At 41.3% G+C, this 72,089-nt stretch overlaps 1 protein-coding gene across 2 annotated transcripts; it reads right to left on the bottom strand.

The window, feature by feature from the left end:
* Positions 1 to 54,574: 54,574 nt before the first annotated feature.
* Positions 54,575 to 62,441, bottom strand: LOC106581839 (mannose-1-phosphate guanyltransferase alpha-A). Of its 2 annotated transcripts, XM_014164245.2 has the most exons (13): positions 62,310 to 62,441; positions 61,359 to 61,456; positions 61,169 to 61,272; positions 60,866 to 61,058; positions 60,675 to 60,734; positions 60,453 to 60,583; positions 60,277 to 60,291; positions 59,307 to 59,447; positions 57,107 to 57,204; positions 56,960 to 57,006; positions 56,277 to 56,369; positions 55,899 to 56,067; positions 54,575 to 55,698 (listed from the first exon to the last, which is right to left on the bottom strand). In XM_014164245.2, the coding sequence occupies exons 1-13, from the start codon at positions 62,347 to 62,349 to the stop codon at positions 55,598 to 55,600; spliced, it is 1,290 nt and encodes a 429-aa protein (XP_014019720.1). In that variant the 5' UTR covers positions 62,350 to 62,441; the 3' UTR covers positions 54,575 to 55,597. The 2 variants fall into 2 exon arrangements, with proteins under 2 accessions (XP_014019720.1, XP_014019721.1); XM_014164246.2 differs by lacking the exon at positions 60,277 to 60,291.
* Between the last annotated feature and the right edge of the window lie 9,648 nt (positions 62,442 to 72,089).

The raw sequence follows: 72,089 nt of genomic DNA, 5'->3' as shown, positions 1-72,089 counted from the left end.
TGAGTCAACTTCATTGTGAAGTTATTGACGGTCACAGAGAGACATCTTGATTCTATGTTTAGCGGAGATCTTCTGCGTATAAATTGACGCGGTAGGGGAAACGCATCCAACGATGCACTTAGCTGTTCTACGAGTGGTCTGAGGCAGTCGGTAAATAGTGAGCATTGATCAAGTGCAACTTCAGTAATGATGGTTTTGGGAAACTGCTCACAGATTTAACGATGCTCCTATGAAGGTTCTAACGATGAACTTAGCCTTAAGATGCTTTTGGGAAACTGGGCCCTGGTCAATTCGAACATTTCTGATTCATCAATAGACGGAGGCCTGTATGCATATTTCTTAGTTAATTGTCATCTTCCATACACCATGCAGGCCTCCACTGAAAGGATTAAGTTAAAAGGTAGAAGGAAAAATGACTCACTGACTCAGTCTTCGACCGTGCAGTGGGCTTTCTGAAAGCGACATGACTTCACCATGTCCCAGAGGCGGTGTGAGGCTCGGTCATACAGCTCTGTCTAGTCAAACCTACACAGGTACCGCTCATATGTCATGGAGAACAGGTCTTTGAGATTCTTTAGAGGTTTGCTTCATCCACAAGGTCAGGCAAGTTTGTTTCATGTTCAGCAGAAAAATACCACATCTTCCCAATATTCTCCACATTGGATTCAGTCAGCACAAACAGTCTGGCTGGATTTAAATTGCAGAAGGTTACGGCAGGGAACTATCCCTGTTGAGCTCTTTTATCAAGTTTGGTGATAAGGTTGAGCTGGAAGTAGTAGGTGATTGCACAGATGCAGAGGTAGAGGAAGAAACAGAGTGACCTGGAGAAGCTCCCAACCACCAGGCCACCAACCCTCCAACCCTATGCGTATGTTGTGCGTCACTACTTCACAGGAGCGCCATTAGAAGTTAAAACATGCAGGGTAGTAATGTTATGAGTTGGGATTATGGTTCATTGTCTAAACAAAAGGCTCCACTATGCAAATAACTAAAGTACCAGTCAAAGTTTTGGACACACCTACTCATTCCAGGGTTTTTATTTTTACTATTTTGTACATTGCATAATAATAGTGAAGACATCAAAACTATGAAATAACACATTTGGAATCATGTAGTAACCAAAAAAGTGTTCAACAAATCAAAATATATTTTATATTTGAGATTCTTCAAAGTAGCCACCCTTTGCCTATATAAACTCAGCAAAAAAAGAAACGTCCCTTTTTCAAGACCCTGTCTTTCAAAGATAATTTGTAAAAATCAAATTAACTTCACAGATCTTCATTGTAAAGGGTTTAAACACCGTTTCCCATGCTTGTTCAATGAACCAAAATGGGATTATGTCAAGGCACAGATCTGGGGAAGGGTACCAAAACATTTATGCAGCATTGAAGGTCCCCAAGAACACAGTGGCATCCATCATTCTTAAATGGATGAAGTTTGGAACCACCAAGACTCTTCCTAGAGCTGGCCGCCCAGCCTAACTAGGCAATCGGGGGAGAAGGGCCTTGGTCAGGGAGGTGACCAAGAACCCGATGGTCACTCTGACAGACCGCCATAGTTCCTCTGTGGAGCTGGGAGAACCTTCCAGAAGGACAACCAACTCTGCAGCACACAGCCAAGACAACGCAGGAGTGTCTTCAGGACAAGTCTCTGAATGTCCTTGAGTGGCCCTGCAAGAGCGCAGAGCCCAGAGTCTGGACTTGAACCTAATCGAACATCTCTGGAGAGACCTGAAAATAACTGTGCCGCGACGCTCCCCATCCAACCTGACAGAGCTTGATAGGATCTGCAGAGAATAGGAAAAACTCTGCACATGCAGGTTTGCCAAGCTTGTGGCGTCATACCTAAGAAGACTCGAGGCTGTAATCACTGCCGAAGTTGCTTCAAGAAAGCATTGAGTAAAGGGTCTGAATACTTACGTTAATGTGGTCGTTTTTTTATTTTCACTACATTTAAAAAAAAAAATCTAAAAACGTGTTTTTGCTTTGTCATTACGGGGTATTGTAAGTAGATTGATGGGGGGAAAAACTATTTAGTCAATTTTAGAATAAGGCTGTAACGTAACAAAATGTGGAAAAAGTCAAGGGGTCTGAATACTTTACGAATGCACTGTAGCTAAGTGAAGTATCATCAGCTAGTTATCTTGATGTAGGCCTATTTATCATTGTAAATTAAAAACTCATGCTCCAAATTAATTTGTAGATAACAGCAATGGAAGATGGTGAAAGAATTCTCCAGTTTTAGTCCCTAGAGAAAAACTATGAAGACAGAGAGATAATAGTCAGGGCTGTCTTTGTCATGTCTGTCCTCAGATATGGAGACCTGTAAAAGATTGTCTGCAGATGAAGAGGTTCCAGTGAATGGTCCAAGAGACTGCTGGCACATCCTTGTATGCCATGGGTTGTATGTACACTTATGTCAGCAAATGTTGTATACAACAATACAGCTAAAAGTCACACACAAAGTAGGCTACAAACTTATCACAACTTTAGCAGGCCAATCCTTCTCCTGGAGGTATGCTGGGTGTGGAGGCTTCTGTTCCCGCCCAGCACTAACACACCTGATTCAACTTATCAAGCCTAATGAAATGATAATGTGTATTATTGCTGGACTGGAATAGAAGTCTGCTCACCCAGTAGATCAGAGTGGCGCAAGGTTGGCCACCTCTGGTATGGACTTTTTTGTTCACCTGAAATGATGCTTTAGTAATAATAGCCTACTTACTAAGAGGTCTAACATTTACAAACAAGTTAGATTATTTGTACATTTTGAAATTATATTTTAATTAATTCAATGTTGATTCATTCGAAGTGAAGTGTTTAAACTTGTTTTAATTATTGACTTAACATTATTCAAGATTTACTAGTGGAAATGTTCATTTCATCACAATTCTGCAATAAAAAGGTGTGAAGGGGATCGGTCTCTAATTTGTCTGTGTTTCTGTGTTGCTTTACCAAATGAACATGACCTTTTTGTCCAGTTGTGAGCTTTTCCATTGGTTTTATTTGATTGTCACTCTGTCTCAGGATATCAGCCATGTGAACAAATTTTGCAGCTTATCATAATAGCATGCATCACCAATGCAGCCAAGAGGCCTACAGTATGATGGCATAACTGGCCTAATGGGCATGTGCAATCAATGTGCCCCTTGTCATTGTACACCCGAAGCAGAGAAAAGCTAAACTCACACAGCATTTGCATATTGATGGACTAACTATATGTTCTCAATTTAAAATGATACCAGTAGATAATGTATATGAGGCAAACCATGAACCAGGTTTTCTACATTATTTTTCTGACATGAAATTGTTTAGTGCAAATCCAACCCTTCTATTCTAGGTACAGTACATGAAAATAAAGAGCTGTAGGCTAATTAAAAATATAAAAAAGGAAAATAATGTGGTGTGGGGAGTGTTGTAGTTTTACCTTGTTTATTTGCTGAGAATGACTTTAGACAAAATCAGAAGGTCAATGGCATGGAGGAGGATTGCAGAGATGTTGGTGTTTGTTGCAGGGATGCAAACTGGCGAGGACCCAAAAATGGGACACTTTTTTTGCACTGAAACATGCAAAAAAAAAATCCCTGCTATGGGGAAATGCAGGTTTTAACAAATTAAACAACAAATAATATGATCTACATGATCAGTCTCTGTGTGTAAAATAAAAAGTGGTTAATGTGAACCTAACTCAAACTAAAGAAATTGTAAAGAAAGCAATCCAATGTTATTTGTTGCCTAGACTTTACTGCAAATTACACTCAAGTCTTGAGAAAAAACAATACACTAATATTGCAGTTAGCCATAACAGCCTTTATAATAGAACGCTTGTGACCACACACACACACACCTAAATATTGCTCTTGTGAAAAACATCTTAAAGTAGAATAAAACAACAGGCATTCTATTTTGCTCTATTATAGTGGCCACTTTAGTAGACGTCGATCAAGTGCACGAGGCTACATGTGTGCAAAAATAACATTCACTGAGTAAAAAACGTAATAATCCCCCCTCACGTGTACTGTTAAATTCAACACAACAAAAACAATATATTTGGGCTACACCGCACATTATTACATCGTACACTTTCTGCCTGTGAACATCTATTCTACAATGTGCCAGCAGAGCATGATACCCTTTGTTGGCATAATTTATCTTTTTCAGGCTGAGAGTACACCCTTTTTATCCACTGTATTGAAAAAGTGAGAAAGAGCGAAAGTGTGTGGCGTTCCTTTCACCTCTAGAGTGGCATCCAGCTTAAGCCAGGCCCAGCTCCAGCTACACTTGATCCCTGAATCCACTTGTCTAACAAGCAATGCCTCATATTCACCTAATTCTCTCATTCTGAAAATTAACCACATACTGTAGAGGGAAAACATTAGTTCACAGATAGTACTCTAATTAGTTCTTTAACTTGTTAACATTTCACACAGATTGCCAGGGTCCAGTAAGCAACTTGAGGAACAGCAAGTAAACTTGAGGAAGGCAATTAAACGTTAGTCGTATACCAGTTAATACTGCTGCTCATCTGATGTTGTAACCTGTCTGACCTTACTAGTCAGCCAATTTTCACACCATATCAATTATTTGATCAGTTAAGTTGGCTAATGTTGCTCAACATTTCTCTGGCTAGCTAACGGAGAATTCGATCCAGCTACTGTAGCAAGATACTTAACAATGCTAACAATACTTGTTCCACCACACTTTCTCCCTCACCTCAAACTTTCCAACTGCCAGTTGTTTTTCGGTTACAGCTCATGAAGTACGCTTGTCTCCGTGGTTAGGCTTCTCACCTACCTCTTCGTTATCGTTCAGGGGACGCGTTGCTGTAGCTGGTAAACTGCCATTCCATGCTGTAACTGGCCCATTGGTGGTCTCTTCTCTCTTCAGTCGAGTGCTGCATTCTGTTATGTGAACGATTGGAGCTGGCTCAGGCCTTGGAGCCAATACTGGCTCAGGCCTTGGATACAGCCAGTATTGCTCCAACCCGCTTCACTCGTTCGAATACAGCCAGTAGTGATCCAAAGCCCCCCTGCCCAAACTTTTCTCATCGGATCTACACAAATCACGTAGGTCACCTATTTTGGATTCAAAATGGTGAATTTCGCCGAAAGGTGACTAGTTCGCATCCCTGTTGTTGATGGGGGGTAAAGAAAGATTTGCACAACAATGTTTGCAAGTCAAAGCCACAATTTCCTTTACCCAAAGTACCCATTCATGTAGGCCTATGTATTTTACAGGAAGTGAGCTATAATCATCAATGTCATGACACAAGCATAATGAAAGAGCCATAAGCTATAATATATGATAATCATAATGTCTCAAAACAAAATACAAAGACAGGTCTACAAAATTATCCTGCAAAGGGCTACTATTGACAAGAATGATCTGTCAAAGTCAATGGGCTGGGAAGGTTTACAGACAGTAATTTGAGATGGGGAAGGGGGTTTTGGTTGTGCTTATACAGTAAATGTATTGTTGTGTATGAGAGCAATTGAGGTGCTATTTCTCCTCAATCTCCCTTAAACAACAGTTCATACTATGTAAGAACTGCCTTCCTAAGACTTTTCACACCTTCTGTAGCTCCCCCAGCCCATTCACGTTGTTGACCAATGTTTCCCTCTCAAAAGCAGCTCCAAATGTCCTCTCATTGTCCTTAAACAATACGCTAGCCGATCCCATTCAGTTGATACCTTTACCAACAATGTCACGTCCTGACCATAGAAAGCTGTTATTTTCTATGGTAGAGTAGGTCAGGGCGTGACAGGGGGGTTTTCTAGTTTAGATTTTCAATGTTGTTATGTTCTAGTTTTGTATTTCTATGTTGGGCTTTGTTTGGGATGATCTCCAATTAGAGACAGCTGGTCATCGTTGTCTCTAATTGGAGATCATACTTAAGTAGGTGTTTTTCCCTCCTGGGTTTGTGCGAGATTGTTTCTGAGTTAGTGTATGTTTCACCGCTGCGTCACGGTTTGTTGTTCTTATTCTCAAATGTATGTGTATGTATTGCATAGTTTCACAGTGAAAATAAAATGTGGAATGACACACATGCTGCACTTTGGTCCGCTCCTTCCTACGACAACCGTGACAAACAAAGGCATGTTGCCCTACGTCCCTTCCACAAAAAGTTTTGTTGACGTTGAGTGAGAGGTTGTTTTCCTGACACCACACTCCAAGTGCCCCCACCTCCTCCCTGTAGGCTGTCTTGTCGTTGTTGGTAATCAAGCCCACTACTGTTGTGTCGTCTGCAAACTTGATGATTGAGTTGGAGGCGTGCATGGCCACACAGTCATGGGTGAACAGGGAGTACAGGAGGGGGCTGAGCACGCACCCTTCTGGGGCCCCAGTGTTGAGGGTCAGCAAAGTAGAGATGTTGTTTCCTACCTTCGCCAACCATGTTTAATGTATAATATACCATTCCATTAATTCAATTCCAGCCATTACCACGAGCCCATTCTCCCCAATTAAGGTGCCACCAACCCCTGTGGTATAACAAGGGTCTCCAAACCTGTTCCTGAAGAGCTACCCTCCAGTATGTTTTCGCACCAAACCCCAGTTAACTAACCTGGTTCAGTTTATCAATCAGCTAATTATTAGAATCACGTGTGCTAGATTAGGGTTGGTGTCACGCCCTGACCATAGAGAGCCCTTGTTTCTCTATGGTGTAGTAGGTCAGGGCGTGACTAGGGGGTAGTCTAGTTTATATTTCTATGTTGTGTTCTAGTTTATATTTTCTATGTTGGTGTTTTGTATGATTCCCAATTAGAGGCAGCTGGTATTCGTTGTCTCTAATTGGGGATCATATTTAAGTAGCTATTTTTCCCACCTGTGTTTGTGGGATATTGTTTTGTGTTTGTGCACCACGTAGTCACGTTTAGTTGTTTGTTTATTTTATTTATTTGTTTTTGCTTGAAGTTTCACTTTGGAATAAAGATGTGGAACTCTACACACGCTGCGCCTTGGTCCCGTTCTTACGACATCCATGACAGAATATCCCACCAAACCAGGACCAAGCAGCGTGTTCACCAGGTGAAGGAGTTTTGGACATGGGAAGAAGTGATGGGTGGATGCGAGAGCCTTCCTTGGCGGCAGACGGAAGGTAATAATGAAGGAGGGCGACGACGCCGGGGTTCACGGCCACAGAAAGCCCAAGGACAACCCCAATAAAAAAACAATTTGGGGGGGGCACAAGGGGTGGCCGGTCGAGCCGATGAGAGTGCCAGAGCCCGAATGACAAACTCTGGAGGTGCATGTCGTCAGACCACGGCCACAGAAACCCCAATAATTTTTTATTTTGGGGGGGGGGCACATGGAGCTGGCGGCTGAGCAGAGGGAAGAGCCAGAGACCACATGGGGAGAGATGAGAGAGATGTTGTGTTTTGCTCAACACTCGCCCTGAAGAGCGTGTCACCAGTCCGGTGCAACCTGTGCCGGTCCCAAGCATCAGGCCTCCAGTGTGCCTCCCCAGTCCGGTAGATCCTGTGCCTGCTCCTCGCACTCGCCCTGAAGAGCGTGTCACCAGTCTGGTGCAACCTGTGCCGGCCCAACGCATCAGGCCTCCAGTGCGCCTCCCCAGTCCGGTACGTCCTGTGCCTGCTCCTCGCACTCACCCTGAAGAGCGTGTCACCAGTCCGGTACCACCTGTGCCGGCTCCACGCACTAGACCTCCAGTGCGCCTTCCCAGTCCGGTACGTCCTGTGCCTGCTCCTCGCACTGAGGTGCGCCATCCCCAGTCCGGTGCGTCCTGTGCCTGCTCCTCGCACTCGCCCTGAAGTGTGTGTCACCAGTCCGATACCACCTGTGCCGGCTCCACGCACTAGACCTCCAGTGCACCTTCCCAGTCCGGTACGTCCTGTGCCTGCTCCTCGCACTTGCCCTGAAGTGTGTGTCACCAGTCCGGTACCACCTGTCCCGGCTCCACGTATCAGGCATCCAGTGCGCCTCCCCAGTCCGGTACGTCCTGTGCCTGCTCCTCGCACTCGCCCTGAAGTGCGTGTCACCAGTCCGGTGCCACCTGTACCGGCTCCACTTACTCGGCCTCCAGTGCGCATTCACAGTCCAGAGCTTCCAGCGACGGTCCACGGCGCAGGGCCTTCAGCGATGGTCCACGGCGCGGGGCCTCCAGCGATGGTCCACGGCCCGGAACCTCCAGCGACGGTCCACGGCCCGGAACCTCCAGCGACGGTCCACGGCCCGGAACCTCCAGCGACGGTCCAAGGCCCGGAACCTCCAGCGACGGTCCGGAACCTCCAGCAACGGTCAACGGTGCGGAACCTCCAGCTCCATGGCCAGAGCCTTCCCCTGCGCCGATGCCCAGTCCAAGCATGGCGTCCAGTCAGCTCCAAGGCCAGAGTCTTCTTCTGCGCTGATGCCCAGTTCAGGCATGGCGTCTAGTCCAGCTCCAGGGCAAGAGCCTTCCTCTACGCCGGTGCCCAGTCCAGGCATGACGTTTAGCCCGGCGCCATGGTCGGATCCAGGGTCTCGGGGGGGGCTACGACCCGCACCGGAGCCGCCACCAACACTAATCACTCCCCCTAACCGCCCATTTGGTTTTAGGTTCTGCGGCCGGAGTCCGCACCTTTGGGGGGTACTGTCATACATAGAAAATATAAACTAGAACACAACATAGAAATATAAACAAGACTACCCCCAGTCACACCCTGACCTACTACACCATAGAGAAACAAGGGCTCTCTATGGTGTAGTAGGTCAGGGCGTAACTGGGGGTAGTCTTGTTTATATTTCTATTTTCTATGTTGGTGTTTTGTATGATTCCCAATTAGAGGCAGCTGGTATTCGTTGTCTCTAATTGGGGATCATATTTAAGTAGCTATTTTTCCCACCTGTGTTTGTGGGATATTGTTTTGTGTTTGTGCCTGTGCACCACGTAGTCACGTTTAGTTGTTCGTTTATTTGATTTATTTGTTTTTGCTTGAAGTTTCACTTTGGAATAAAGATGTGGAACTCTACACACGCTGCGCCTTGGTCCCATTCTTACGACATCCGTGACAGTTAGAGTGAAAACCTACAGGATGGCAGCTCTCCAGGAACAGGGTTGCAGAGCCCTGATTTACAACCACCATAAAATAAATATGGATATTTTCTATCAATCTTTGAAATATGTCTGCCCTTACGGATTCACATAATATATTTATAGAAGCTGTACAGGGCGCTGTAACATCAAACAGATGCTAGAAATTCAGATAAACATACTTTGGCTATTTGTCAAATTCTAAAACACAGGAGAGTGTACACTATTTAAAGCTAACTCAAGAGAACTGGGTATTCAACAAAAAATATATATGGTAAAAGTAACTTAAAAATAAGTATGAACAGTGTAGTTCACTGTCCGAATGTGTCTCAGGTGTAGAGACACAAGTGCAGAGAACTGTAGCTACAGATTGTTACACCGGATAATGTGATTTACCCAAATACTTTTGCCGACATCTTGTCTATTTCAAGAATTCCCTCATTGATCGAGACAGGTGGGTGTCCACCCCAAAGTGCTGCATGTCATGAAGACAAACCTGTCTCGATCAATGAGTGTAAAGACTTGAAATAGACACGATGGAGGCACACATATTGTTGGATTACTTTAAGGAGAATTTTATCAATTCCAACTTTCACCCAGCAACTGAACAAGGACATTTTCGAGGACGAAGGCTGCATCGCTAAGGTTAGTTGAAAATTCTCTGTGCCACACAAAACAGTACCTATCTTGTAACTCCCAGTAATGGATAGCAAAAATCTTTGGTTAAATCACATTATCTGGATAACAATCTGTAACTAAGAGAACTGATGTTCAGCAGATGATGGGAGTGATGAAATTGCACTTCCAATAATAAACATACAGTAAGTTCAGAGGCTACTTAAAGCTGTGGGAGGAGTGTTGTCATTATCAAACTGCCATTCAGCTCCTCATGAGTCATCTGCAATCTGAAATCCAGCATAATGTCTAATCCATCTAGAAAGATACAGTTCACGGGATACAGTTCTGCTCCAATGACACACGCAGGCAAGGAATTCTGTTTCTGTATCTAGAATCCACTCCAGGAAGAAGCCCAGGCATCACACAGTATTTTCTTCAAAACCAAAAATATATACACTACCGGTCAAAAGGTTTAGAACACCTACTCATTCAAGGGTTTTTCTTTATTTTTACTATTTTCTACATTGTAGAATAATAGTGAAGACATCAAAACGATGAAATAACACATATGGAATCAGTTAACCTCTATGGGCTAGGTGGCACGTCACCGTCCCACTCTATTCAACAGCCAGTGGAACAGCGTGACACGAAATACAAATACCTCAAAAATGCAATAATTTCAATTTTTCAAACATACGACTATTTTACACCATTTTAAAGACTCTCATTAATCTAACCACATTGTCCGATTTCAAAAAGGCTTTACAGCGAAAGCAAAACATTAGATTATGTTAGGAGAGTACATAGGCCAAAATAATCACACAGCCATTTTCCAAGCAAGCATATATGTCACAGAAACCCAAAACACAGCAAAATGAAGCACTAACCTTTGATGATCTTCATCAGATGACACTCCTAGGACATTATGTTATACAATACATGCATGTTTTATTCAATCAAGTTCATATTTATATTAAAAAAAAAAAGCTTTTTACATTGGCGTGTGATGTTAAGAAAATGTATCCCCACCGAAAACTTCCGGTGAATTTACTAAATTACTCATCATAAACATTGACAAAATACATAAATTATTTTAAGAATTATAGATACAGAACTCCTTTATGCAATCGCTATGTCAGATTTTAAAATAGCTTTTCGGCGAAAGCACATTTTGCAATATTCTGAGTACATAGCTCGGCCATCACGGCTAGCTATTTTGACACCTGCCAACTTCGAGGCACACTACACTCAGAATTAGTATTAGAAAAATTGTATTACCTTTGCTGATCTTCATCAGAATGCACTCCCAGGACTGCTACTTCCACAAGAAATTTTGTTTTAGTTCCAAATAATCCATAGTTATGTCCAAATTTTGTTTGTGCGTTCAGGTCACTATCCAAAGGGTAACGCGCGAGCGCATTTCGAGACAAAAAAAATCAAAATGTTTCATTACCGCTGTCGTGTCTTTGGCTATGCTGGATTAAGTGATATGACATGCTAACCTATAAAATTATTTCTCTGTAATTGATATTACCTGATTAAGCTAATCATGTAAATGTAATTAACTAGAAAGTCGGGGCACCACGGAAGAATGTTTATAGAGCCGTTATCTTCCGAATAAACTCTTAAAATACTTAGTAATATTTTACATCGATAGCAGTCAATATTAACCCTTATCTTATTTTCAGTCTCATAATGAAAGTTGTAAATTCTTGGCTATCTTCACGAACCCTGGCTAACAAGTTGAATCAGCAATACAAAATTGGGTTTAATTATTTATTTACTAAATACCTAAACTAATCACACAGAATTACAAATACACAGAATACAAATGATGTCATACAAAAAACATCCCTGGTAGACGGAACCTGTATGATGGCTGGTTACACAAAGGAAAGGGGGTTGGGCTTGAATGAAAGAGCGGGAAGACTTAGGAACAAAGAAACAGCAGCTATGCTATCGTAAATACAGTATCTTATGCATTCTAAATTACCGCCCATTTGGAAAAGGAAAATGCAATAAATATTTACTCTGAGCTGCGCTTCGGGAAGATTGGTCGTAGATGCTGGCCGGGTTGGCCAACAGATCTTCCTGTCCTCGGAAGAATGTCAATGGTGGTAAATTGGATATGTGGTGGTATCTTCGTCTGTTCGTTGTTAGACTGGATCCGTCGTCCGTCCTTTCCTAGCCCACGTCTACAGCGGCCGCTGCTAACTCAACGGCTAGGAAGTATCACTTCTGTAGTGAATAAGCTCAAAGTTCATACCATTCGCCACCAAAGCTCACGCCGAGGTTGGCTTAGTTCTGTACTTGACGTGTGTCCTTCTAACGTAGAGGCTGCAGACCTCACGTACTGGAACATGTGGTTATCTTTTCGTCAAAGGCTTATATAGTGGAGAGGGGGAAGGATGTGTTTCATCGTTTATAACCCCTGTCTCTTCACAGGGGTGGGCCACTGATCAAGCAGGGCACTTTCCTTATGAAAACCCAATTCTCTCATTTGGAAGCTAAAATGACATTTAATCTCCTAACAAACAATTTCAATATCAAACATTTCAATTGCATAACAATTCCATGTGACTCTGATAACTAGAGGGTGTATACTTTCCCAGGTACAGTTTATGCCGTCCTGTCATCAGTCATAATGTCTCAGATGACAACCGAACTGACATCCATACTCATTACGTTCCAAAGCATATTTCCAACTGGTTTTATTACCAAAATATGGTTCCTTTCCCCATTTGTTTGATGTTCCCAGACTCTCTATATTTAACAGGACAGCAGCCCTTCAGGACAGCAGTCCTTCAGTAGGGTCAGAAAGAGAGGGGAAGGGAGAAAGGTATTTATGGGGGGGTCATAAACCTTACCCACAGGCCAACGTCATGACACCGTACTTAGAAGCATGTCAAACGCTGTTTAAAATCAATTTCTATGGTATTTTTCTCGTAAAATAGCGATAATATTCCAACCGGACAATAGTGTATTCATTCAAAGAGGAAAATAAAAAACAGCGTGGTCTCGTGAATGCGCATATCCAATCTCTTAGTCACCAGGCAGACCACTGAGAAACTGAGCTACCATACTCTGCCCAGAGATGCCTCAATCCACTTTCTGAAGGCTTTAGAGACCCAATGGAAGCCTTAGAAAGTGCTACGTAACCCCAGAGATACTGTAGTTTCGAAAGGGACTAGAAAGAAGAACTACAAATTCTCAGACAGGCCACTTCCTGCTTGGAATTTTCTCAGGTTTTTGCCTGCCATATGAGTTCTGTTATACTCACAGACACCATTCAAACAGTTTTAGAAACTTCGGAGTGGTTTCTATCCAAACCTACTAATAATATGCATATTCTCCTTTCTGGGCAAGAGTAGTAACCAGTTTAAATCGGGTATGTTTTTTATCCGGCCGTGAAAATACTGCCCCCTAGCCCAGACAGGTTAAGAACAAATTCTTATTTACAAGGACGGCCTACTCCTTCCTCCCCGTCGGGGAATTGAACCCCGGTCTCCCGTCCAGTCTGCACGACACAGGGATTCTTTAACCTCTATGGGCTAGGTGGGACGCTAGCGTGCCACCCGTGGTGCACTCCATCAACAGCAGGTGCATTTCAAGAGCGGCAAATTTGAATCCAAATAAATGTCAAAATTCAAATTTTTCAAACATACAACTATTTTACACCCTTTGAAAGATAAACATCTCCTTAATCTAACCACGTTTTACGATTTCAAAAAGGTTTTACGGCGAAAGCATAAATTTAGAGTATGTTAGGACAGTACATTTACAAGAGTTGTGTGTAATGTTTTGTCGATTCAAAGACAGGGTCACCAAAACCATAAAACCAGCTAAAATGATGCACTAACCATTTACAATCTCCATCAGATGACACTCCTAGGACATTATGTTAGACAATGCATGCATTTTTAGTTCTATCAAGTTCATATTTATATCCAAAAACAGCGTTTTACTATGGCATTGATGTTGAGGAAATCGTTTCCCTCCAATAACCGGCAGTCAAGTCAGCGTCACAAATTAAATAATTAAAATTAGAAAACATTGGTAAAATATTATATTGTCATTTAAAGAATTATAGATTTACATCTCTTGAACGCAATCAACTTGCCAGATTTAAAAATAACCTTACTGGGAAATCACACTTTGCAATAATCTGAGCACTGCGCCCAGAAAAATACGGCGTTGCGATACAGACTAGACGTCATGTTGGGGAGATCTAAAATCGAAAATACTATGTAAATAATCCATTACCTTTGATTCTCTTCATCAGATGTCACTTCCAGGTATCACAGGTCCATAACGAATGTAGTTTTGTTCAAAAAAGCTCATCATTTATGTCCAAAAATCTCCGTCTTGTTAGCACATGATCTAAGCCAGCCGGAATTCTCGTCATGAACGAGGGGAAAAAATATATTTACGTTCGTTCAAACATGTCAAACGTTGTATAGCATAAATCATTAGGGCCTTTTTTAACCAGAACATGAATAATATTCAAGGTGGACGAATGCATACTCTTTTATAACGTATTGGAACGAGGGTACCCAACATGAACTCGCGCGCCAGGTGTCTAATGGGACATCATCGTTCCATGGCTTTTGTTCGGTCAGATCTCCCTCCAGAAGACTCAAAACACTTTGTAAAGGCTGGTGACATCTAGTGGAAGCAATAGGAAGTGCCAAAATATTCCTCAGCCCCTGTGCTTTTCAATGGGATAGGTTTAAAGGTAATACAACACATCAGGTATCCACTTCCTGTCAGAAAATGTCTCAGGGTTTTGCCTGCCAAATGAGTTCTGTTATACTCACAGACACCATTCAAACAGTTTTAGAAACTTTAGAGTGTTTTCTATCCATATATAATAAGTATATGCATATTCTAGTTACTGGGTAGGATTAGTAACCAGATTAAATCGGGTACATTTTTTTTATCCAGACGTGCAAATGCTGCCCCCTAGCCCTAACAGGTTAACTAAATAGCCCAGTACTGTACTGCCGACCGTCACGTTGTACAGCACCCTATTTTCCGTTCCATCCTAACAGAAACCATGACTACACCTCTCTACACCTCTCTCCCCACCTCCTCTTCTTCCTCTTTTTTTATAATGCACACCATATGTACATTGAAGTACAGATTGAACTTGTATTTATAATATATTAGAATTATAATATTTATAATGCATGTATTATGTATTTACAACACCTGGATAATGAACTTTCAATAAAGCGTTTCACATTCTCCACTGGTTGAAATTAAGTATCTCATTGGAATACTACACCTATCCTGTGTCCTCAGATTAATGCAGATGAAGAGAGTTAGATATGCATAGGTGTATGTCTGTATATATAGTTGAAGTCGGAAGTTTACATACACTTAGGTTGGAGTCATTAAAACTTGTTTTTCAACCACTCCACAAATTTCTTGTTAACAAACTATAGTTTTGGCAAGTCAGTTAGGACATCTAGTTTGTGCATTACACAAGTAATCTTTCCAACAATTGTTGACAGACAGATTATTTCACTTAATCACAATTCCAGTGGGTCAGAAGTTTACATACACTAAGTTCACTGTGCCTTTAACTTGTTATGGATAGGGGGCAGTATTTTCACGGCCGGATAAAAAACGTACCCGATTTAATCTGGTTATTACTCCTGCCCAGAAACTAGAATATGCATATAATTAGTAGCTTTGGATAGAAAACACTCCAAAGTTTCTAAAACTGTTTGAATGGTGTCTGTGAGTATAACAGAGCTCAAATGGCAGGCCAAAACCTGAGAAGATTCTGTGCAGGAAGTACCCTGTCTGACCATTTCTTGGCCTTCTTTGTCATCTCTATCCAAAACAGAGGATCTCTGCTGTAACGTGACACTTTCTAAGGCTCCCATAGGCTCCCAGAAGGCGCCAGAACGTTGAATGATGACTCTGCAGTTACTGGCTGAAAAACAGTAGCGCATTTGGTAAGTGGTCGATCTGAGAACAATGAGACGGGCGTGCGCGTGCACGTGAAGAGTCCATTTTACTTTTTCAGTCTTTGAACGAAAACAACGACTCCCGGTCGGAATATTATTGCTATTTTACGAGAAAAATCGCATAAAAATTGATTTTAAACAGCGTTTGACATGCTTCGAAGTACGGTAATGGAATATTTTGAATTTTTTTGTCACGATACGCGTCCGCGCGTCACCCTTCGGATAGTGTCTTGAACGCACGAACAAAACGCCGCTATTTGGATATAGCTATGGATTATTTGGAACCAAACCAACATTTGTTGTTGAAGTAGAAGTCCTGGGAGTGCATTCTGACGAAGAACAGCAAAGGTAATCCAATTTTTCTTATAGTAAATCTGAGTTTGGTGAGTACCAAACTTGGTGGGTGTCAAATTAGCTAGCCCGTGATGGTGAGCTATCTACTCAGAATATTGCAAAATGTGCTTTCACCGAAAAGCTATTTTAAAATCGGACACCGCGATTGCATAAAGGAGTTCTGTATCTATAATTCTTAAAATAATTGTTATGTTTTTTGTGAACGTTTATCATGAGTAATTTAGTAAATTCACCGGAAGTGTTCGGTGGGAATGCTAGTTCTGAACGTCACATGCTAATGTAAAAAGCTGTTTTTTGATATAAATATGACCTTGATTGAACAAAACATGCATGTATTGTATAACATAATGTCCTAGGAGTGTCATCTGATGAAGATCATCAAAGGTTAGTGCTGCATTTAGGTGTGGTTTTGGTTTTTGTGACATTATATGCTAGCTTGAAAAATGGATGTCTGATTATTTCTGGCTGGTTACTCTGCTGACATAATCTAATGTCTTGCTTTCGTTGTAAAGCCTTTTTGAAATCGGACAGTGTGGTTAGATAAAGGAGAGTCTTGTCTTTAAAATGGTGTAAAATAGTCATATGTTTGAAAAATTGAAGTTTTCGGATTTTCGAGGAGTTTGTATTTCACGCCACGCCCTATCATTGGATATTGGAGTGGTGTTCCGCTAGCGGAACGTCTAGATGTAAGAGGTTTTAAACAGCTTGGAAAATTCAAGAAAATTATGTCATAGCTTTAGAAGCTTTTGATAGGCTAATTGATGGGTCTTCCAAATGGACAATGACCCCAAGTATACTTCCAAAGTTGTGGCAAAATGGCTTAAGGACAACAATGCCAAGGTATTGGAGTGGCCATCACAAAGCCCTGACCTCAATTCTATTGTGGCAAGCTTGTGGAAGGCTACCCGAAATGTGTGACCCAAGTTAAACAATTTAAAGGCAATGCTACCAAATACTAATTGAGTGTATGTAAACTTCTGACCTCACTGGGAATGTGATGAAAGAAATAAAAGCTGAAATAAAATCACTCTATTATTCTGACATTTCACATTCTTAAAATAAAGTGGTGATCCTAACTGACCTAAGACAGGGAATTTTTACTCTAATTAAATGTCAGGAATTGTGAAAAACTGAGATTAAATGTATTTGGCTAAGGTGTATGTAAACTTCCGACTTCAACGGTATGAACTACAAATCAGCATTTACTTAAATAATGTTTCTAGTCCATTGCATAGTTACAATGTGTAATCATTGATGTCCCAGGAGCAGGAGTGGTAAACACTGTTGAAGTGTATAATTGTAATACATACATGCAAACACAGCATCATTCAAAGAATGGAGTTTGATACACCTGGTATTGGATATGACTGAAGAAGAATGTCTCACAGAGATTCATACATGAACCACACCTTTATTTGCCAAGGAAGAGTACATGATCAGTGAATATATTCAATGTACAGGCTACAATGTGGGAATCTCATTTGTGGTAATAACTACAGTACATGTATATAGGACTTGCATCCTTGGTACAATAAAGTTACTATATTCTACTCAATCCATAGGCTTCATTAATGCCATTTAGACTTAAAGTCGATACAACAACTACGATAGCTGAGGTTCAAAACAAATTTTATTAGTCACATGTGCCGAATACAACAGGTGTAGACCTTAACAGTGAAATGCTTACTTACGAGCCCCTAGCCTACAGTGCAGTTTCAAAAAATACGGATAAGAATAAGAGATAAAAGTAACTAGTAATTAAAGAAGAGCAGTAAAAAATAACAATATATACAGGGGGGTGCCGGTACAGAGTCAATGGCACCGGTTAGTTGAGGTAGTATGTATATGTAGGAAGAGTTAATTAATTAAGTGACTAAGTGGGTAGCCATTTGACTAGATGTTCAGGAGGCTTATCGCGTGGGGGTAGAAGCTGTTTAGAAGCCTCTTGGCCCTAGACTTGGCGCCCTGGTACTGCTTGCCGTGTGGTAGTAGAGAGAACAGTATATGACTAGGGTGGCTAGAATCTTTGACAATTTTTAGGGCCTTCCTCTGACACTGCCTGGTATAGAGGTCCTGGATGGCAGGAAGCTTGGCCCCAGTGATGTACTGGGCCATTCGCACTACCCTCTGTAGTGCCTTGCGGTCGGAGGCAGAGCAGTTGCCATAACAGGCAGTGATGCAACCAGTCAGGATGCTCTCGATGCTGCGGCTGTAGAAACATTTCAGGATCTGAGGACCAATGCCAAATCTTTTCAGTCTCCTGAGGGGGAATAGGTTTTGTCGTGCCCGCTTCACGACTGTCATGGTGTGCTTGGACCATGTTAGTTTGTTAGTGATGTGGACACCAAGGAACTTGAAGCTCTCAACCTGCTCCACTGCAGCCCTGTCGATGAGAATGGGGGTGTGCTCTGTCCTCTTTTTCCTGTAGTCCACAATCATCTCCTTTGTCTTGATCACGTTGAGGGAGAGGTTGTTGTCCTGCCACCTCACGGCCAGGTCTCTGACCTCCTCCCTGTATGCTGTCTCATTGTTGTCGGTGATCAGGTCTACCACTGTTGTGTCATCGGCAAATGTAATAATGGTATTGGAGTCGTGCCTAGCCATGTAGTCATGAGTGAACAGGGAGTACAGGAGGGGGCTGAGCACGCACCCCTGAGGGGCCCCTGTGTTGAGGATCAGCGTGGCTGATGCGTTGTTACCTACCTTTACCACCTGGGGGCGGCCCGTCAGGAAGTCCAGGATCCAGTTGCAGAGGGAGGTATTTAGTCCCAGGGTCCTTAGCTTATTGATGAGCTTTGAGGGCACTATGGTGTTGAACTCTGAGCTGTAGTCTATGAACAGCATTCTCACATAGGTGTTCCTTTTGTCCAGGTGGGAAAGGGCAGTGTGGAGTGCAATAAAGACTGCATCATCTGTGGATCTGTTGGGGCGGTATGCAAATTGGAGTGGGTCTAGGCTTTCTGGGATGATGGTGTTGATGTGTGCCATGACCAGCCACTTCATGGCTACAGATGTGAGTGCTACGGGTCGGTAGTCATGTAGGCAGGTTACCTTGGTGTTCTTGGGCACAGGCACTATGGTGGTCAGCTTAAAACATGTTGGTATTACAGACTCGGACAGGGATAGGTTCCTAGATAGGTTCTGAAATAATATGCATACCAAAAGTTTTAGGGTCCATACACAGCTAGCTACACATCCATAGGCATACAGTTATTTTTATCCTCCACTACACAATAAGCAAATAAATAGTTAGCTAGCTATGTTACTTCAGCTGTATTGCATGGCAAATATAAGCAAGGCAAACTAACACAATTGTACATTCAATTTGCAGTAAATGCTTTAGCTAGCTAGATTCTTTACATCCACTGTTAACCAGAAAACCAGGCTGTCATCTTGTAGTTCTCAGGAGTCCCTAAAACATTAAACAATACAAATGACAAATTACTACTCATATCATAACACTATCTAGCTAGCTGACTATGTTAGCTAGTCAGCTAACTTGCAAAATAGCGATTTTCGTAAATTAACTTTATGACAAAAAAATCTGCACAAACATTAACTATCATATTCCTCTCAATTGTACATGTTTTTTGAGTCATTATGATGTTATAACTACTTACATTTTCTTCCACCGTAATGTTTTGTCAGCCATCTCTTGCTGAAGAAAGTCACCAGGGCTCGCATCAAATTCGTCATTGGAAACATTTACATTACATTACATTTACATTTTTGTCATTTAGCAGACGCTCTTATCCAGAGCGACATACAGTAGTGAGTGCATACCTTTTCGTACTGGTCCCCCGTGGGAAAAGAACCCACAACACTGGCGTTGTAAGCACCATGCTCTACCAACTGAGCCACACGGGACCCTGCAGTCTACTAATCGTATTCTATTACTACGGGCATTTCAGATGATATATTAACGCATACTAAAGCATAAATAAATAAAGACAAGGAGAGCTTACAGAACGCATGCAACTCCTCTTACAATATACAGCCGCCCCCTCATGTCAGTTTCTTTTTTTATATTCTATATAGGGCTGAAAATCGCTGTATGAAAAGGTGATATAAAAGGTTAACTAAAACCCAGTTCTAACTCATTAGTTATCATTACGGTACTGCTATCTGAGACAGTGAGACAGACCACCACACTGATACATAACATTGCAGACTTAGTTCTAGCCTATGACATCCTGCTGCAATGACAGCATCTACTGACGAAGTTGGCACTGGTACTCATAACACAAACACACACACACACACACACACACACACACACACACACACACACACACACACACACACACACACACGTGTGGGACAGAACATAATGAGTATAATGTTGTGTGATTTGTAGCCATGCTATCCACGTACTGCACCAAATAATATTGTATGTGCCAGAAATACTCTACACTTTTTGATTTCTCTCTTCCCTTCCTACTTAATCTTTCTTTGGGGAAAGCCCTCCCTCCCCACATTAGCTAGTTAACACAGATTTGCCCTCTAGTGCAGAATGAAGGCATGTCCACAGTGTGGCTAGGCAATTCACACACCTTCCATGATGACCATCAAAATCAAGTGAAAATAACTGCGAAATGACAAACCATGTTGAAAAAGAGAAGGAACTAAGGAGATGATGCCAAAATGTATGACAGCTTGAGAGAGAGGCAGAACGTGTGAGTATTCTCTTTTGTTGAATAATGTATGAAATCCTCCTGTGGAAGTGGAAACACTCGATATGATTGGTCATATAAAAACCTTGGGACCCAAATGCATAATGAGTGCTCTAACTCCCCCTTGCGGTGGTCTGGAGCAATGAAGCCATGACGCTGGGTACCTATAAGTCCCGAGGTGTAAACTCGCAACGTTTAAAGGAGGAACCACTGTATACTCTATTGTACAGTTTGAACAACAGGTGAACCGTGCCAGCATGACGTCAACATTAGGGTAGACTAGTTGAACATGCATGTGAACAGGCGCAAATATTACATTTCCAACAATATCTAGGCCAATATAAATAAATATGGCATAACCCTCAACTTTTGCACAGTGACCAGACCGTAGAAATGAGGCAGACAGTATCAGTCATGCTTAGGCAAATATTTGTATAGTAAAATCAGCTTCAGTTTTAGAGATTTACAACAGTAAATTGTTGTATTGTTGTTTCTCCTCACTGTTTGTTTGTAAACTTAGCTAGCTAGCTTGCTGGATACGTGTTATTTAGATCTGCTTGGAATCCTCTCTTCCGTCATGGCTATAATTTGATGAGATTGTAATGCATACACTATCAGGCATGAAGGTAAGACCCAGATGCAGACCATGTCGAATAAACAATAGTTTAATAAACCAACAGGGGCAGGCAACAGACAGGTTAAGGCAGGCAGGGGTCAGTAACCAGAGGTGGGGCAACGGTACCGGGTGGCAGGCAGGCTAAGGGTAAGGCAGAGGTTGGTAATCCAGAGGGGGGCAAAGGTACAGGTCGGCAGGCAGGCTCAGGGTCAGGCAGAGTAGTCAGGCAGGCGGGCTCGGAGTCAGGACAGGCAAGGGTCAAAACCAGGAGAGTGAGAAAAGAGAGACTGGAAAAAGCAGGAGCTGAGACACAAAACGCTGGTTGACTTGAACAAATAAGACGAACTGGCAACAGACAATACAGTTATAAATACACAGGGGATAATAGGTTAGATGGGTGACACCTGGAGGGGGTGGAGACAAAGACAGGTGAAACAGATCAGGGTGTGACATACATGGTCATAATAATAACCAATGTCAAACCAATGTCAGCCTTCATCAATTATGTTACATAGCTAGCTACTCAAATTTATTTACAGTTGCTGATGTTACACGTGTTTGTGAACAAGTTACAAATGTTAGGCGTGGCACATAACAAGTTACCAGGTGCCAAGCTAACTAGCTAGCGAACTCATCATGTTTGCTGGTAACGTTTGTCATAGATATGGCTACCGGAAGTTGTTTAGCTAACTAAGTTAGCAAACAGAAAAATTATTTCATTTCCCCCCACTATAACACAGTAGTATGTTAGCCAGCAATACACAATATGGGTTTCAGTAGATAAACTAAAGTTAGCTAGGTGGCTTGCAGGAAAAATAACTTATTTAGCTAGACACCGTAGTTGTCACCTGCCTTCTTGGTGCTGGCATCGGCTGTCGCTGACTTCTAACGTTAGCTAAATCTAACTCATTGTTTTGAATACTCTTCGCTATATTCCGGTTGAAACATGTATGGTGGGTCACCATGTAGCTAATTGATGCTCCATCGTCAAATTCGTGTTGATGAGAGGAATCACTTGAAGCCATTGCGTCTGGTCAGTTCTTTCAGTTTTGCTAAAAGGATTGTTGCTAGTGTCCCCTTCCTTTTCATAAAAGGCTGCCTTGGGAGAGGGACGGGGGCCAGAACATGAAGCACTGCCCAACACAAATTGTAGTCTTTCCGAGACTGGAAAAAAATTGTCTGCTTGTATATTTAGCAATGAATCTACTGATAGGAACATCACTGAAAGATGTCCAATGGCTCTATTGAACAATGACAACCATACACACACATATATATATACATACACACACACACACACACACACACACACACACACACACACACACACACACACACACACACACACACACACACACACACACATATATATATATATACACACACACACACATTCATGAAATGCCACAAAGTAGGACTACATACATTTTTAGATCTCACCCCGCCATCAAATGCCTCAGACATGATGAAAACAAGCCCATATTCCCCCAGGGTGAAATTCCCCTTTAAAGATATTCTAAATGCTGGACCGCCTCACCACTTTCATTCTTTGAGGACTTTTATCATCATCATCACAGTAATGGACTCTGGAACATATTCACTCAAGTGAGTTTATCATTCCAGATCACAAACGATCGGATCAAAAAATAAAATGCACATTAAGGAATAAATAAATTGAATAAATAATGCACACGGTAACACACTGACAGGGTTATTTAAGGACATTTAATTAAAACATATCTGCTTCAAGCAGAAGAGACATGGACAGGTTTACCTGATCCCTTTCTATAAGAGCTGCAGTCATTCCTGTGATATTCACTGTTTAAATTGTGCTGTGACATTTGACACACAAATATCTAGAATAAATTGTGATTGTTGGCTGTAATCTCCTTACCCTGTTTGTTTAAAATTGCTACATCGTGGTTACAATTAAATCACAGGCTACACTGACATTTTCATTAGAGACTGATAATGATTTTTTTAATCCGAGTCAATTTGCTGAAGTTCCCTCATAATAATCCAAATTACCCTAAACAGGCCGAGCAGAAATATCTGGATTTCTCTACTCCTTATCCTCCCAGATAAGCCTAAAAACCATGTACTTTGTGTAATTAGCTTCCATAAATTATGAATCACAACTAATTAATATTTCCATGTCTGGCTACTGTGTTAACAAAATTATATATATATTTTTTCCCATACTTAAATTCCCTTCGGCGTTTGTCTGAGTGCAGACAAATGTAAAACAATAGAGTATTTATTCACAAGACTGTGTAATAAGTCGAAGTTTAATGTTTCCCAAGGTCTTATTTAGTGTTCAACAGGGCAATTAAACGCAATAGCCTCAGAAACTATTTTAAAGGTGCCATCAGCAGTACTATGCAAATAACTTACCTTCCACCAATCAAGAGTCTGCACACTAACAAAGGAGTGTTAAACTTACTCTCTTGAAAATAAATAATATGATGAGGGCTCAGAAACTGTATTCGTTGAGGGTTAGTGTGTAAACAGTAAACACGGGTTTGCATGGAAACAAGAGATAGTATAGTATTGAAATAAATGTCAATCTATAGACCTAGACTATTGGATGTTTGAAATGCTAGCCAAAGACTGGGGCTATTGTCCTATAGGCCTATTTGGTCATTAAAAAAAGCATTTGAGAGCCATTTTGAACAATGAACCACAATCTAACAACATTGGCCTCTGGCATGTAATACATTTTCCCTTCTTACCTTATCAGCCAAGACACCAATAAACAGTCCTTGGAGCTCCAACTCTGAACAAAATGACTTTGCGGGCTTTCAGCCACTTGGAATTTTGCCATTATTTGTGAATTATATTAAGAAAAAATCCCCAACCGCTTGGGCTGACAGCACCTTAAGTTATGCAATCTAATGCAAGTGGTCTTGTGAGCTCAACCAAGGGAGAACAAACATTTTCAGGAGCTCATCTTATTTGGAAAGTTGCCCAAAACTAAAATAAACAACATCCTGTAGTCTAATGTTGTGCAGTGTCCACAGCTCTATATCATGAGCATGAACTTCAAATTACCAATTTTAACTAAATAGAAACCACAACAATTTACATGGAAACTTAATACTCCGATGTTCTCATTACAGTATATTACACAGGAAATGTGCATGAATACCAGTCTTGTATAAGATACCGTATTCAGATGCATGTGCGTACTTTTGATATCTGTTATGAATCACACAATGTTCACTAGATTCTGATCAATGAACAAACACTCATATAATACACACAAAACAAACAACTGCTAGGCCTACAGGCAGGCGCCTGGCTGGATGCTATCCTCAGAAGTCACTGATACACACTTCTACTTGTGTCTTCATTCCACAAAGATGCATACAACTCAACCTGACGTTAAGTTTAAAATGGGTGTAGAAAGAAGAGCCCTCCATTCAGTCCGGTTTACTTTTAGTTCATTCCTGAATTCATTGTTTCCTCCTGTACATTCTCCCCTCCCTATTCACTCAGAATTCATATGGGTCCTGTTTTCACAGGAAAATGATGGTCGCTCTCAGGAGAAACATCTTGGATGAAGAGAATGTAATAAATAAAACTAAACATGTCTAATGGGAGCTGATAGATGCTGCTCAACCTTGAAAGTAATTTGACAGTCTTATTACTAAGTGAGCAGTTGCAGCAAAATGTCCATACAATTAACAAGGGTTCGGCTGACAAGGATTCTATTAAAAGCCAGTCACTAGTTCAACATGCTTGCCGATTCAAGAACAAATTGTAATGTGGTTTTAAGTCACATGAAATAAGAAAACTACATTTGTACACTTAGTTTCACTAATGCCACATATCTCTGAATGCTTATGCAAAGCCTATGCTAGCGACCTTTAATTAAATGTGACCAACAGGCTCAAATCGGTCTTATGTAGCGAAATTTGAAACTGTTATTTTTTTACATTGGATAAAAGAAGAGACTCAGAGCTACAAAATGGTATGTATATCATACACTACAGTTGAGGAACAATGGGAAAGTAATTTTGCTTTGAAAGTTGATAAACTTGTAAACTCACTTTTGAGAAATGGCCTTTCAATGTTTTGGTACTACTATTGGAGAGCCCTTCTTTGTCTACACCCATTCAACATCGTTCACACCCTCTTAAGCTTTAGCCCCACCCATCTCTTTAAAGGTTGATCCAAATGTACTAACAGCAGCAGTCAAGCATCCAAGCCAACCTGCTAGCTACTTCCAGACATCTAAGTGAGAGAGAGAGAACAGCTCACTGAACATTACTCGCCCTAACAGAGCTGGTTAGGCTGTTATGTTATCCAGAGCGTTGGTGACTGCAACTGTGCTGTCAGATTGCCTGTTTGTAAATTCAGAGCGTTTTGTGTTCAGAGCGCACAGTAGACGTTCTGGCCGATGAGTTTACTGACACCGGTCATATTCAATGGGTGTGGAGCATTCGTAAATTCATCAGTTATTCTGCACCTCTCTGGCACACTCAGACGAGAGTGCTCTGAAATCGGAGTAGATGGCCAGACTGAATTTACAAACGCACCCGAAATGTTTACTTGCATAGTGGAGTCTTTTGTTAATTAAGACATGTAGCTAGCTACCTAGGTAAACAATGAACCATAATCACAACTCATGACATTACTACCCTGCATGAATCTGCAGGTAGCTAACCAACCAGGTTCAATGTTAGCTAGCTAACATTAGGCTGTAGCTAGCCATGCAAATAGCTCATACATGTAACGTTAGCTAGCGAGCCAGCCAGCTAATGTTAGCTAGGTAAACAATGAACCATAATCACAACTCATGACGTTATTACCCTGCATGAATCTGCAGGTAGTTAACCAATCAGGTTCAATGTTAGCTAGCTAACATTAGGCTATAGCTAGTTAAGCAAATAGCTCTGAGATACGAATAATAATGTCATACACGTAACGTCTAGGTAAACAATGAACCATAATCACAACTCAGGACGTCACTACCCTGCATGAATTTGCAGGTAGCTAACCAACCAGGTTAAATGTTAGCTAGCTAACATTAGGCTGTAGCTAGCCAAGTAAATGGCTCTTTCTGTCAAAATTAGAAACATGTAATATCTGATAATGTAGCTATTTTACCCGTATACATCATTCATGGTTGGACGCGTCTCCTGTTAGATGCCATGGTTGCCCTTAGTTTGAAGATGTAATCCAGAAGCTATCATACTCGAATTCCACTGATTTCAAAACTCAGTTTTTCAGAAAGTGGAGAGCAACACTTGTGCAGTTTTAATACACAAGACATTTTTTTAAAAGCTGTGTTAGACAGGATTACCTAGACATACTGACCAGCTCAAATAAAACAGAAGCGTGCTATATGGCAGAGCAATCCAAACTCCTCTCTCGGTATGTCCAGCACACTCATTATCTCAGCCAATCATGGCTAGCAGGAAGGTTGCTGACTTTTTCTTAGGATAAACCAACTAGGCTCGTAATTTAACAATTTTATTTGTATTTACAGATGGCATACAAGTTTGTTATTAAGGCACATGAAAGTTCACATGTTCGAGAAGACATTTCTGCCAAAAACGCATTTAGATTTTTTTTTTACGTTTACGTTCAAACGGCCCTCCTTTGAAACAGTGACCTGCGACATACGCCTAGTTTCCTGAAACGGGTCACAAATACCTAAAACAGGAATGGCAACCAAAAGTTAAAATAGAGACATTTGTACATGGACATATTTTACTCACTGGAACCAGCCAGTGGAGGAAACCATTTGAAATGGGTAGAGTACAAGACGAGACATGGTTTGTGTTCAAAGTTGACATTTTCAAGCTTCTTTAGAATACATTAATGCGTTACACAGAACGTCCTCTGTTAACACACTTTCCAATAATTTGCATCTATACAAAGCCCATTAGTTCATGCATTACTTAGCCACAGACTAGTGAATAGGCAGCTTTTATTGGCCTAACTAACACAGAAACACACCTCAACAACTGTTTGAAGCAATCAATATGCCATACAGTGTTTTGAGTCCAGACCTGGGTTTAAATACTACTTGAAATCTTTCAAATACTTAGTGTTTGCAGAGTCTGCCTGGAGTGCCAGATGGGCAGGGTTTGCAACTATGTTGAATATTCTAATGGTTCTATTAAGCCAGGCAAGCTCAATCAACCACAGATAAAATATTTGGAATAGTATTTGAACCCAGGTCTGTCTGAAACATGTCCATCCCAAATGTCATTCATAACCTCTCTAGGCTAGGCGGGACGAATTCGTCCCACCTACGTAACAGCCACTGCTATCCTGTGGCGCGATTTTCAAAACCTTAAAAATCCTATTACTTCAATTTCTCAAACATATGACTATTTTACAGCCATTTAAAGACAAGACTCTCGTTAATCTAACCACACTGTCCGATTTCAAAAAGGCTTTACAACGAAAGCAAAACATTAGATTATGTCAGCAGAGTACCAAGCCAGAAATAATCAGACACCCATTTTTCAAGCCAGCATATAATGTCACCAAAACCCAGAAGACAGCTAAATGCAGCACTCACCTTTGATGATCTTCATCAGATGACAACCCTAGGACATTATGTTATACAATACATGCATGTTTTGTTCAATCAAGTTCATATTTATATCAAAAACCAGCTTTTTACATTAGCATGTGACGTTCAGAACTAGCATACTTCCGGGGAATTCGCTAACATTTTACTAAATTACTCACGATAAACGTTCACAAAAAGCATAACAATTATTTTAAGAATTATAGATACAGACCTCCTCTATGCACTCGATATGTCCGATTTTAAAATAGCTTTTTGGTGAAAGCACATTTTGCAATATTCTAAGTACATAGCCCAGGCATCACGGGCTCGCTATTTAGACACCCGGCAAGTTTAGCACTCACCATAATCATATTTACTATTATAAAAGTTTGATTACCTTTTGTTGTCTTCGTCAGAATACACACCCAGGACTGCTACTTCAATAACAAATGTTGGTTTGGTCCAAAATAATCCATCGTTATATCCGAATAGCGGCGTTTTGTTCGTGCGTTCCAGACACTATCCGAAATAGTAAAGAAGTGTCACGAGCATGGCGCAATTCGTGACAATAAAATTCTAAGTATTCCATTACCGTACTTCGAAGCATGTCAACCGCTGTTTAAAATCAATTTTTACGACATTTTTCTCGTAGAAAAGCGATAATATTCCGACAGGGAATCTCCTTTTAGGCAAACAGAGGAAAAAATCCCAAAGGCGGGGGCGGTCGGGGTCACGCGCATAAGCCAGTGTCCCTTGATCGGCCACTTGAGAAAGGCGATAATGTGTTTCAGCCTGGGGCTGGAATGACGACATTCTGTTTTTTCCCGGGCTCTGAGCGCCTATGGACGACGTGGGAAGTGTCACGTTAGAGCAGAGATCCTTAGTAAATGATAGAGATGGAAAACAAGTTCAAGAAATGGTGAGACAGGCCACTTCCTGTAAAGGAATCTCTCAGGTTTTGACCTGCCATTTGAGTTCTGTTATACTCACAGACACCATTCAAACAGTTTTAGAAAATGTAGGGTGTTTTCTATCCATATGTAATAAGTATATGCATATTCTAGTTACTGGGTAGGAGTGGTAACCAGATTAAATCGGGTATGTTTTTTATCCAGCCGTGTCAATACTGCCCCCTAGCCCTAACAGGATAAACTGACTGGTCATCACTTAATTTACCCACCTGACCACTGCAGCGGACTGAAACGCTGTATGCTGAACATACTCAAACCAAACACTCTTGTTTTCGTCCAGGTTCACTGTCAACAAACCAATGTTTTGAGTGCCTTCTATACTTAAGATCTGCTTGAATCTCTCTCCTTTGCCTTCTTATCGACCATCCCCAAGTCTCACACAGCTTTTTAAAACAGCACTTGTAAACTTACCTGCTCCAACTCCCCTGGGTGCAGTCGGTTCATTTAAAACCCATTGAATTAATTATTCAAGGGTATTATTTCTCACATTGAATCTATTTCCTGCATCAGCGATGCTGATAATGGCTCCCAGAAGATTTGGGGGTGCCACGCATCCCTTGTTTATTACACACACTGCCTTCATAAAAGCACCACTGATAAATACTACACACTAAAATCAATGTTCAAAGGTCCAGCAGTGTTAGACATGCTCTGGAATTTTGGCGACTACTAAGTATGTTTTTTAAATCTTCTGCTTTAGGCTGGTTGTGTTAATGTGTAGTTCATACATGCATAATCTATGAGCAGAATTACTATTACCTCAATTTGCCACAAAATCGCTAGTTTGAAAGCAACCGTTTTTGTGGAAGCTGTGCTGCACCATTTTCCCTACTCTCCCCCCCACCACGTGGGCCAGCCCCTAGACATTCAAGTTCAACCAACGGGCTTCAGCCCCTCGCCATATGATTGACAGCTTGCAAGATGAACATGATGCACCCACAGCAGAGAGCAAGAGAGAGAAATGACATGCCGCACATGTATGACTTAGTACACAATTTTCAGGGACCACTTTTGGCTTGTGAGCACTACTTTCAGAACTACTACTACCCTTTAAGCAAAGTACACCACTAAATGAAAGTTCTGTACTTAGCAGAGTGGTGTACTATAATTCCATTTGAGGGATTTGATGAAGACACTGGAATGGCCACCGCTCAAGATTGACAGAAGCAGGTCAGGCTTTTCAGCAGAAAACTTCAGAATCGTCCAGTCTACTAATAGCAACTTTTTCCAATGGTCAAATCATTTAGGGTTAATACCCATGCCCAAGACCCCAGTGTCTTTGCTCAATTATTTTTGGATAACATCCTTACATAAAGGAATAGTTTGTGATTTTGGCAATGAAGCTCTTCCCCAGAGTCAGATGAACTTGATACCATTTGCATGTCTCTGTGTCCCGTATGAATGAAGTTAGAGGTAGTTTCACAAACCAATGCTAACTAGCATTAGCACAATGACTGGAAGACTAAAGGAACAGCTAGAAATCTAGTCTTTGAACTAACGCTAGTTAACAATTGCGCAACTTCCTTCAAACTGTATGCAGACATAAAAATAGTATCCACGAGTTCATCCGACTGTAGCGAAGTAGACAAAGGGCTTCTTACAGACAAAGTCCTGAACAAACCCTTTAAGACAGGTATTCCCAAACTGGGGTACGCGCAATGCCGTCGGGGGTACGCCAAATTAAAAAAAAAAATATATATATATATATATATATATATATATACTGCTCAAAAAATAAAGGGAACACTTAAACAACGCATCCTAGATCTGAATGAAAGAAATAATCTTATTAAATACTTTTTTCTTTACATAGTTGAATGTGCTGACAACAAAATCACACAAAAATAATCAATGGAAATCCAATTTATCAACCCATGGAGGTCTGGATTTGGGGTCACACTCAAAATTGAAGTGGAAAACCACACTACAGGCTGATCCAACTTTGATGTAATGTCCTTAAAACAAGTCAAAATGAGGCTCAGTAGTGTGTGTGGCCTCCACGTGCCTGTATGACCTCCCTACAACGCCTGGGCATGCTCCTGATGAGGTGGCGGATGGTCTCCTGAGGGATCTCCTCCCAGACCTGGACTAAAGCATCCGCCAACTCCTGGACAGTCTGTGGTGCAACGTGGCGTTGGTGGATGGAGCGAGACATGATGTCCCAGATGTGCTCAATTGGATTCAGGTCTGGGGAACGGGCGGGCCAGTCCATAGCATCAATGCCTTCCTCTTGCAGGAACTGCTGACACACTCCAGCCACATGAGGTCTAGCATTGTCTTGCATTAGGAGGAACCCAGGGCCAACCGCACCAGCATATGGTCTCACAAGGGGACTGAGGATCTCATCTCGGTACCTAATGGCAGTCAGGCTACCTCTGGCGAGCACATGGAGGGCTGTGCGGCCCCCCAAAGAAATGCCACCCCACACCATGACTGACCCACCGCCAAACCGGTCATGCTGGAGGATGTTGCAGGCAGCAGAACGTTCTCCACGGCGTCTCCAGACTCTGTCACGTCTGTCACATGTGCTCAGTGTGAACCTGCTTTCATCTGTGAAGAGCACAGGGCGCCAGTGGCGAATTTGCCAATCTTGGTGTTCTCTGGCAAATGCCAAACGTCCTGCACGGTGTTGGGCTGTAAGCACAACCCCCACCTGTGGACGTCGGGCCCTCATACCACCCTCATGGAGTCTGTTTCTGACCGTTTCAGCAGACACATGCACATCTGTGGCCTGCTGGAGGTCATTTTGCAGGGCTCTGGCAGTGCTTCTCCTGCTCCTCCTTGCACAAAGGCGGAGGTAGCGGTCCTGCTGCTGGGTTGTTGCCCTCCTACGGCCTCCTCCACGTCTCCTGATGTACTGGCCTGTCTCCTGGTAGCGCCTCCATGCTCTGGGCACTACGCTGACAGACACAGCAAACCTTCTTGCCATAGCTCGCATTGATGTGCCATCCTGGATGAGCTGCACTACCTGAGCCACTTATGTGGGTTGTAGACTCCGTCTCATGCTACCACTAGAGTGAAAGCACCGCCAGCATTCAAAAGTGACCAAAACATCAGCCAGGAAGCATAGGAACTGAGAACTGGTCTATGGTCCCCACCTGCAGAACCACTCCTTTATTGGGGGTGTCTTGCTAATTGCCTATAATTTCCACCTGTTGTCTATTCCATTTGCACAACAGCATGTGGAATTTATTGTCAATCAGTGTTGCTTCCTAAGTGGACAGTTTGATTTCACAGAAGTGTGATTGACTTGGAGTTACATTGTGTTGTTTAAGTGTTCCCTTTATTTTTTTGAGCAGTGTATATATATATATATATATATATATATATATATATATTATAATAATAATAATTTCTTCCCATTTTCAAACAGTCCATTTATAATTTTAAACCATTTAAACCAATAAAATTAAACCATCTAGTGTTCAGCGAAATAACACAATGTCAAATACAGGTAGCTTAATGAAATAATTAACATCCAATCACATTAATCATTACTCTCTCGCAGGAATTCCACTAACGATCCATATGTAGCCAAACGTTGCTGCTGCTCATGTTGGTTTCTGTACTGATGGCGCAAAGGCCATGACAGGGAGACATAATGGAGTGGTAACGCGTGTGCAAGCAGTTGCTCCCGACGCCATTTGGGTACAATGCAGCATTCACCGAGAGGCTCTTGCTGCCAAGGGAATGCCTGACAGCTTCAAAGACGTTTTGGACACTACAGTGAAAATGGTTAACTTTGTTAAAGCAAGGCCCCTGAACTCTCGTGTATTTTCTGCACTATGCAATGATATGGGCAGTGACCATATAACACTTTTACAACATACAGAAGTGCACTGGTTATCAAGGGGCTTAGTATTGACACGTTTTTTTTTTTAATTGAGAGACGAGCTTAAGATTTTCACAAAACTGCTTGTTGCAATTACGCAGGTTCTTTCTCAAAACGGATGACACAAACAACTGGATTCGTTATCCCTTTCATGCCCTGCCTCCAGTCCACTTACCGATATCTGAACAAGAGAGCCTCATTGAAATTGCAACAAGTGGTTGTGTGAAAATTTAATTTAATCAGAAGCCACTGTCAGATTTCTGGATTGGTCTGCGCTCAGAGTATCCTTCCTTGGCAAATCGCGCTGTTAAGACACTGATACCCTTTGCAACCACGTACCTATGTGAAAGTGGATTCTCGGCCCTCATTAGCATGAAAACTAAATACAGGCACAGACTGTGTGTGGAAAATGATTTAAGACTGAGACTCCAATACAACCCAACATTGCAGAGTTATGTGCATCCTTTCAAGCACACTCTTCTCATTAACCTGTGGTGAGTAATTCACCATATTCAATGAACAAATAAGGTTTTATATGTAAATGGTTAAATAAAGAACAAAATTATTGATTCTCATTATATTATTATTTGTGCCCTGGTCCTGTAAGAGCTCTTTGTCACTTCCCACGAGCCAGGTTGTGACAAAAACTCACACTCATTCTTATGTTTAAGAAATGTATAGTGTGTGTGGCAGGCTTACAATGATGGCAAAAAAACAACATTTGAGAGTGCGCTGACCCTGGTGCTAGAGGGGGTACGCAGCTGGAGGTTGAATGTTTGATGGGGTACGGGACTATAAAACGTTTGGGAACCACTGCTTTAAGACATAGGCTGAGATATTAGGCCTAACACTACTCAACTTGCATCAGTTGCCTAGCCTAACCAGACATTTTTACAAAATACTCTGTTTTATACAAAACTGATTATTGAAGTGCATTGCCACTGATAGCTACTGGCTGAGACAAACAATATAGCAGAAATGTATATACTGAAGGTATCATTTGATTACAGATGGTTGAGATTGTGTTAATGTCCAGTCTGAATGCTTCATAACACTAGACTCTCTTAGGGCCATGTTCTTCCTTTTATTTAGACTGTGTGCTTTTGACTGGATGGGACAACAGTTTAAATGAATTATGAGGACTCAGCGTGAGAAATGAGGTGGTCAAGACTGTTGAATCACTGAGGCGAGAAACAGAATCTGCCCAAATGGAGCCTCATTACTAAAATCATCTTTAAAATATGCATGTGAACATGTGACTACCAAAAGACTGCAGAGTATTGCAAACATGGTTGCTTACACAGGGCTATATCTTATGGTAATTTCAAGTAAGTTTAACCTGTGAATAGTTTATTATACTTACTTATAGCATCTCCCTAAAGTCCAATTCCTAAATTTGAAAGAAATCAATCAACAAATGGTGGAACTCATAATATAATAGAAAACAAAATCCCATATGAACTATAAATGGTATGCTTATGATGGAGCAAAAACGACTTTCTCTACAAACATTAACAGCAATAACGTGTGTTAATCCGAGGACAATCATTTGCAATGTCAATTTCCAACACAAATGAAGGCTTTCATAAATTAATGCATGTTTTCTCCAAATGAACGTACCAAATGAATCGAATGTCTTATCACCAACTGATTATTTTAAGGGTTTTCAGAACAATGCAAATAGGAATACACCCCGGAGAATAAGATTTTGCATTAAACACAACATTCCCGATCAGAATAACATTTTTATCAACAGGGCACGGGGAGAGCATTTCATTTAGAGAGAGAATCACTCCATTTCTAAAAATCACACTGGAATTATATGCAAAGGGTGGAGAGAGAGGGGGGCACAAAGAGAATAGAAGTGTGTGACAGAGTGGAAGCAAAGATAGAGAAATAGTGGTGGGTAAAAGAGAAAGAAATGAGAAATTGCTTTATACAAAGGATTCATTAAAATACCTCTAGTCTGTGCTCGTTCAAATAGACAGCTAGAATGGGTTGGCAATGTAGGAGTGCGAGTGGGGGCTCACCTACAAGATTAGGCCAACATTATCTTACTCCCAGATGTAGCGTCCCTATTTGCATCACAGAAAGTAAAACATTTGCATCTTATACAGTACCTTTTCTAAAATGTTGTTAAAAATCTACTCAGCCTTGTGTTGAATATTCAAAAACATTTACGAATGCACTTTTGCTAGGCATAGGCCATATCAATAAAGTGTTTTTCCATTAGTTCTCACCAATGTACTTTTCTTATTTTAAAATGTTTGGTACATTTTGTGTTATGAGGGAGACTAGCCAATCCTTATTATTTTGTAAGTGTTACAGTAACCAGGTTTCCATCCAACCATTTCATGCAGATGAAATTTGTCGTTAGAACTTCCTAATGTCGACAAAACAAAATAAGTTAGACAAGGAGGGATATTTATTTTGTTGGTGAAGTAGATTATGCGACAGTGGAAACTCATTTATGAGCAAATAATGATAGAATGACATAATGATGCAGTAAACTTGGGAGTCACGAGATGTTGTAGCCTACTACTACCACCACGACATGGAAAAGCATGTCGAGTTTTTTGTCAGATAGAATAAGTTATGATGAACTACATAACCACCATAAGTTATGAATAAGTTAAGTGCACAATGATAAGCTTCAACCAAATTTCCAATAGAAGCCTACCTTCTATCATTTGAATGATGCTGGTGACATGATCTGTGCTTGGGATTATTGACTTTTTTTTATTACAAAAAGGGATCTTGGTTTTATCCATCATATAACCAAGCCTGTCCACTTTACCAGCAAACTTGTCTACAGAGCATGCGTCAAATCGAGATTGGGCAAGTATGCCATTTATCGCAACAGTTTGCGACAAAACCATCCTTAGAGTTGAAAATGCAATGGATACATATTTGTTTACACAATCCCCCTGCCGAGAATGCTAATGGACATTATGTCACTGTTTGAATGACCATTTGTTTATTTGCTTTCTGGAGTCATGCTGTCTGACTCTCACACATCCTCGACCTTTCATTGTAAGTAAAAATGTATTCTTAACTGACTTGCCTAGTTAAATAAAGGTTAAATAAAATAAATACCTAAAAATTATCCCCCTCACGTGAGAGATTGATATCTCCTCCAGCTCATGGCTTCAGCCAATTGGACAATAGCCATGTGTCTCACCCCTGTACACGCTCTAGCCATGCATGCAGTCTCTCCAGGTCCTGATTGGCTAGCCAGCCTGCCTCACACTCTCCAAGGGAGTAAATATTGCCAGGTACGGTGTTATTCCAGTCTGTGAGTGTGGGTGTATATATGTGCATGGGATGCGTGGACACAGAAAACATACCCATGTTCATCTTCTCCTGTGTGTGATTAAAGTTCCTGTGTGTGTTAACTCTTGGGCTCCTTTATTCCCCTCTAACCGGGGGCGGTGTCAGTGAGTCACAAACCAGTAAAATGCGTAGAACTGGGTCGCTGTCTTTCAACATTAAAAGTCCGTTTGATGGAAACACGTCTGGTGGGAAAATGCACATATTTTTCTATGCAGACTTTAGAATATTCTCGCCAATTGGATGGAAACCTAGCTAGTGGTAAACTTTAATTCCTAGGTAAAATCTCTACAAATGTCTCAAAGAGGCTTTCTAATCCGTCTAATAAATGGTGTTATTGACTTAAAGTCAATAATCCAAAATCGATATAAACAGGATAGTAAGACCCTGGCAAAACATTCTGTTCAAACTAATAAAGTGTTCAAACAATGTCTGAGCTTAGCTCCAAATGAACAAATGATGAAGGCACACCTGTATCTCAAATTTAGAACTAACCAAACAGGGAGGCTTGAGATCTGACTTATACTCTAAGGTCTCATATCACATCAGAATTTGGGGCTCTAAATTCAACTGATTCAGAGCCTGCTAACTACAGTTTGTGTAATAGAGTAATTCCAAAAATGAGGGTGGGAAAAGCCTTTGATACCAGCAAACATGTTATTTTTTATTACGAGTCGCGTAACGTCAACCAGACACAACAAAGGTTTGAGCAAACATTGTCCTAATCACTGAGACCACACAACCACACACTAAAACAAGGTACTGACACCCCTAGAATAAATAGGCCTACCACAGTGTCCTCTACTGGGTGAAAAAACTATATCCCACATCGCCTCGGCGCTACAGGATCAGTATGCACATGTATGGAGCTACAGGATCAGTATGCACATGTATGGAGCTACAGGATCAGTATGCACATGTATGGAGCTACAGGATCAGTATGCACATGTATGGAGCTACAGGATCAGTATGCACATGTATGGAGCTACAGGATCAGTATGCACATGTATGGAGCTACAGGATCAGTATGCACATGGATGGAGCTATGCAAACGCCATCTGAGGGCAATGATTTAAAAAAAAAGACCACAATTAAGGCTGCATTATTAATCAAACAATAAGCCCTGCTCTGGCAACTTTCTAGAGATTGAAACATCAGATTGGTTTGATTTGGTTTTGTATGCCAATGTTGAGAATCAAGAAACAATGTACAAAATGATTTTATAGCCTGTAAAATGCACGGTCAATGACTATTATGTCATCACCCAAGATATTTCATGCAGTCAATACAAAGGCTATAGAAGTAGCCTAGCTGGGTCAACATCAGCCTATCCCAGTTCCAATTGATCAAAATAGCACAGTATGTTATACATTTGTCTAGGGTTTGCAACTATTTCAAAGTCTTAAAACAATAAGGCTCCCCCAGTTTGCCTCTCTCACAAGGCTTATACAATATGTTTTTTAGGGTGACGTAGACATTTCATATTTTTCTGCAGGAGATGTAGGCGTATGAACAGTCAGGTTATAGGGAAAATAGCATGGTCACTTTGCTAAACGTGTTATCCAGGCGCCAAGGTGTAGGACCTCAAAAAGCGTTGCTTCTTGTTAAAAAATATGAAGGGATTTTGAACATACCCCTTGTGCTCAATCAGAGCAGGGTAGCTGAGATTTGTTAGTGAAGATAACTATAGTTTGACAAGGCATCAATATAACACTTATCATATAGGGTCTGCCTGACAGCTGCTGCCAGCAAAGAAGAAAAATACATCTCAGAGGACACCAAGTTCCTACGATGCTTTAATCTTAAAATGTAGAGAATGTACAAAATGATGATCTTATGGAAATGATGCAAATAATAACACTACCATCTCCTATAAAGAAGTGACAGCATTACATTCTGCAATCAAACTAATGGTATTCCTTCTTAAGAATGATGGTGTGCATGCATTAAAGCAGCATACATTAACATCTGCTTATAAGAACATCCACCAAAGGAATTACAACCCTTGCATTAGGCCAATTTACAATTCAGTTATAGGCTGCTATGCTGTTGTAACCCCTCTGCATCTGCCAGTACTATGGATATGGAAGAAAAGACTCAAAACCTCACCAAATTAACCTTAGACTAGGCCTACTGAGTATGTTTACAGGTTCACAGCCAACCTACATAATTGAACACTAGACCCCATATTTTCTTGCACTGCAATAATGCCCATTATAACATAATTCATATAGCAAACAAAAACAATGTAGCCTGCATATTTCATTTACCCTTACCTGATTTGGTGGCGGGAAGAGTAAGATGTTTGCGAAGTTAGTTTCAATCCCAACAAGGCTATTAAATACTGCAATAGATTTTTGTTCATCTCCATAAGAAGTGCTTGTAGGCTAATAAATATCCTACCTTTGTAGACTCCTCGCGGTTAACGCAGAGCTGACTGACTGGCCTAGCTTCCAGACCTCGTGGTACAATGCGAGCTGACAGTTCTGGGTCTGTTAATAGCTGTTAATACAGGTTAGTAAAATCATAGGCTAGCTAGCCATTGCAATAAAAACTGTTTTCCAGCTACACGTGGCAACATGAGGAACACGGGGTCAGTGACTACAAATAAAAAATAATCTGAAGACCAACTAAAAAAAGTAACTTTTCTTTACAAAAAATTGGAGGATATTGTCATAGATTGAGTCTTTTGGGATAATGGTGCCATTTGACAATACGCATTAGCCCAAAAGCCGGCAGGTGGCGATATTGAGTCGCGTCATTTTACATGATTCAATCTCGCCATCTGCCGGCTTTTGGGCTAGATACCCACTTGGACGTCACTAGTTACCACAGTCAGTCATAAACCCCGCATATTTCTACAATTTCTCTTAAAATGTGATTTTAAACCTAACCATAACCACACTGCTAACCTTAAATTAAGTCCAAAAATAAAATGTTGGTTTTCATGAATTTTGACGATAGCCAAGTTTGACTTTGTGGCTGTGTTATTTAGTGGAAACCTACGCACTGGGGACGGGGATTTTTCGGCACCAACCGTTTGTAAATGTTTGTTGCAGCTGTGTAAACTAAAAGCATATTTCTTGTCACTTCGATAATATCCAGCAGCAAGGGCGTGCGCTTTGTAGTTATAACGTTGTATGTTGAGTGGTGAATTCCTAATATGTATTCGTCATTAATGTGATATTATATCCGCATTTGTGGACATGTTTTATTTGTTAGCCATCGATATTGAAACAAGTGAAAAGTAGGCTATTTTAAGGAATAATACATGCGAGGCCATGTGTTATGACATTTTTTTATTAAAAAAAAGTCATAGCACATGGCCTCGCATGTATTATTGCTTTTATATAACGGTTACCAGCATAAAACATCTAGATTATTTCCCAAACCATCAATTTTTCAACAAAACGTGATGCTACATTCACTAACACTGCTTTCTGCATGTATAACATTAACGCTGGGCTCAGGTTGCTGGTCCACTCTCTCTCCTTGTTTAATATCTTTAATATCCTCCTCTTCTTGTTGGCACAATTCATTAAACGTTAGTGGATAAAACAAATCAAAAATAACTTTAAAATCATCCATGACGAGTTACAGGTGCTAAGAATAGTAGCTGTAAAAGTAGTAGTGTGTTGCTAGGTAACGATGTTAAGACGATGTAAAGATGCCACTTTATAAGAAGGTGGCCATGTGTATGTTGTCTCATATATCATGGGCAGGAGAGGCTCCAGCAATGGGAATTCCAAACCACTTGTTGTATAATACAATATTAATGTTCATTCATGAAATAACCTACTTGTTCAGGTGCATTTTGGATTATCCCAGTGTTAGGGATGGGCAAAGGGATGGGCCAGAAACATAAAACATCTATTTTCTATTTTTGTTTTAAATGTTTGAATGTTCTAACTAGTTTTCATTGGAAAGACATGAAGTGTTTTTATCGAAAGCAAGCACTTTTGCATGGGAAAACAGAATCCTATAAATTACTACACATGCTTTATTATGTAACTATTGTTTTGAGCCGACTTGGACAGAGCTGGGCAAAACACCCGCCTACACAGGCGCCCAGGCAAGATTAATCAAACCCTCTTATTGGTTCCCTAAAGCAGGTATTGCTGAAGTATCCTTCATGTGTATTTTACCAGTAGGTCTATGGTCTCATGAGTCTTCTTAAGTATCCCCTGTGGATAGGCCAAGTACCCCCAGGGGTCCTAGTACCCTTGGTTGGGAACCACTGCCCTAAAGCATGCTCATTTGACAGCATGCTTCCTACCTAAAAGGTAGAATGTTGAACTATTGTTTGTTTTAGGCCATTGCCCTATGCTTCTCTGAATTGAGAATTAATTTACTTAGATGCATACTTTTCTATCATCAGTGAGAACAAGAGTTTCTATTGGACAAATTCAGGTAGGCCCCTCCTCATTTCGTTCTGATTGCTTCCGTTTGGTTCTGTTTGGTTCCTAGTGAATACAACCCTGATGTTAACTTTCCATAAGCTAATGCTGAGTTTGCAACCAAGTGGGAAGTGGGGAATTTAGCACATATAGGACTGGGAAAAGGCACCTCGAACGGCCCTCCAACTGGTAATTACTAGTGAGAAAACTCATTTATCATCCTGAGCTCATATTTCTCCCACATGCTGACCTCACCTACTAAGGTAATTACCTTGATAAAAGCATTTTCGGCAGTTAAATGTAACAGCAAAACATTATTTATAAAAAGCAAAACATTATTTATAAAAAGCAATCTATTAATATGCACTCTAAAAAGAAAAGGTTCCTGGAGTATCCTTTAGGGGTTCTTCAAATTGAAACTGTGGGGGAACCCCTATAAGTTCCTGAAAGAGCCCTTTAAAAGAAAAAGCCCTTTTAATGAATCCTCAAAGAACCTTTTGAATAACCTTTTGGAGGTAATTTTTGAACAACCCCCCTCCCCTATTATTATTAATAATAATACACATAACAATAGCACAATATTTTAGTTGTCAGTGTTTATTATGATTTTAGTGGCAAAGCAGAAAAAAATTATATGAGGTAAACTCCCAGCAGAGCACCATGTCCAATATATCCTCTGGGGTATTGATGTTAATGTGTTGTTGTTCTCCTTATCCGTAGCCAGAATGATTTTGCAGTAGAAGCCTATGGGATATTAATTTAAGAGGTTCAGTAAGGGAGGAGGATGGTAAATGTGCTCTGCATAACATACCAATAGACCAAAATACAAAACAATAAAGAATAAACGAACCGTGACGACAATGCAGTGCTAACCCCCCAGTCACGCCCTGACCTACTCGACCATAGAAAATAAGGACTCTCTATGGTCAGGATGTGACAGTACCCCCCCCAAGGTGCGGACTCCGGACGCAAAACCTGAAACCAAAAAGTGAGGGTTAGGGGGGGTGTCTAGTGTCGGTGCAGGACGAAGAACCCTCTCATCCCGCGGATCCGCCAGCATCGGAGGCGGCTCTGGTGCGGGACGAAGAACCCGCTCATCCACCAGCATCGGGGGCAGCTCTGCTGTGGGCCGAAGAACCCGCTCATCCTACGGATCCAGCCCTGGACCCAGACTGGATGCTTTGCCTAGACTGGGCACCAACGCAGAAGAAGACTCTGGCCTTGGAGCTGGAGGTCCCGGACCGTTGACCGTCTCAGGATGTTCCGGACCATGGGCCATCTCAGGAGGTTCCGGACCGTGGGCCGTCTCAGGAGGTTCCGGACCGTGGGCCGTCGCTGGAAGCTCTGGACTGGGAACTGTCGCCGGAAGCTCTGGACTGTGAAGGCGCACTGGAGGCATGGTGCGTGGAGCCGGGACAGGTGGCACCAGACTGGTGACACGCACTTCAGGGCGAGTGCGGGGAGCAGGCACAGGATGTACTGGGCTGTGGAGGCGCACTGGAGACCTGGTGCGTAGAACCGGTGCAGGATATACTGGACCGTGGAGACGCACTGGAGGTCTGGAGCGTAGAGCTGGCACAACGCGTCCTGGACAGATGCCTACTTTCGCACGGCAAGTGCGAGGAGCTGGCACAGAACGTACCGGGCTGTGGATGCGCACTGGAGACATCGTGCGTATCACCACAAAACATGGTGCCTGACCGGTCACACACTCCGTACGGGGAGTTGGCACAGGACGTACTGGGCTGTGAAGGCGTACTGGAGACCTGGTGCGTATAGCCGGCATCAATTGTACCAGAACTTTAACACACTTCTCAGGACGAGTACGAGGAGCTGACTCAGGTGGCCTCGGACGGCTAACACGCTCCTCAGGGCGAATGCCGTGCATACTACGCCAAACCAACAGCTCTCTCATCACTCTCCTCAACTTTCGCCACCCATTCCTCGCTCAATCTGTCCCAATATTCCTCCTCGGTCTCTGAATCACTCCTCGGCTCCGCCGACCACTCCATGTGCCCCCCCAAAAAAACTTTTTGGGGCTGTCTTTTGGGCTTTCTCTGTGGCCGCGAACCCCGGTGTCGTCTCTGTTCTCCCTTCTCTCCTTGCGTCTGCTGTGACTCCTGCCAAGGAAGGATCTACTGTCCTTCCATTATTTCCTCCCAGGTCCAACTTATCTTCTCCCTGATCTCCTCCAAAGACCAGGATGCCATTTCCTCCCAGACACGCTGCTTGGTCCTGGTTTGATGGGATATCCTGTCACATTCGTTGGAATGATCGGACCAAAGCGCAGCGTGAGTAGCGTTCCACATAATTTATTAGAAAGTGAAACTTAGCAAAATACAAAACAATAACGAATAAACAAACCGTGACAACAATGCAGTGCTAACAGGCAACTAAACTTAAACAATATCCCATAACCCACAGGTGGAAAAACATGCTACTTAAGTATGATCCCCAATTAGAGACAACGATTACCAGCTGCCTCTAATTGGGAATCATACACATCACCAACATAGAAAAACATAGAAAAACAAACCTAGAACCCCACATAGAAATAATAAACTAGACTAACCCCCCATTCACGCCCTGACCTACTCTACCATAGAAAATAAGGACTCTCTATGGTGAGGACGTGACAGATCTTTACATTGTTCAGTTAAATGCCTGCACCTGCTGTCCTTTCAAATTAAAATCTAAATGTTTCAGTTGGGCAGTTAGGTTCCTGCAAGAACCCCCACCGACTAAGGAGGTTCCTCGATGAACCCCACCTCCTATGGGGTTCTTGGAAGAACCTTTTGGGGGTAATTTTCAGTACCAAGAACCCTAAGCTTCTTCAAGAACTTTCAGGATCTTAGAAAAACCCTTGTTGAACACCACATTTTTTGACAATAACAATAATTTGTTTACAAGCATGACAGCTGTACTTTTAGTTTATGGTTTACGCTGCTTGTTGGCCAATCGGCATTTCTCAATGAGTTCAAAGCACTTGAATATATAAAAGCATTATTTACGACTTCACTGCTGGTAAATTCCCACCTCCCACTTGGATACGAATGCAACATTAGCCTGGGACTTGTAAATAAGTGAATGCCCAGTTAAATTAATGTTTGTGTGTAGGCTACAGGATTTAAATGTTGGCACACTACTCCACTATGCCATTTTGCTTTTGTTCAGTTCAGAACATTACAGCCCCTAAAAAGATGTGACAAGACAAAATGTTGAATGGTACACAGTATGGCTTCAGACATGTCACTCGAGACACATTTGAAGATGCATTCCATTCTAATGCGTCAAACTAAAAGACATGTTCATGTGTGAATGGTCGTGAGATGTTATGGCCAAATCTTGCAATTCGCATGTGCACATTTCATGTCATTGTATATTCTCTTTTTTTGTTCTCTCATTATACACATTTGGAACATAGAATGATGTCTAACACAAGCCTTGTCACTTTGGTCTTTTCTTCATGCCAGAATTCATTGAAGTAGTGAAAAACTATGATGCCACCAGGAAGAAATGGCTACATGCGGAGCTGGAGCTGAAGAGACACAAGGAGCTGCTGGTGAAGTCAGACATAGCCCAGGCTGCCCTGGAGGTTAAACTGAAAAGAATGTCGCAACCAGGTCAATGTGGAGATTAAGAAGCGCTATAAGGCTGAAGCAGACTTTCAGCACTTGGTATGGATCCATTTAACTTTGATAGGCTGTCCTATTGGAGCTCATGATTTAGACTTTGAGGTCAAGAATGACTGCCACATTATCATGGTACGTGTCCGATTGTTATTAGCACCATCATCTCAAACTTCCCAACATGCTTCTCATAAACTGAAGCCAGTGACAGTTTGTTGATCAACAAATGCATGGTTTATTTGGTAAATGTTGTACTTTCTGCAGTCTGTAAGATGATGGGATAAACTTTTACTTTAAATGTCATACAGTACATTCGGAAGGTATTTACTTTTCCCACATTGTTAACTTACAGCCTTATTCTAAGATGTATTAAATCGTTTTTTTCCTCATCAATCTACACACAATACTCTATAATGACAAAGCAAATATCACATTTACATAAGGATTCAGACCCTTTACTCAGTACTTTCTTGAAGCATCTTTGTCAGTGATTACAGCCCCGAGTCTTCTTGGGTATGACGCTACAAGCCTGGTACAAATGTATTTGGGGAGATTCTCTCATTCTTCTCTGCAGAGCCTCTCAAGATCTGTCAGGTTGGATGGGGAGCATCGCTGCACAGCTATTTTCAGGTATCTTCAGAGATGTTTGATCTGGTTCAAGTCCGGCTCTGGCTATGTCCTGTTGGAAGGTGAACCTTTGCCCCAGTCTGAGGTCCTGAGAGTTCTGGAGCAGGTTTTCATCAAGGATCTCTCTGTACTTTGCCCCGTTCATCTTCCCCTCAATCCTGACTAGTCTCCAAGCCCCTGCCGCTGAAAAACATCCACACAGCATGATGCTGCCAGCACCATGCTTCACCGTAGGGATGGTGGCAGGTTTCCTCCAGACGTGACACTTGGCATTCAGGCCAGAGAATCTTGTTTTCTAGGTCTGAATGTCCTTTAGGTGACTTTTGGCAAACTCCAAGCGGGCTGTCATGTGCCTTTTACTGAGGAGTGGCTTCCATTTGGAAACTCTACCATAGAGGCCTGATTGGTGGAGTGCTGCAGAGATGTTTGTCCTTCTGGAAGGTTCTCCCATCTCCACAGAGGAACTCTGGAGCTCTGTCAGAGTGACCATCGGGTTCTTGGTCACCTCCCTGACCAAGGCCCTTCTCCCCCAATTGCTCAGTTTGGCCGGGGGGCAAGCTCTAGGAAGAGTCTTGGTGCTTCCAAACTTCTTCCATTTAAGAATGATGGAGGCCACTGTGTTCTTGGGGACCTTCAATGCTGCAGACATTTTTTTGGTACCCTTTCCCAGATCTGTGCCTCGACACAATCCAGTCTTGGAGCTCTACAGACATTTCCTTCGACCTCGTGGCTTGGTTTTTGCTGACATTGACTGTCAACTCTGGGACCTTATATAAAACAGGTGTGTGCCTTTCCAAATCATGTCCAACCAATTGAATTTGCCACAGGTGGACTCCAATCAAGTTGTAGAAACATCTCAAGGATGATCAATGGAAACAGGATACACCTGAGCTCAATTTCGAATCTCATAGCAAAGGGTCAGAATACTTATGTAAATAAGGTATTTCTGTTTTTTATTATTCATAAATATGCAAACATTTCTAAAAACCTGTTTTTGCTTTGTCATTATGGGGTATTGTGTGTAGATTGATGAGATTCTTTTAATTTTTTTATCAATTGTAGAATAAGGCTGTAACTTAACAAAATTAGGAAAAAGTGAAGGGGTCTGAATATTTTCAGAATGCACTGTATACCCTCACAGCAGCGACAATTGCAACTGATGTGTGATATACTGGTCCACGACAGCAAGTCCAATGCATTCCAGAATGATGAGCAGGGATCCATGCTGGCCAACTTCAACCACAGGGGAGCCAATGTCACCCAACATAAGAGCAAACGATAGGCTACTACAAGTATAGTCATATCCCAGTTCTTTTTTAAATGACCTCATACTTTATTCATTTGGGTTTTGTTTCTATTGATTTCTCATTCGATTATCTGTCATCGACGAGTCTTCATTCCCGTCTCACTCTGATATTAGTTATGATAGAACTGATGATGACACTTTATCGCTGAAAATCCACATTTAAAGCAAGATTAAATTATTTTATATGTACCCTATATGACAGTGTAAAAGCTTGTGGCTTGTGGATGGTCCGTGTATCACTCTATCACGTAGTGTTTCAATGTGTACAGGTCCTGGATGTAACAGTGGTAAACCACTTAAGTCGAGGGCAAGAGAAAAAAGGGTAGGTGTGGACCAGAGGAGGCTAGTGGGAGGAGCTATAGGAGGACGGGCTCATTGTAATGGCTGGAATGGTATTAATGGAACGGAGTCAAACGTTGTTTCCATATGTTTGATGTGTTTTGTTACCAATCCATCCTCCCACCAGCCTCCTATGGTGTGGACCTCTTGAGGTTGAAGTTATGATTCATTTTGATAGATCTTTGACCCATGTTCTGCACTTTTGGGCATTTCAAGCTATCTTCCATGACACCGAATGCAGGTGCTCCCACTGGAAAGACAGGAAGAGTAGGTGGTCGCTCAGAAGATCACCTTGGGGGAAGACGAGTGGAAAAGGTAAGCAGAGGCATAATGTGGATTTGACCCATACTTTTCATAAAAACAAGGCTGCAACATGGAGGTCTATGGATTGGTTAACTTTAAGAATTAGATAACAATTCACTGGGGTTTCAGTTTCAACCACATAAAAACGATTAACTGAATTGTTCAAGTTGAAAATCGATTCTTTGTCCTTTGTTTCAAAATTGATGCTTCTGGTTTTACACTAAATCTTTTACTAATAAGTATTGGCCTTCACAATGCAATAGCAGTCCAGTTATCTGAATGTTATTTGAACCACCTGGAGTGGAACTAAGTTCTTTTATACCAGGGAGACAGTTACTTGGTTCAGCCAGTCTATCTTAAGCCCTTGGCCAAAAACATGTATTTATTTTTAGTTCAAACGTATAGATTCATTTGATCAGCCGGTCGTTAGAATTTACGTGTCTTTGAAAATAAATCATTAGACATTGTGTGGGATAGAAAGAACCTTACTGGATAATCAATTAACAGAGAACCCTTAATATACACCATGATTTGTCTAGTGTTACAGTTACCAAAACATTAATGCAGAATCATCTGATGTGTTCCTGGCCATTGTGTCCCTGTAGTTGGGCCTAGTGTGTTGTCACTTCCTATTAGCTGGCGTATTCATCGGGCCCTCTGCTCAGTGCACAGAGCAGCACACCCATCTGCTCAGGTGGAAATAGCACAGGACCATTCACATTGTCTGCATCACAAATGGCACCCTATTCCCTATATAGTTAACTACACTATATATACAAAAGTATGTGGACACCTCTTTAAATTAATAGATTCGGCTATTTCAGCCACACCCATTGCTGACAGGTGTATAAAATAGAGCACACAGCCATGCAATCTCCATAGAAAAAACATTGGCAGTAGAATGGCCTTACTGAAGAGCTCAGTGACATTCAATGTGTTACCGTCATAGGATGCCACCTTTCCAACAAGTCAGTGCCCCACTCAACTGTAAGTGCTGTTATTGTGTAGTGGAAATGTCTCGGAGCAACAATGGCACAGCCGAGAAGTGGTAGGCCACACAAGCTCACGGAACGGGATCGTCAAGCGTGTAGCGCGTAAAAATTGCCTATCCTCGGTTGCAACACTCACTACCGAGTTTCAAACTGCCTCTGGAAGCCACGTCAGCACAATAACTATTCCTGTTTCCTGTTTCAACATGACAATGCCCCCGTGCACAAAGCTATGTCCAAACAGAAATGGTTTGTTGAGATCGGTGTGGAAGAACCTGACTGGCCTGCACAGAGCCCTGACCTCAACCCCATCGAACACCTTTGGGATGAATTGGAATGCCAACTGCGAGCCAGGTCTAATCGCCCAACTTCAGTGTCCAACCTAACTAATGCTCTTGTGGCTGAACGGAAGCAAGTCCCCATAGCAATGTTACAACATCTAGTGGAAAGCCTTAACAGAATAATGGAGGTTGTAATAGCAGCATAGGGGGGGCCAACTCCATATTAATGCCCATGATTTTGAAATGAGATGTTCGATGAGCAGGTGTCCACATACTTTTGGTCATGTAGTGTATATACACTGGGTGTACAAAACATTAAGGACGCCTGCTCTTTCCATGACACAGACTGACTAGGTGAATCCAGGTGAAAGCTTTGATCCCTTATTGATGTCACTTTTTTAAATCCACTTCAATCAGTGTAGAGGTGGCAGGTAGCCTAGCGGTTAGAACATTGGGCCAGTAACCGAAAGGTCACTGGTTCGAATACCTGAGCCATCGAGGTGCCCTTGAGCAAGGCAGTTAACCCTAATTTCCTCCAGGGGCGCCTTACTACTAAGGTTGACCATGTAAAACAACACATTTCACTGCACCTATCTGGTGTATGTGACAATAAAACAAGTTTTATTAGAGGTTTTTTTAGTGCAGGAAGGAATATGGTATCCTCTGGGATGTAGCCTTTCTGACTGCCTCGGTCACATTTTTTCTCCTCCCACATGCACTGTAGAGATCACTTCACTCTGAGGGAGCAAAGACTATTCAGCACTGTGTGACTCACTCCATTAGCATGGGATCACCAGATTAGCTCATTAAATATGAGTAGGCCCACTCATTAATCTTGAAAATGGCAAGTGTTTCATACTTTTATTCAGGAAGTTGAGACCACGATTGTGAAAGCAACCCTCACAAACCCAGACACTTTCCGGCAAGAGCATTTGGAAAGGACAATAAAGCCTGCTTAACTCAATCCCTGTGGCTCAAGCTGTTTTTCTCCAATTCCCATGCAATAAAATTGTCAATGTTTCTGACTCCCAATGATGAAAGCACTGATGACCCTGAAACCACTGTGGAGCTCGACACCATAGCAGAGATGGAAATGACCACCACCACAGAGCCCACACTCAAACGGGTCTTCACTCCCACTTTGAGACACTACTTCCTGTCTAAAACAGCAAGAACTGTCTCATAGATACCATCTTCTCATGTTAAACTACAGCAGAAGTCGGAAGTTTACATACACCTTAGCCAAATACATTTAAACTCAGTTTTTCACAATTCCTGACATTTTATCCTAGTAGAAATTCCCTGTCTTAGGTCAGTTAGGATCACCACTTTATTTTAAGAATGCGAAATGTCAGAATAATAGTAGAGAGTGATTTATTTCAGCTTTCATTTCTTTCATCACATTCCCAGTGGGTCAGAAGTTTACATATTAGTATTTGGTAGCATTGCCTTTAAATTGTTTAACTTGGGTCAAACGATTCGGGTAGCCTTCCACAAGCTTCCCACAATAAGTTGGGTGAATTTTGGCCCATTCCTCCTGACAGAGCTGGTGTAACTGAGTCAGGTTTGTAGGCCTCCTTGCTCGCACACGCTTTTTCAGTTCTGCCCACAAATTTTCTATAGGATAGAGGTCAGGGCTTTGTGATGGCCACTCTAATACCTTGACTTTGTTGTCCTTAAGCCATTTTGCCACAACTTTGGAAGTATGCTTGTGGTCATTGTCCATTTTGAAGACCCATTTGCAACCAAGCTTTAACTAACTGACTGATGTCCTGAGATGTTGCTTCAATATCCACATCATTTTCCTCCCTCATGATGCCATCTTTTTTGTGAAGTGCACCAGTCCCTCCTGCAGCAAAGCACCCCCACAACATGATGCTGCCACCCCCTTCCTTCACGGTTGGGATGGTGTTCTTCGGCTTGCAAGCCTCCCCCTCTTTCCTCCAAACATAACAATGGTCATTATGGCCAAACAGTTCTATTTTTGTTTCATCAGACCAGAGGACATTTCTCCAAAAAGTACGATCTTTGTCCCCATGTGCAGTTGTAAACCGTAGTCTGGCTTTTTTTATGGCGGTTTTGGAGCAGTGGCATCTTCCTTGCTGAGCGGCCTTTCAGGTTATGTCGATATAGAACTCGTTTTACTGTGAATATAGATACTTCTATACCGGTTTCCTCCAGCATCTTCAGAAGGTACCTTGCTGTTGTTCTGGGATTGATTTGCACTTTTCGCACCAAAGTACGTTCATCTCTAGGAAACAGAACGCGTCTTCTTCCTGAGCGGTATGACGGCTGCGTGGTCCCATGGTGTTTATACTTGTGTACTATTGCTTGTACAGATGAACATGGTACATGCAGGCATTTGGAAATTGCTCCCAAGAATTAACCAGACATCTGGAGATCTACAATTTCTTTTGATTTTCCCATGATGTCAAGCAAAGAGGCACTGGGTTTGAAGTTAGACCTCGAAATACATCCACAGGTACACCTCCAATTGACTCAAATGTTGTCAATTAGCCTATCAGAAGCTTCTAAAGCCATGATATAATTTTCTGGAATTTTCCAAGCTGTTTAAAGGCACAGTCAACTTAGTGTATGTAAACTTCTGACCCACTGGAATTGTGATACAGTGTAATAATAATAAGTGTAATAATCTGTCTGTAAACAATTGTAGGAAAAATGACTTGTGTCATGCACAAAGTAGATGTCCTAACCATCTTGCCAAAACTATAGTTTGTAACAAGAAACTTGTGGAGTGGTTGAAAAACAAGTTTTAATGACTCCAACCTAAGTGTATGTAAACTTCTGACTTCAACTGTACATAGTGACTCTTGAATAGAAATTGTTAATACTATTTAGAATATGTATGTAACTTTTAACCGTCTGGGCTCTATTCAGTTGATTAGTCCAGAAATGTGTGAGCCATGTCGGAAGAGGATCCGGTTCAGATAGATGGCCATGAAGTCCAGGGACTGCTTTGTGGTAGCTCATCCCGAAAGTAAACAGGGGTGCCTGGACTACTCAGTCTCTGCCTCATGTGGAGCTCATGGATCTGAAGTACCTCAACTCAATATTCCCAAAAGTTCCAACCTTGCTTTGTTCTGTTTGTTAAAAATAAGCATTTCTCATTCATTTGCAGGACACGTTAGAGAGCTTTGCCCCACCTAGCCAGCCTAGGATCCATCAGATAATTGTTCAGTGCGTGAATGAAATTGAGAAAAGAGGATTGGAGGAGCAATATTATTCTCAATCTGGAATAGTTTCTATTCAGACACATTTATATTTGACTAGTTATCAACATGTTTGACTTCCTCCTCCCTCTGTTGTTGCAGAATGGCATTTAATGTGTTGCTGGGGGTGAGCGTATGGTGAAGGAGCATGCCCAGAGTGGATGAGATCCACATCATTTCCTGAGGAAACTGAAGGAGTCTCTCATCACCTTCAGGCTGCATAGAACCTTCATGGAGACCTGTGGTATGTGATCACTTTTAATGACAGGGTTGGGGTCAATTCGGAATTACTGAATTTAATGAAATTCAAACAATGAATTTGAATTGGCTACACCTCACAGCAAGCATAATTTGAATTGCATTTAAATTGAAGGAAACAGAATTGAATTCAAAGCAATTCAAACCAATTTAACTGAGATGTGAAACATGAAAGTCTCATTCAGTTGACAAATCTTTTATCACAAGGATAGGCCACAAGGATAGGCCACAACAAATATAGACTATGATGATGTGTAGAATAAATATGCCTTTTGAATTTTGTTTTACAGTCATCAGGGAGTTGTCAGATATTACAACAATAACCATCTACCCTAAATGGATCAGGTTAACGCATTCTCCAACACTTGGTACCTAAAGGTTTGCGAGGCGATTTTGAGATGCTCATTAAAAATCCATCCATGAGCATTACTGCCAAATGCACTGCATCAATCATTATATTCATGTAGATGACATAGCTCAGATACTTTAGTGCGGCTTCAAACCAGAGGCCAAATCACTGTAAATGTTTGAGTGCAACACTCAGAAATACTGCTTTACACACTCAGGGTCGAGTCCTAACTTCCACTTAATTCAAATGTTCACTTAGTCTCTCAGTGACATCCAAATGCATGGTTATAAAGTGAAAATTCTACTTAAGTGGAAGTTATGCTTTGGCCAACACAATGAACAGCCACAGGGTAATTTCTTAGGGTGTGACCAATTCAAAAATGTAATTGTAATTAAAGGACCCCCCAACCAGAGGAAGTTGCCGCCACTATTTTAACGTAATTTCCTGTCCTAGAGAGGAAATGCACGTTTAGGTTCCACCTTCGAATTCAGAATTGACCCTAACCCTGTTTAATGATAATCAATTACCCTATGGCTGTTTATAACTTCCACTTAAGTAGAATTTTCACTTTCTAGTCATGCATTTGGATGTCATTGGGAGACTAAGTGAAAATTTGAGTTGAGTGGAAGTTAGGATTCCTCCCTGAGTGTGTGAAGCAGGATTTCTGAGTGTTGCACGCAAAGTGATTTGGCCTCTGGTTTGAAGCCACACTAAAGTATCTGAACTATGTCATCTACATGAATATAATGATTGATGCAGTGCATTTGGCAGTAATACTCATGGATGGATTTTTAATGAGCATCTCAAAATCGCCTCGCAAACCTTTAGGTATCAAGCGCTGGAGAATGTTTACACTTAACCTCATCCATTCAGGGCAGATGGTTATTTCCTTGTTGTAATATGACTTCCTGATGACTGTAAAACTCCCTGATGACTGTAAAACAATCAACACTCAATATTTTTCCCAGCCCAGTTTGTCTACTTCCAGCATATTAATTTCAATCTTATTATATATGGTCTTGAGTGAAGAGTAAGTGGTAATTTGTGGCATGCTGGGAATGAGCCCATTTAAATCAGTCTCTCTTGCTCTCTGCCTCAAAGCCGATTGACTTCAGGACATAACACCAACCCTTTTGTAAATTGCATTGAGATGTCTGAAGGAGCCCAGGGCATATGCCATCCACAAAACGACTAATGCTACAAAGAACTATAATGTATCTCTAGAGGCCTTCTGAGTCATAATGGAGTGAGTGAATCAACGAAGAGATTATAATTGCCAGAGGGAGTGTAGATTTTGAGGTATAACGTTATTGTATGTCTCTCAGCATTTTTTCTGCTGTTCTTTGTCCTAAGGGCCTCACTGATGGGTTGTGTATCGCTTACAGAGATTACAGATGATGACAACAGCGCAGCAATCATTTACCAGGCCATAGCAGATCTGCCAAAGCCTAACAGAGACACACTGGCTTTCCTCATGCTGTATCTGCAGAGGTAACACCTAAGGGTGATGGGATACCTCTCTGTGTCTTTAGAGTGATTATTATTTTTTCTCCCTGAGAGGGTACTATTTCCTCAACTTACAGTTCCATAAATGACGAATTCCATAACTTATCAGGAAATTGAGCAAAATTGGACAACTGAGATGCAGGTTATTGCAAGAGTAAACAGGAAGTTTATATTCAATAAGAGGTTAATGTCTTCTTAATAAGTTCATTGCACACTGCCTTACTGCCCACTGTTGAGTCCTGCAGAGCCCCTTGTGTCAAATAGACCAGAACAATTTGTCCAGGATGTTTGGACCAACCATTTTGGGACATGGAATGGCAGATCCCTTCCCCACGACCCTTATGAGAGAAACAAACACTAAGCCAAAGGTGGGCACTGTCTTGTGTATAAATGTCATGCAATTGTGATCTTCACTATTTCACAGTTTCAATATTAAAAAAATAAAAAATCCACTGAGTATTTCCATTGATCTGGTCCTTTCAGTGCTGAAACATTTCTGCAATGTCACCCATGTAGACGCATGCAATATGTGTAATGCCTCTGCATTTGTGAACCAGGTTACTGTTGATTTCATCATCTCTCTCAGATCACAGGCTGAATGCTGTCGTTCCCTGCTGAGAACTGGAAACGCCACCTCATGGTGTAGAACCAGGTTATATCAGTGATCGATGCCAACGTCAGCCACAGCATAGACAGAGGTAAACAAACAACCTGGACGCCAACACTCAGCTGCTGTGTGCTATTGAAAAACTCAGTCAATGACTACTCAACAGAACCTTGCCGAAATGTAACTGGGGTCATGTGTCAGTTTTAATGTACATGATGCTGGATTATGACAAAAAGCTGAATCCTCATGGTGCCTCCAACACGTATCTACCATCTCTTCAGATCGTCTGTTTAACCCGCCGACTTCCCGAGCTGAGTAAATACCCTAAGACTCCTACCAGTGGTTCCCTGAAGGGCAGAATGAAGAATGCCTTCAATACGCAAGACCACTTTTTTTTTATTAAAATTGTTTTTGAAATCATAAATAATTTTGTGGATGGCATGACAATTTGCTACCTTTTCTCATTGTTCTTGTTAGAATTGAGTTTTTTGCAGTAGCAGGGCAAAGACACGGTTAAAAAGTTATTTACATCCCTCGACTGATATCACTGTGGTTTCCTGACTTCTTTGAATTGGATTAGTTTTGTGTGGATAGTTCAGTGGAATGAAGAACGTTGGTATGTTCTTGGGAAAATAAAAGCACTTCACATTTGACTACATATCTTTGTGTAAAAATGTTAAATATTATATGAAATGTTAAGTATTGTAAAAATGGAGTATGATGGGGAAGTGTACATTTGAGGAACTCTCAGCACTAATGCATGACAAACACAATTGGGTAGCTGTGATTGAATAAACTTCATTATGAAACATTTCTGCATGATCGTGAGAATCAATGTTTTTTTTATTAAACTTGGAACTGACGGTTGCAATTGTTACAAAAAACACTTTTAGTAATTAAAAGGTAAAAACTCACTCTGAACCATAAGTGATTAATTAAAGCCAAAATCATTCCATTTCTAAATGAGTCACGCGGGAACAAAATTGAATACTGGTTAACTATATCCCATTATGATTGTTATTTGTGACAAAGTACAGAATCGAAGGCCAGAATCTCCAGGTCACCTGTTATGTTCAAATTTCAAGCAAATATTTCTTGATTGCTATTTAAAAGTGGAAACTGGCGATTGGTACATCCATTTTTGGACTTTTGCAGATTGCTCCTTTAATCAAAAGAAACATGAGACGGTCAACAATGTATTTCAGAGAAGAATGTCAGAATAACTCTTGCAATTAAAATGGTCACATTTTAAAATCAAAGCACTCATGTTAAAAGGCCCCCAAATTACCACTCATAATTAAACAGTTTGTAACCCATTCCTTTTATTTTGCAATCTTATAAAAAGTCTGCAGCTGATTAGTTTACATTTTCAGGATGTAATTTCTGAGTAACAAAAGGTTAGCACCACCACCTAAAGTAAATAATGCCAGCAACCCCATGCCAAAATATGACCATCATTTTATAATTCCCCTTACATGGTAGTGAATCCATCATACAGAGCTCATTATAGGGCTAGTGCAGAAATGTAACAGTTGAAATGAATTTTATAAAACGTACGTTTCATAAAAGTGGTGGGATGACATTCAGACGTGTCGAAGTAATCAAACCAACCAACGCTCATCATCAGCCTCCCAAAGCATCTCAAATGATGGTAACGTCAGTTAATGCATAAAGGCAAAACAAAACACACAATATCAAATCTAGAACTTTCCAAACACCTAAATAAGTGTCATCTCATTTTTATATATTTATCTTATGTACAATAACCCAGAGGCAGTGGCATTGTTCAAGCTAAAATCCTTCATTTGGTTTGACACTAAATGAACAGAGCACACAGAAAATTAACTACAATATAATTTGGTTTTTGAAGCTCCGGTTGAGGTCTTTGTATGGCAGAACAATTGAGTTGAGTATGATTACCTCGGCCGGGATAGTTACATTACAACCTGAAAAAAATTGCAATATTAAAACATTGTAATGGTTACATGCTCCAAAAATCAACATGTATCCAATACCCTTTTCACACTATTGCCCTGAAATGAACTGTGCTCAGATATTTCCTTTTCAGCTAGTCCTTTCCAGCACAGTTACAGCAACTACGGTGGATGCGTAACCAGCCCAGCGTTATACGTTTTAGGCAACTTACCAAGAATGGTGATTGATGGCGTGAGTTTTCCATCTCTGAAGAGTGTTTCACTATCTATTTTGGCATAGGGATCATTTGGATTGGGGTCACTGGGAGTTCCTTCAACTCTGGCCCACTTGCCAATAGTGCTGTCCCATCCCACTATACAGTTCAACACACAACTGTGATCCTAAAAGAACCATATGAAAATGGAATTAGGTCGGTGTCAATTATCAATCCTTTAAAACAAGTGGACATAATAAATAAAACATGATCTGTGAGCTATGATCAAGGGAAGAACAGCCATTTCAGCATTTATTTTTTGACTGAGGAACTGGCCAATTCTTTTCAAACAATAATTTGCCATAAAGGCAAGGTAGGCCACTAGTAACTGCTTGCCTGTAGAGTAGCCCCATGGAGAATGATGGACTCCCTCACTCGCACCCCAGCCCCGATGGTCACACCTGTGCCTATGGAGACGTTGGGACCCAACTATAGAAAGAGATTTATTTAGATGTTTTATTAGGTATCATTTATTGTCTTTTGTTGTTGTAGCATGTAGTGTCTTTGACTGTTGAGGAGTTGAATTGTATTGTGCAGTATATACACTACCGTTCAAAGGTTTGGGGTCACTTAGACATTACCTTGTTTTTGAAAGAAAAGCTAATTTATTGTCCATTAAAATAACATAACATTGATCAGAAATACAGTGTAGACATTGTTAATGTTGTAAATGACTATTGTAGCTGTAGCTATTGTAGCCAATTTCCTCCTACAACAGGACAATCACCCAAAGCACAGCTCCAAACTATGCAATAACTATTTAGAGAAGAAGCAGTCAGCTGGTATTCTGTCTATAGTGGCCAGCACAGTCACCAGATCTCAACCCTATTAAGCTGTTGTGGGAGCAGCTTGACCGTATGGTACGTAAGAAGTGCCCATCAAGCCAATCCAAGTTGTGGGAGGTGCTTCAGGAAGCATGGGGTGAAATCTTTTCAAAGAAAATGACATTTCTAAGTGATCACAAACTTTTGAATGGTAGTGTATGTAGGTAAGTAGTAAGAGCAAGGATAAGCACTTACCACTGCAGTAGGGTCAATATTGGCTGTTGGGTGAATGTAAACATTTCCTGGGACAACAAAAAATAAATAATTGGTATAAATACACTTGTAAAGACAGCCAAAAACTTCAAAAGGTAACAAAAAGGCAAGTACTGTACTATAACCTACCACTTATTCTAGGCCCTCCTTCCTTGTTTGTAGCCAGTCTTTCAGGGTGGGTTTTATGGTACTGGTTGAGGTACAAGCGACTGGCGTATATTGCAGACCTGTCTTTTTTTTTTTTTTTTATACAAAAAGCAAATTGTCAATGTGGAAATGTAAGATGACTAAAGGTTAATAAACTCAGCAAAAAAGGGGAAAAAAAAGTCCCTTTTTCAGGACCCTGTCTTTCAAGGATAATTCGTAAAAATCCAAATAACTTCCCAAATCTTCATTGTAAAGGGTTTAAACACTGTTTCCCATGCTTGTTCAATGAACCATAAACAATTCATGAACATGCACCTGTGGAACGGTCATTAAGACAAACAGCTTAAAGGCGGTAGGCAATTAAGGTCACAGTTATGAAAACTTAGGACACTAAAGAGGCCTTCCTACTGACTCTGAAAAACACAAAAATAAAGATACCCAGGGTCCCTGCTCATCTGCGTGAACGTGGCTTAGGCATGCTGCAAGGAGGCATGAGGAATGCAGATGTGGCCAGGGCAATAAATTGCAATGTCTGTACTGTGAGACGCCGCTACAGGGAGACAGGACGGACAGCTGATCGTCCTCGCAGTGGCAGACCACATGTAAAACACCTGCACAGGTTCGGTACATCCAAACATCACACCTGTGGGATATGTACAGGATGCCAACAACAACTGCCCGAGTTACACCAAGAACACACAATCCCTCCATCAGTGCTCAGACTGTCCGCAATAGGCTGAGAGGCTGAACTGAGGGCTTGTAGGTCTGTTGTAGGGCAGGTCCTCACCAGACATCACCGGCAACAATGTCGCCTATGGGCACAAACCCACCGTCGCTGGACCAGACAGGACTGGCAAAAAAATGCTCTTCACTGACGAGTCACGGTTTTGTCTCACCAGGGGTGATGGTCAGATTCGCGTTTTTCGTCAAAGGAATGAGCGTTACACCGAGGCCTGTACTCTGAAGCGGGATCGATTTGGAGGTGGAAGGTCCGTCATGGTCTGGGGCGGTGTGTCACAGCATCATTAGACTGAGCTTGTCATCATTGCAGGCAATCTCAACGCTGTGCGTTACAGGGAAGACATCCTCCTCCCTCATGTGGTACCCATCCTGCAGGCTCATCCTAACATAACTAGCATGACAATGCCACCAGCCATACTGCTCATTCTGTGCGTGATTTCCTGCAAGACAGGAATGTCAGTGTTCTGCCATGGCCAGCGAAGAGCCCGGATCTCACGTCTGGGACCTGTTGGATCGGAGGGTGGGGGCTAGGGCCATCCCCCCCCCAGAAATGTCCGGGAACTTGCAGATGCCTTGGTGGAAGAGTGGGGTAACATCTCACAGCAAGAACTGGCAAATCTGGTGCAGTCCATGAGGAGGAGATGCACTGCAGTACTTAATGCAGCTGGTGGTCACACCAGATACTGTTACTTTTGTCCCCCCCCTTTATCAGGGACAAAATTATTCAATTTCTGTTAGTCACATGTCTGTGGAACTTGTTCAGTTTATGTCTCAGTTGTTGAATCTTGTTATGTTCATACAAATATTTACACATGTTAAGTTTGCTGAAAATAAACGCAGTTGACAGTGAGAGGATGTTTCTTTTTTTGCTGAGTTTATTTAGTTTAGAGTGATCAATGCAATGATTAGCATATTTTGAGTTTCTGTAATACACAATTTCCAGTGTTCTATTTGTAACTCTGGGTGCCTGTTATTGGTCACTAGACTAGAAGCTGAATGTTAGGGATTATTCTCATATCTGTTGATAGTGATTGCCACCAGACTGGAGGTACAAGGACAAAAGACACATTATGTATGGTTTTATTGTATTGATGACATTCGGTGAACACTGTATAGTTCTGTAGCAACTGACAAAGTCACTGCCTTCTGGTTTTTAGCTTTTACAAGCCTCTTGAACTGGCGTTTACAGAACATTTGGTGATTTCTGATTAAGATAAGGGCCTGCTCATAGAAGGCCAGTTAGACATTTTCCTGTGCCTGTTGCAGCTCTTAATAAAAAAAATCTATCCGGCTTATTACCTTTACCTATGACTGGTCTCCTTTTTGTTCACCTGTAAATTCCTATTACACAGATTCAGAAGATGGTTGAGTATCCTACTCCAACATCTTCAAGTCCCACTGACCACACAAGTTATTCAAAAGATTGAGACGACCTACTCACCCTGCAGATTTGATTTGGCTCCAGATGGCAGGTGTTTTGTAGACATAGAGCTTGCCCTGCCCAGCCAGGGCTGTGAAGATGTCCTGTTCTAACCGAATGGCCTCAGCCCGATGCCAGCCGTTGCCATTGGTCTGCTCGTCTCTGTGAGGAAGAGGCCAATCTATGAGACCATGCTCTTAACATTTGTCTCTGGCCACGTTTGTTTTGCATCATCCGGTAGCCACATTTTAGACCATTCAATTGGATTCAAAGTGATAACTCCACCCACCCACCCAGAGCACCGGGCAATGCAAAACAAGCGTGCTAAACAATTCTCTAGTACAGTGTTTTCTAAATGTTAGTTCACAACCACTTCTGATTGTATTGTGACCTAAGGCTAGCTTGAAGGTCACAAGAAAGTTTGAAAGACTTTAGATGGGTCATTAACAGCACCAAAGTCACCAAAAAGAGTTGTCAAAAAGAGTAATTGATTCACCATGTGCCCAAGGATACAGGGTGGATTGTTAAAAGTTGATAAAGCACAGTAGTATTAAAATGGATTGTGAAAGCAAAAGTAATTTGACAAAAGAGGGATCAGAGGCAACATGGTTGACTTGAGTAATGGAACACATACTCAAGGAAGTCCAAAAATATTCTTATATCAAGGTCACACCAATCCCTTTGAATGGGTCCAAATTTTATATTTAAATATTTGATTGTGTGATTTACTACTAACAATTGTATAAATGTGTATGCCAACTCCTTCAATCTTGACAAATGACGATGATGTGCACATCAAAAGATAAGTGAGTGTGTGGCAAAAAAACCTTCCAAAACACACCTTGAGAGTGATTTATCACCCCATGTGCTAATACTGTGACTCAATGAAGAGATACGCTATTTAGATAGATATTTTTGTGTGACGTATTTGATTAATGCGTATCTCTACTCTAAAACCACACTGTGCAGTGGCCTAGTTGTACCGACTTACCCCTCATATGGATATCTGGTGATGGGGGACGGGAAACAGAATGATGGCAGGAAAGGGAAAAAGACAAATGAGGAGAAACAAGGATAGGAAATTATCAAATTTGCATGCACCACTCCCACACATAGAGATCCTAGGATCTCCCATGATAGGATCCCTGAGGGATCCCTCCCACTCACAACAGCATGTCCTGCTGGTTCTTCTGGAAGACTGCCCCAATGTGTTGGAAGATCTCCGGGGTAAACAGGTAGATTCCACAGTTGATGATGTCACTCACAAAAGTGCTAGGCTTCTCCACATAATGTAAAACCTGAAATAAGAGCAAGAGAAATACTTTCTGGATGAAGTAATAACAGTCAAAATTGTAAATATATAAGCGCGACTAAAATGTGCTGCATCACCTCATTCGTTTGCTGGTTTTCCACGATACAGCCATAATTCATGGACTGCTTTCTGTTTGCCTGCAAAATAAAGAAGAAAAATAAAACAAGTGAAAGACAAATAATGATATCCCATGGTCTCCAAGCAAATTCCCAACTTTTCCCTTTATTGTTGAAGGCTTAAGCCATAGAAATCATGGACGTCTCCTCACAGTTGTCCCCAGGATGACGAAACTGCTAGCCTCTCCGTGTTCCTTCTGGAAGTTGAGCATCTCTGGTAGAGGAAACTCGGAGCACACGTCAGCATTCATAATGAAGAATGCCTCAGGGCCACCAGATAGAATCTGATCTCTGAAATGGTAGATGCCGCCTCCAGTGCCCAAAGCAGCATACTCCTGCAAATACCTACATAGTTTCAACAAGTTTATCAATTAGACTACTGTCCATCCATGTGTTCTATGCTTTGTCTTATTATGACAACGTTGATACAAAATTACTATGATCCTCTCCTTTACCTGATTGAGATTTTGAATTCCTGCTGTGCGCTACACATGAATCTGGTAAGTTCTTCATTTGGCTGGTAAAAGCCAATTAGCAAAATCTCCTTCATATTTGGCACCTATGGGAAAAATGCAAACCATGTTTCTTTCTACCAATGATGAAGATAAGAGAGGGACATTTATTATTTTGTCAGTGCTAACCTACCTTTGCACATTCTTCAACGTGATGCTGAAGCATGGGCACACCAGCCACTGGAAACAAGGGTTTCGGGACCTCAAAGGACAATGGTCGAAATCGTGTACCTGTATGACAAGAACGGCAAAAGTCACCTGCTCAGTTGATTCTAATTACATTTTGATGACCTGTCTATCCTCGATCAGCACGCCAGTTCTTTCTGGAAATAATTAGAAGATACCTTGGGAAAAGTAAAGAAGCTATACTATCCTAGATTCTATTCTATGGAGTTGAAAGCACCCCTATTCTTTTATTTTCTATTCTATTTTGGCCTAGTGTTGAAAGCTCCCAACTTGTTCAATGTGACAATTCAAGTATCTAGCACAGAATGTCTATGCCAGGCTATCTTGACAGCTTGCTGTCAGCCATTTTTCGACAACGCTTATCAGCAAAATTCTTAGATATGGCAAGCTGCACCTGAGGGTTTCCATGATCACGCCACGTCATTCATTAGCCTACAACTAGGGTGTATTCATTATGCAGATTATCTTGCAAAACGTTTTGCTCCAAACGCTCAACAACGTGACGGAGAAGCGGTTTTCTTAAACGTAAATTGTCGTTCATTTTAATTGTATGGTTTCCACGCGTTGCCATTAAAATCTGTAATAGTCTGCGAAGTATTTGGCACAAGCAACTATAGATTCGGCCATGCGGTGAAGTTGAGTGAAGTCCGCTTTTTTTTATGAAGAGAGACACGACTTAACTTCAACTTCCGTTTGTGAACCAAACGGAACTCAACAGCGTTTGGAATAAACTGTTTCTGTTGCAAAAAGTTTTGTAACAGAATTGTCGTAACGAATACACCCCTAGGCTAGCCCTTAGCCAGGAGCTAACAGCTAGCTAGATATGTGGCTCTAGATAGCAGAACTGGAGGAATTAACATTTATGAATTTGCAAATTAGTAATTTACTTAACACTCACCTTTCTGTGGGCCTCCAATGAGAATCACAGATTTCAGCATCTTGAATTTGTTGTAGCTAACGTTAGCTGTCTCCTAGTAATCTGGATCAAATCCTGACTTTCTTGTCTTCTTCCTGTTTGTTTGTTTTTGCTTAATACGTCATCACGCAAAACTGAGGATTGTGGGAAGTAGTGTTTTGCCATATCAGAGGCATATCAAATAATGAGTGGATGAATGCTGTAATGTTATATTCTGCTAGTTGTGACATGAATTATATTTTATTGTAAAACTTTAATGGGGGGATTACAGGAATTTATCCTGCTCACCACATTCTCTTCTTCCCACTACTAGGATTCCTTCATGTCTCTCCAAAGCCAGTTCAAATCAGGTCAAACACCTGCTTCACATTGATACCTGTTGTTTCACATCATATTTATGCATGAAAAATGCCCAACGTCAAAGAAGATCATGAACTTCAATAAAAGAGAACTACACATAAACAGATACAATAACAGAGGAGTTTACTTTCTTATTTGCTCATTAAAATGTAACCTGCAGTAAAATAATCTCCCAAGCGGTTTCTAAAGCACATCTTTTCCACATTAACTATACCATATGCAAATCCACAGATAGTGTTTGTATCAAACGAATGGAACACCATACTCTGCAATAATCATAAAATGAGATGCTCCGATACGAGTCTCTTTGGAGAAGTTAGGCCTCTTCAGCACTCCAAATGTGCAATTAGAGAGACATGCTTAGAGCAGCAGTAAGCATGAGGTTGGATCTGCTGCTATTCTTAACTCCTAAAGCATGTCATATATGACTTGAATTTGAATAAACCAGCACATGTAAAGTACTCTATCTACCCATTTCCCTACCCTTCACAAGAACAAAATGATTAACCACTAGGGTGCAGTAGCATAATAAGATTATGACATTTCAGGATGGCAGTAGTGCATAAGTTTAGTTAACGACAATGCAAAAAGTCACCTCCAAAATGTTTGGCACCTATGATAAAGATGAACAAAAAAATATAATACCAGTAGTAAGCTGTCATTTTCTAACATGTGGGATTCTATTTTTCTCTATAAATGATTCAATGGAATTAAACAAAATTAAACATCTCAAATAAAATTTGAAAAAGTAGCCAAAAACGAAGTGTCATAATTATTGGCACCCCTGTTTTCAATACTTTGTGCACTGAGACTTTTCTATAATGTTTTATGAGATTGGAGAACACATTGGGACAGATCTTAGACCATTCCTCGATACAGAATATTTCCAGATCCTTGATATCCTTTGGTCTGCGTTTAATGACTGCCCTCTTCAATTCAAACCACAGGTTTTTAATGGGGTACAAGTCAGGAGAATAAGATGGCCATTGCGAAATGTTTATTTTGTTGTCAACTAACCATTTCTTTGTGGGTTTTCATGTGTGCTTGGGGGTCATTTTCTTGCTGGAAGATTCACTTGCGGCCAAGTTTTAGCCTCCTTTTTAAATAAACTGTCATTTTTGGGCACATTCTTACCATAATTCTGTAAACAATTTAAGATCTTCATACTGTATATCTGGTACACCTGCGTCATTTGGTTTTGTATTCTACATCACTGTAAATATATATACACACACACTACCTTTCAAAAGTTTGGGGTCACTTAGAAATGTTCTTGTTTTTTAAAGAAAAGCACATTTCAAAAAACGCTGTGATCTCATACAAACACCAGTCTCAACTTCAACAGTGAAGAGACGTTGTACCAGATCTTCAGTTTCTTGGCAATTTCTCACATGGAATAGCCTTCATTTCTCAGAACAAGAATAGACTGATGAGTTTCAGAAGAAAGGTCTTTGTTTCCTGGCCATTTTGAGCCTGTAATCGAACCCACAAATGCTGATGATCCAGATACTCAACTAGTCTAAAGAAGGCCAGTTTTATTGCTTCTTTAATCAGAACAACAGTTTTCAGCTGTGCTAACATAATTTGCAAAAGGGGTTTCTAATGATCAATTAGCGTTTTAAAATGATGAACTTGGATTAGCTAACACAACATGCAATTGGAACACAGGACTGATGGATGCTGATAATTGGCCTCTTTACGCCTATGTAGATATTCCATAAAAAAAATCTGCCGTTTCCAGCTACAATAGTCATTTACAACATTAACAATGTCTACACTGTATTTCTGATGTTATTTTGAAAGATAATTGCTTTTCTTTCAAAAGCAAGGACATTTCTAAGTGACCCCCAACTTCTGAATGGTAGTGTATATACAGTTGAAGTTGTAAGTTTACATACACTTAGGTTGGAGTCATTAAAAACGTGTTTCTCAACCACTCCACAAAATTCTTGTTAACAAGCTACAGTTTTGGCAAGTCGGTTAGGTCATCTACATTGTGCATGACATACTCATTTTTCCAACAATTGTTTACAGACAGATTATTTCAATTATAATTCACTGTATCACAATTCCAGTGTGTCAGAAGTTTACATACACTAAGTTGACAGTGCCTTTAAACAGCTTGGAAAATTCCAGAAAATGATGCCATGGATTTAGAAGCTTCTGATAGGCTAATTGACATAATTTGAGTCAATTGGAGGTGTACCTGTGGATGTATTTCAAGGCCTAGCTTCAAACTTTGCTTGACATCATGGGAAAATCAAAAGAAATCAGCCAAGACCTCAGAAAAAAAATTGTAGACCTCCACAAGTCTGGTTCATCCTTGGGAGCAATTTCCAAATGCCTGAAGGTACCACGTTCATCTGTACAAACAATAGTACGCAAGTCTAAACAGCAAAGGACCTTGTGAAGATGCTGGAGGAAACAGGTACAAAAGTATCTATATCCACAGTTAAACAAGTCTTATATCGACATAACCTGATAGGACACTCAGCAAGGAAGAAGCAACTACTCCAAAACCCCGATTAAAAAGCCAGACGACGGTTTGCAACTGCACATTTGGACAAAGATCGTACTTTTTGGAGAAATGACCTCTGGTCTGATGAAACAAAAATAGAACTGTTTGGCCATAATGACCATTGTTATGTTTGGAGGAAAAATGGGGAGGCTTGCAAGCTGAAGAACACCATCCCAACCGTGAAGCACAGGGGTGGCAGCATCACGTTGTGGGGGTGCTTTTATGCAGGAGGGACTGGTGTACTTCACAAAATAGATGGCATCATGAGGAGGGGAATTATGTGGATATATTGAAGCAACATCTCAAGGCATCAGTCAGGAAGTTAAAGCTTGGTCCCAAATGGGTCTTCCAAATGGACAATGACCCCAAGTATACTTCCAAAGTTGTGGCAAAATGGCTTAAGGACAAGAAAGTCAAGGTATTGGAGTGGCCATCACAAAGCCCTGACTTCAATCCTATAGAAAATATGTGGGCAGACCTGAAAATGTGTGTGTGAGCAAGGAGGCCTACAAACCTGACTCAGTTACACCAGCTCTGTCAGGAGGAATGGGCCAAAATTCACCCAAAGTTTTGTGGGAAGCTTGTGGAAGGCTACCTGGAATGTTTGACCCAAGTTTAAAGGAAATGTAAATGCAATGCTACCAAATACTAATTGAGTGTATGTAAACTTCTGACCCACTGGGAATGTGATGAAAGAAATAAAAGCTGAAATAAATCATTCTCTCTACTATTATTCTGACATTTCACATTCTTAAAATAAAGTGGTGATCCTAACTGGCCTAAGACAGGGAATTTTCAAAAGCAAGGAAATATTTGGCTAAGGTGTATTCCGACTTCAACTGTATATATTGTGGCGTACAGCAGGTCAGCCACCAGGGGGAGACTCGTTGAGGCCTGGTGACAGACAGAGTATACATCACGAGGCAATGGCTCCATCTGCTGGACATGCCAGGTCTCGACGGGCTCTCCGGCCAGGACTAATTGGGGCTGATTCTGAGCTGGTGAGTAGTCAAGGGCTGATTGCTCACCAGCTGTGCAAGGCCCATGAAGCTGCCAGAAGGGCAGCACACAAGGGAGAGCAGGGGAAGAAAGGACTCCCGTATAGTTGAGGACGGTTGCAGAGGTATGTGCAGGGAGTTCAGTTTTTGTGCCCGACAGGATACAGCAAGACCCGGAGCCCAGAAGACGGTATCTGGGAGAAGGTCTCATGGGGGAGACCTATCCTTTTCTTTTTGATTTATTATTTAAATAAACACCCTTGAAACCGAGCTAATCATACTCTGTCCGTGTCTGATCTGTTTTAACGTCTTGACCAAACCCCTAGTCTGCCACTATATATATATATATATATAAAACTCAGCAAAAAAAGAAACGTCTCTTTTTCAGGACCCTGTCTTTCAAAGATAATTCGTAAAAATCCAAATAACTTAACAGATCTTTATTGTAAAGGGTTTAAACACTGTTTCCCATGTTTGTTCAATGAACCGTAAACAATTAACTTCTATGGGCTACGTGGGACGCTAGCGGGACAGAGCCAGTGAAATATCAGAGCGGCAAATTCAAAAACAACAAAATGTCATAATTCAACTTTCTCAAACATACAACTATTTTACACCATTTTAAAGATACACTTCTCCTTGATGTAATCACATTGTCCGATTTCAAAAAGGCTTTACAGCGAAAGCAAAACATTAGATTATGTTAGGAGAGTACATAGACAAAAATAATCACACAGCCATTTTCCAAGCAAGGACGTGTCAATAAAACCCAAAACACAGCTAAATGAAGCACTAACCTTTGACAATCTTCATCAGATGACAGTCCTAGGACATTATGTTACACAAAACATGTATGTTTTGTTCGATAAAGTTCATATTTATATCCAAAAACAGCATTTTACATTGGCGCGTGATGTTCAGAAACTCTATTCCCACCAAAACGTCCGGTGAATGTGCACATCAATTTACAAAAATACTCATCATAAACGTTGACAAAATATATAACAATTATTTAAAGAATTATAGATGGACTACTCCTGGATGCAACCGCGGTGTCAGATTTTAAAATAGCTTTACGGAGAAAGCACATTTTTCAATATTCTGAGTATATAGCTCAAACATCACGGCGAGCTATTCAGACACCCGCCAAGTTCGAGGCAATCTAAACTCAGAATTAGTATTAGAAATATTCTCTTACCTTTTCTGATCTTCGTCAGAATGCACTCCCAGGGCTGCTACTTCCACAAGAAATGTTGTTTTTGTTCGAAATAATCCATATTTATGTACAAATACCTCTGGTTTGTTCGTGCGTACAGATCACTTATCCAAAGGCATAACGCGCGAGCGCGGAACCAGAGACGAAAAGTCAAAATGTTCCATTACCGTACTTAGAAGCATGTCAAACGCTGTTTAAAATCAATCTTTATGGTATTTTTAACGTAAAATTGTGATAATATTCCAACCGGACAATAGCATATTCATTCAAGAAGAAAAAGAAGGAACGGTGCGCTCGTGTGACCACGCATATCCAATCCCTTTGTTGCCAGGCAGACCACTCAGTAACTGAGCTCCTATTATCTGCCCAGTGACAGGAGAATGCTCAAACCACTTTCTGAAGGCTGTTGACAGCCAATGGAAGCCTTAGGAAGTGCATAGTCCCCCACAGACACTGGAGTTTCGATAGAGAATCAAAGGAAAAACTAAAATTCTCAGACTTTCCACTTCCTGCTTGGATTTGTTTCAGGTTTTTGACTGCCATATGAGTTCTGTTATACTCACAGACACCATTCAAACAGTTTTAGAAACTTCAGAGTGTTTTCTATCCAAATCTACTAATAATATGCATATTCTAGTAGTAACCTGTTTAAATTGGGTATGTTTTTCATCCGGCCATGAAAATACTGCCCCCTAGCCCAGACAGGTTAATGAACATGCACCTGTGGAACGGTCGTTAAGACACTAACAGCTTACAGGCGGTAGGCAATTACGGTCACAGTTATGATGACTTAGGGCACTAAAGAGGCCTTTCTAATGACTCACCAAAATAAAGATGCCCAGGGTCCCTGCTCATCTGTGTGAACGTGCCTTAGGCATGTTGCAAGGAGGCATGAGGACTGCAGATGTGGCCAGGGCAATAAATTGCGATGTCCGTACTGTGAGACGCCTAAGACAGCGCTACAGAGAGACAGGACGTACAGCCGATCGTCCTCGCAGTGGCAGACTACGTGTAACAACACCTGCACAGGATTGGTACATCCGAACATCACACCTGCGGGACAGGTACAGGATGGCAACAACTGCCCGAGTTACACCAGGAACTCACAATTCCTCCATCAGTGCTCAGACTGTCCGCAATAGGTTGAGAGAGGCTGGACTGAGGGCTTGTAGGCCTGTTGTAAGGCAGGTTCTCACCAGACATCACAGGCAACAACGTCGCCTATGGGCACAAACCCATTGTCGCTGGACCAGACAGGACTGGCAAAAAGTGCTCTTCACTGACGAGACGCGATTTTGTCTCACCAGGGGTGATGGTCGGATGCGCGTTTATCGTCAAAGGAATGAGCATTACACCGAGGCCTGTCCTCTGGAGCGGGATCGATTTGGAGGTGGAGGGTCCATCATGGTTTGGGGCGGTGTGTCACAGCAGCATCGGACTGAGCTTGTTGTCATTGCAGGCAATCTCAATGCTGTGCATTACAGGGAAGACATCCTTCTCCCTCATGTGGTACCCTTCCTGCAGGCTCATCCTGACATGACCCTCCAGCATGACAATGCCACCAGCCATACTGCTCGTTCTGTGTGTGATTTCCTGCAAGACAGGAATGTCAGTGTTCTTCCATGGCGAGACAAAGAGCCCGGATCTCAATCCCACTGTGCACGTCTGGGACCTGTTGGATCGGAGGGTGAGGGCTAGGGCTAGGGCCATTCCCCCCAGAAATGTCCTGGAACTTGCAGATGCCTTGGTGGAAGAGTGGGGTAACATCTCACAGCAAGAACTGGCAAATCTGGTGCAGTCCATGAGGTGAAGATGCACTGCAGTACTTAATGCAGCTGGTACACCAGATACTGTTACTTTTGATTCAAATTATTTTGACATGATTACTTAAACAACATTTTTCTGAGCAATTATATTAGTATAAAATTTGAATTTCACAATGTTATTTTGCATACAATATAGTTTAGGATTACTATTGTTTTAATTTGAGGTGACTGTTAGGTGACTAAAGAAAAGATCAAAATGCAACAAATACATCAAATCTTTATTACAATAAAATCCTGTTCATTTTCATCAAATAACCAGTGCTGTCAATTTTGTAGGTTTAAATATCAAACGTATCACTGGTAACTTGTAATTGACTCGTTCAATGCAATATAAATGATGTCTAATTTGTTGGGTAATATGTTCAGAAGTGTTGTAGGCATTATTCACCAATATAAAAAAGATTGAATATTTTCTAAAGTTTGGACACACCTACTCATTCAAGGGTTTCTTTATTTTTACTATTTTCTACAATGTACAATAAAAGTTAATACATCAAAACTATGAAATAACACATATGGAATCATTTAGTAACAAAAAAAAGTGTTAAACAAATGAAAATATATTTTATATTTGAGATTCTTGAAAGTGCCCACCCTTTGCCTTGATGACAGCTTTGCACACTCTTCTCTCAACCACCTGGAATGCATTTCAATTAACAGGTGTGCCTTGTTAAAAATTAATTTGTGGAATTTCTTTCCTTCTTAATGTGTTTGAGCCAATCAGTTGTGTTGTGACAAGGTAGGGTTGGTATACAGAAGATAGCCCTGTTTGGTAAAAGACCAAGTCCATATTATGGCAAGAACATCTCAAATAAGCAAAGAAAAATGGCAGCCCATCATTACATTAAGACATGAAGGTCAGTCAATGCGGAAAATTTCAAGACCTTTGAAAGTTTCTTCAAGTGCAGTAGCAAAAAACATCAAGCGCTATGATGAAATTGGCTCTCATGAGGACCGCCACAGGAAAGGAAGACCCAGAAGTTACCTCTGCGGCACAGGATAAGTTCATTGGAGTTAACTGCACCTCAGATTGCAGCCCAAATAAATGCTTTACAGAGTTCAAAGTAACAGACACAACTCAACATCAACTCTTCAGGCGAGACTGTGTGAATCAGGCCTTCATGGTTGAATTGCTGCAAAGAAACCACTATTAAAGGACATCAATAATAAGAAGAGACTTCCTTGGGCCAAGAAACACGAGCAATGGACATTAGACCGGTGGAAATCTGTCCTTTGGTCTGATGAGTGCAAATTTGAGATTTTTGGTTCCAACCGCCATGTCTTTGTAAGACACAGTAGGTGAACGGATGATCTCCGCGTGTATGGTTCCCACTGTGAAGCAAGGAGGAGGTGTGATGGTGCTTTGCTGGGGACACTGTCAGTAATTTTACTTAGAATTCAAAACACACTTAACCAGCATGGCTACCACGGCATTCTGCAGCGACACGCCATCCCATCTGGTTTGCGCTTAGATTGTCATTTGTTTTTCAACAGGACAATGACCCCAAACACATCCAGTTTGTGTAAGGGCTATTTGACCAAGGAGAGTGATGGAGTACTGCATCAGATGACCTGGCCTCCACATTCACCCAACCTCAACCCAATTGAGATGGTTTGGGATGACTTGGACCGCAGAGTGAAGGAAAAGCAGCCAACAAGTGCTCAGCATATGTGGGAACTCCTTCAAGAGTGTTGGAAGCATTCCAGGTGAAGCTGGTTAAGAGAATGCCAAGCGTGTGCAAAGCTGTCATTTTTAACCAAGTAAGCTAGTTGAGAACAAGTTCTCATTTACAACTGCGATCTGGCAAAGATAAAGCAAAGCACTGCGACACAAAAAACAACGCAGAGTTACACATGGAATAAAGAAGCGTACAGTCAATAACACAAATAGAAAAAAAATGTAAGTCTATATACAGTGTGTGCAAATGGCGTGAGGAGGTAAGGCAATAAATAGGCCGGAGTAGCAAAGTAATTACAATTCAGCAAATTACCACTGGAGTGATAGATGAGCAGATGGTGATGTGCAAGTAGAAATACTGGTGTGCAAAAGAGCAGAAAAGTAAATAAAAACAATATGGGAGGAGGTAGGTAGATTGGATGGGCTATTTACAGATGGGCTATGTACAGCTGCAGCGATCAGTCTCCAGCTTCAGTGATGTTTGCAATTCGTTCCAGTCAATGGCAGCAGAGAACTGGAAGGAAAGGCAGCCAAAGGAGGTGTTGGCTTTGGGGATGACCAGTGAGATATACCTGCTGGAGCGCGTGCTACGGGTGGGTGTTGTTATTGTGACCAGTGAGCTGAGATAAGGCGGAGCTTTACCTAGCATAGACTTATAGATGACCTGGAGCCAGTGGGTCTGGCGACAAATATGTAGCGAGGGCCAGCCGACTAGAGCATACAAGTCGCAATGGTGGGTGGTATAAGGCTTTGGTGACAAAACTAATGGCACTGTGATAGACTGCATCCAGTTTGCTGAGTAGATTATTGGAAGCTATTTTGTAAATGACATTGCCGAAGTCGAGGATCGGTAGGATAGTCAGTTTTACGAGGGTATGTTTGGAGGCGTGAGTGAAGGAGGCTTTGTTGGGAAATAGGAAGCCGATTCTAGATTTAATTTTGGATTGGAGATGTTTAATATGAGTCTGGAAGAAGAGTTTACAGTCTAGCCAGACACCTAGGTATTTGTAGTTGTCCACATATTCTAAGTCAGAACCGTCCAGAGTAGTGATGCTAGTCGGGTGTGCGGGTGCGGGCAGCGAATGGTTGAAAAGCATGCATTTGGTTTTACTAGCGTTTAAGAGCAGTTGGAGGCCACGAAAAGAGAGTTGTATGGCATTGAAGCT

This window comes from Salmo salar, chromosome ssa21 (assembly GCF_905237065.1).
Source record: "Salmo salar chromosome ssa21, Ssal_v3.1, whole genome shotgun sequence".
Taxonomy (NCBI): domain Eukaryota; kingdom Metazoa; phylum Chordata; class Actinopteri; order Salmoniformes; family Salmonidae; genus Salmo; species Salmo salar.
The sequence above is the reverse complement of the archived record's forward strand: the minus strand, read 5'-3'. Positions and strand labels throughout refer to the sequence as shown.

Coding starts and splice junctions, on each gene's coding strand:
- LOC106581839 (XM_014164245.2), bottom strand. CDS start 62,349: ATGCTGAAATCTGTGATTCTCATTGGAGGCCCACAGAAAG. Junction 61,059..61,168: donor GAATTCAAAATCTCAATCAG/GTAAAGGAGAGG, acceptor GAAACTATGTAG/GTATTTGCAGGAGTATGCTG. Junction 60,735..60,865: donor TCGTCATCCTGGGGACAACT/GTGAGGAGACGT, acceptor TTTATTTTGCAG/GCAAACAGAAAGCAGTCCAT.